At 33.6% G+C, this 72,089-nt stretch overlaps 4 protein-coding genes, 1 long non-coding RNA gene and 1 pseudogene across 5 annotated transcripts; 4 read left to right on the top strand and 2 right to left on the bottom strand.

Moving 5' to 3' along the window:
- The first annotated feature begins 3,267 nt into the window (after nucleotides 1-3,267).
- LOC105793022 (BEL1-like homeodomain protein 1) lies at nucleotides 3,268-7,182 on the top strand. The gene is made up of 5 exons (XM_012621955.2): nucleotides 3,268-3,507; nucleotides 3,897-4,970; nucleotides 5,610-5,989; nucleotides 6,088-6,148; nucleotides 6,228-7,182. The coding sequence occupies exons 2-5, from the start codon at nucleotides 4,077-4,079 to the stop codon at nucleotides 6,972-6,974; spliced, it is 2,082 nt and encodes a 693-aa protein (XP_012477409.1). The 5' UTR covers nucleotides 3,268-3,507; nucleotides 3,897-4,076; the 3' UTR covers nucleotides 6,975-7,182.
- A 14,444-nt stretch (nucleotides 7,183-21,626) lies between these two features.
- LOC128042546 (uncharacterized protein At2g29880-like) lies at nucleotides 21,627-31,852 on the bottom strand. Its single transcript, XM_052633923.1, has 3 exons — nucleotides 31,661-31,852; nucleotides 31,343-31,586; nucleotides 21,627-21,742 (listed from the first exon to the last, which is right to left on the bottom strand). The coding sequence occupies exons 1-3, from the start codon at nucleotides 31,850-31,852 to the stop codon at nucleotides 21,627-21,629; spliced, it is 552 nt and encodes a 183-aa protein (XP_052489883.1).
- Nucleotides 31,853-45,221: 13,369 nt separating this feature from the next.
- LOC105793047 (E3 ubiquitin-protein ligase PUB24) lies at nucleotides 45,222-46,756 on the top strand. The gene has a single exon (XM_012621991.2). It carries the CDS (start codon nucleotides 45,334-45,336, stop codon nucleotides 46,549-46,551), a length of 1,218 nt encoding a protein of 405 aa, XP_012477445.1. The 5' UTR covers nucleotides 45,222-45,333; the 3' UTR covers nucleotides 46,552-46,756.
- Nucleotides 46,757-48,938: 2,182 nt separating this feature from the next.
- LOC105762069 (transcription factor PERIANTHIA-like) lies at nucleotides 48,939-50,808 on the bottom strand (annotated as a pseudogene).
- A 448-nt stretch (nucleotides 50,809-51,256) lies between these two features.
- On the top strand, nucleotides 51,257-52,379 carry LOC128042333 (uncharacterized). The gene is made up of 3 exons (XR_008197557.1): nucleotides 51,257-51,390; nucleotides 51,970-52,061; nucleotides 52,260-52,379. It is a non-coding gene; the product is annotated as an uncharacterized LOC128042333 (long non-coding RNA).
- Nucleotides 52,380-63,784: 11,405 nt separating this feature from the next.
- LOC105762073 (uncharacterized) lies at nucleotides 63,785-69,362 on the top strand. Its single transcript, XM_012579991.2, has 4 exons — nucleotides 63,785-63,992; nucleotides 64,102-65,264; nucleotides 65,381-65,617; nucleotides 69,048-69,362. The coding sequence occupies exons 1-4, from the start codon at nucleotides 63,785-63,787 to the stop codon at nucleotides 69,360-69,362; spliced, it is 1,923 nt and encodes a 640-aa protein (XP_012435445.2).
- The last annotated feature ends 2,727 nt before the right edge of the window (nucleotides 69,363-72,089 follow it).

The raw sequence follows: 72,089 nt of genomic DNA, 5'->3' as shown, positions 1-72,089 counted from the left end.
TAAAAGCAATATTTAAAAATAAAATAAAAGTAAATTTACATTTTTATGTAATAGTAATATAGATTATTAGTATACATGGGTAAAAGTAACATCGTATTGAAATAACATATTTCATTGAGGACAATACGTTTAAGAATAGAACTATAAAGGATAATGTCACATTTTGTAGATGTAATTTTATGAAATGTTTAACTTGGTATTTGTATTTTAAAATGTCTAATGTGATATTTGAACTATTATTATATGTTTTATTATGGTACTTGTAATTTCACAAGATGTCCAATATATGTTTCATTATAAAATGCATAGTAATAGTTCAAGTATCGCATTTGACATTTTATGAAAGTGCAAATATTATAATAAAACACGTATTGATAGTTCAAATATCATATTGAATATTTTTAAAAATACGTGTAACATATTAACATTTTATGATAGTATAAGTACCATAATAAAATACATATCAAGAATTGATGTACCATATTGGACACTTTATAAAATTGAAGGTATCCCAATTATAAAATTATTGGTAAAATGCAGTCATGAATGTAATAATAGCTACGTCAAGACATTGACTCTAATTTGTTTGGCTGTAGTTAGGGTAATTGAAGGTGGCCCTGCAATGGCTGTCATCATTCGTACATCAGTCACGCCACATTCTTTCATTTTCTCTTCTTTTTTTCACAACGCAAAAGATAAACTCACAAAGCACATGCATCTCAATTATCGTCATTTTAATTCGACTTAGGACTTTGGATAACAGAACCTTTGGTCAGTAGAAGGATTTCCAAGGGAAGTCAAAATTTGCACCAAAGCAAGAAGTACAGTAAAAAAAAAAAAAGAGCAACGGCAGTGGGAGCCACTTTTACCACACCATTCGTTTTTCCTTTTTTGGACAAACACCATCCCTTATCTGGGTGTTATAAGTTGCATATTGTTGAACAATATCAAAACAGTTTGGAGGAATTAATTTGTTGAGAAAGTAGTTAAGCAGTTAAATCAGTTACTTAAGTTCTTTGCTTAGCCTATAAAATCAGGTTTATGCACATTCTAATTGATGCACAAAATGAGCTTCTTTTCTTTGTTTTCTACTTATTGGTTCGTTTCTGTTTTGCCTGTTATCTCCGGCTATATTCTTCATGTCATTTCTACACATAATGGTCAATATTTGGTACATTGATAGTGTATATTTTTATTCCATAAATAACCTTGAAAAATTATCGTAATTTACTATAATAGAACAAATAAATTATAAATTTTATTTTGTGATCATTGTATCAACTTTATTCTTTTATGTGAAGTAATAAATATAAATTTATTATTATAAAAGTATGTTAAATTATTAATTAATATAAATTTATTTTATTATATTTTATTATTTAGTATGGAATATGAAATTATATGTATTAATCATAATTAAAATATATGAATAATAAAAATAAATAAAATATAATCAATAAAATGTAATTAATTATTAATAAAATAATTATTTTAACATAAATAAAAATTTAATATATATATTTTATTATTTAGTATGGAATATGATTATTTATCCTATTTAATTAATTTAATTTAATTTCCTCAATAGTCTGTTTCTAATCTCATCTTAGCGCTACAACTGTAATGAAATCCAAACACATATTTCACCACTAATTTTAATCTCACCGCTACAGTAACTAATCTTATCACCATCATTTTTTTTAACCTCACCATAGTCAATCTTACCGATGACCCAAAGGAAGCCTTAAGGTCACTACTGTGGTTGAAAAAATAAAATGAATTGGATCAAGGTCAAAGTTCGATCTTAATGTTAGTTGTAATCGTTTTACAATATTAAAATTAATTAGATTGAAATATGTCAAAAGTTCATGTGCTTTTACTAAATTTGAAATTTAGCACTTATACTTTCATTTCTAGGAATTTAGTTCTTCTACTTTTTTTTTTTAAAATTCAGGTCCAACTGTTAATACTATTAAAATCATTTTGTTAAATTCAAGTTCATTACATCATCAATTTTTAGTTAAAATGCTACCACATGATTTTTTTATTATTTTAAAATGTCACACAACAAATTTAATAGAAAAATAACAGTGTTAACAATTAGACTTGAATCTTAAAATTTGAAAAGTAGATAGATTAAATTGTTGGAAATAAAAGTACAATGACTAAGTTCCTAATTTATGAAGAGTACAGAACCTATGACATAATTTAACCTAACAATAAAAATATAAATAACTTTTGAAAATATATTATCAAGAAAAAATCAAAGACATGGTAAGAACAAAATTCATTTTTAATTAAAAATGGACAAAAATAAAGAAATAATTTTAATTGATTTTAGTTTACTTTTTACTCTCAAAATTTTATTTATTTTACTAATTCTGACCAAATTTGCTTCATTTATATAATTAAATTATCGAACCAATTGATTAGCTATAACTGGTTTTACAATCATGGTAAAAAATAGATATAGTTAGCTTTCATTGTTGTTATTCACATTAACAAAGATGCCAGTAAATATCAAGGTTGATTTCATGTAAAGATTTCTTTTGAGATGCTGTTGAGTGTATTAAGTAACTAGTAAAATATAATTGTGTTTTAGATCTTTGCATACCACTGCTACCACAAATATAAATTATAAAGGACAGAAGAAAAGGCAACTGAAAGACAAAGATATAATTGGACAAAGCTTTAAAAAAGGCAACAAAGAGATGAGCCACTTCTCTAACTCTTACTCCTACTGTTGCTCATTATTGTTCAAGCCTTCTCTAGAAATTGATATTTCCTTGTGTTTTTCAGCTGCCCCATTCTTTTAACATCTTTTTTCTTCTTTGTCATAATATACAGTTGCATGTATTGGAATTTTTAAATAAAGGGTAAAGGGTTCCGAGATTTAAATTTGAGATTTAATAACGAATAACTTAGTTGACTTGCATATAGTGAAGTTTAAGTTATATATATACATATAATACTTACATCTTTTTAAGTACACTGCGCGATTTACCAACCATAATACCTCACAGACACACACTCTTCATATGCATTGACTGTTTGCCAGACATCATATTTATTCATTATCGTGATATGAATAAAATGATTATATATAGATGTGAAACATTTGAGTTGGACTATGATTATAGTTTTCATTTGGTTCCTAGCCAAGCCTGTTGCTCGCACCTAATTGGAGATAAGATTAAAAGTAAGTGTACAAAAAGCAAAAACAATGTATCAAACAGTGATTGTTTTCCTTTTTAAATAGTTCAACCTCAAAACCCCATTTAGAAACCAGCAAAAGCCTGATATTAGAGGGTATCATTTCTTTTTCTTTTTCTTTGCTTTCATAGTTGCAATCTTGAAACCTCATCTCTCGCCTTTCTCTTTCTTTGAGTTATATTTATGCAGTGAAAAAGGCAGAAAAATAACAAAGAGTCTGAGTCTGACAAGGTCATCAAAACCACCAAAAGCTTGAAAAGATTTCTTCCATGACAGACATTTAGACAGAAACGTGTGAGTTGCCAGATGCATATCCTCTCCTTCTCTTGTGTTTTCTTGCCATAATTGGACTGCAAATTTTGTACTAGTTTCCTTTTATCTCATGGGTTCTTTTCCTTTTCTAATTTTTTTCAGAAGTTGAAGATTATTATTATTATTATTTTGCTTTGATGAGCATATCTATTATCCCGATACCTTAAAATTGTTTCCTTATCTTTCCCTATCTTTCTCTTTCTATACATAAACAACTTTCTTCAGTATTTTATATCTCTCTTCTTTTGTCATCTTCTATCAAAGTATTCACTCAGTTTTCTTTCTTTTAATTATTTCCAAGTTACAGTTTCAGATCAGGTTTGCTAAGCTTCTCTCCTTATTTTTGCTGTGGGTTTCCCTTTCTTTTGCAGGTTATTAAGTTAAGAAAAAGCATGAATTGAACATCAAAATGGGTTGATTTCTTGACTTCAAGTCAAGCTCTAGTCTTCTCTTCGCCAAGTTCTTTGGAGATTTTATTTAACAAGAAGAATTTTGCAGTTCCCGTATACTGCAACAAGTGTCTTTTTTTTTTTTAGGGCTTTCAAATCAATATGGCGACGTACTTTCATGGGAGCTCAGAATTCCAAGCTGCTTCAGTTGCTTCACCTGATGGGATGCAAACGCTCTATCTCATGAACCCCAACTATATACCCTACTCTGACACAAACCAACCATTTGCTGCCACTAATCTGTTCTTCTTGAACCCCGCCGGCAACGCGCTAAACCCTTCAAGCTTTCCCCACACGCCACCACCTAACTATCACCACCTCCTTGGCCTCCCTCTTCCGACACCCACCGCTTCGATCGTACCGGCCAATTCCAATGAAACCCACCGTCCATCATCCCTTCATGGTATAGTCTCCGGTGTTCACTATAACTCATGGGGATCAAGTTCAACTATTGATCATCAGACTTCATCAGCAAGTACCTATCCTCAGATTGTGTCGACTGCTGTAGATAACTCGGCCGCCAGGCCCCATGATGTTGCGTCGCAGTTGCGGCCGGTGGTGGTTTCACCAAGGCAAGGATTATCCTTGAGTCTATCATCCCAACAAGTTCCTTATAGTTCAAGTACCGTTGAAGCAGATCATATCCAAGGACAAGTTCCAACTATGTCACCAGCAGCTGCTGATGAAATGAGGATATCTGGGAATTCACCGTCATCGGCTTCTGTTGTTTCGAATGGGATTCCAGGCGTTCAAAGTGTGGTTTTGGGATCAAAGTACTTGAGAGCAGCACAAGAGCTTCTCGATGAAGTTGTTAATGTGGGGAAAGTGATAAAGCCTGAGGTGTCTGAGGGGACCAAGGAGAAGATAAAGGCGGACAAAGAACCGGTAGGTTCAAGTGCTGGTGAAGATGGGGCTCAACGTGGACCTGAGCTCACCACCGCACAAAGACAGGAGCTTCAAATGAAGAAGGCAAAACTTGTCAGCATGCTCGATGAGGTTCGCTTATCTTTTCCCAATCCCCATCATGTATTTTCGAAGCCAACACGCATCAAAGACCCCCATCATTAATATTTCCCAACAAATCTTTGTACTGAAACCATAATTTACCACGCAAAATAGAGATATATTATTCTTACACTTCCATGCAGGGAAAGAAAGATTTCAGATATTTCTGCAACAGTTTTAAGCTACCCATAATGGAAATGTTACTAGCGTATAGTATTATACTATTACCCAGAGATTTAAATAGCTGCCAAGGCCATTGATAGTTAAAAATCTTGCTGTGCTTGGTATTCAGTAGACAAGATAATGTTTGATATATAATAACTATATTTTATAGAATTAGGTTAGTTCTGGGAAATTGGGACCCCCATAGTCATGATCAAGCATTCGATAACGTTGAGCTGTCAGCAAAACTTGTGGCGATGGTTTCTATGGCTTCACTTCGCGTGAATGCTTGGCCTAGAGGCTTTAGGTAAGGACCCTAAGGTTCATGTGGATCGGGTCCATTTGCTTCAATATCTATTCCACTTAAGACCGACTTTCGTACGATTTCTTTCACTTTATTTCATTTCATTTATTTTATTTCTACTGATCTACTTTTTTTTTTTTTTTAATTTGGTTATGAACTTTAAGGTGGAACAAAGATACAGGCAATACCGTCAACAAATGCAAATTGTTGTTTCATCGCTAGAGAAGGCAGCGGGGTTTGGTGCAGCAAAATCGTACACCGGACTTGCTTCGAGGACGATTTCGAAGCAATTCCGTTGTCTGAAAGATTCAATATCTGACCAAATCAAAGCTACAAGCAAGAGTTTAGGAGAAGATGATTGTTTAGGTGTGAAATTGGAGGGTTCAAGACTACGATACGTTGATTATCAGCTACGGCAACAGCGGGCACTGCAGCAATTGGGAATGATCCAACACAATAATAATGTTTGGAGACCCCAGCGAGGATTACCTGAACGAGCTGTTTCTGTTCTACGTGCTTGGCTTTTCGAGCATTTCCTGCATCCGTATGCACTTCTTCAACTAAATAACTGAGAACTAGCCAAAAAAAAAAAACCTCTTTTTCATTTTGAACTCATCGGAAACTCCTTAACTTTGGGTGCAGCTATCCTAAAGATTCAGACAAACACATGCTCGCCAAACAAACTGGGCTTACAAGAAATCAGGTACATAGCCTAACTTGTTTAATTTAATGATCTTTATTCTTTATTTGTATTAAAAAACATAGGGCACGTTGGTTCGCAGGTGTCAAACTGGTTTATAAATGCTCGAGTCCGCCTGTGGAAGCCAATGGTTGAAGAGATGTATTTGGAGGAAATGAAGGAACATGAAAGGAAGGGTGGTGAAGAAAATATAAACAAAAGTGAGCAAAAGGAGTCAGGGTCTACCAGCTCCAAATCCAATGCCCAGCAGCAAGAGATGAATGCTTCCCCTACTCATCAAATTTCCAACTCCACTATCTCCACATCTCCCATGGAAGGGTCCCTTATGCCGCCGCAAACATCCTTCAATCTCATCGGATCATCTGAACTTGACAATGGCGTGGGCGTGGCTCAAAGAGCTTCAAAAAAGTCAAGGAATGTTAATGATGAGTTGCAGAATTCTCCCGTGGAGATGAAGCCGGGTGAAACGTGGGAAACTAACATCAACATGATTAAGCTCGGCGATGAAGAAAGGCTACTCAAACACAGTTTTTCATACTTGAGTGGAACAACTTACACTAGTATGGGAGAGATTGGGAGGTTTAATGAAGAACAGCAACTGCCACCAAAATTCCATGGAAACAGTGTTTCCCTCACCCTCGGACTTCCTCATTGCGAGAATCTATCTCTATCGAGGAACCCACAAAACTTCCTATCGAACCACAACATTCAACTTGGGATCAACACCCCGCATGCTTCCCATTCAAACGCCGCCGGCTTTGACAACATTCATGAGATGCAAAACAGGCAAAGGTTTGCTGCACAGTTGTTGCCAGATTTTGTTGCCTGACTGAAATCCAATTTCACATTGCACATGGATGCACTCATGGTATGGGGTATTATACTTATACAATATTTACTTCATTTCCTTTCTAAACGACTGGGGTTATTGGGATTACTAGTTTGGGAAATTACCCAATAGGGTTCTCATTCATTAATGATATTATATTCCCCCGACATTCAAAGGATATATTTGATGAACAAGTTTGGTTAGCAAACGGTTTTCTCGGCTTTAATAGATGGGAAAATATTTTGGAGTTTTAAGACTGGTCAGAGGTTTAGAAGGGTTGTACAGGATATAATATAATATTTTTAAAAATAAATAGTAAAAAAGTGTAATACTTAATTTTAGCCCGGGCCCAAATAAATAAAGGTGTCCAGTCCATTTAAAAACTTAATTTACGTGGCCCAATTACATTAGCCCAATAAACCCATAACAGAATCAAAGAACCTTAGCCCCTTCGCCTCAGTGCCGCAGCAGCAAACAGCCTCCGCGCAGATGTCGCAGCACGTCGCACGTTCTCCTTCCACGCCGCGCACGTTTGTCTTCCATGCACATGCAATAAACCACGAATAGCACAAATAGGACCGAATATACAGCAAAATTGTAAAAAGATTTGGCTATAAAAAGCCAACTGATTTCTGTAATAGGGGTGAGCAAAATACTGTATTGAAAAGTAAAAGAAAACACGAAAGTGAAAGAATCAGAAAAGCAAAATTTTGAAGGTGATCTTTTTGTTTTTTTTGTTTTTACTGTTTTTTGTTTCATTTTTCTATTGGTTCTTTTCTTTTAAAAAATAAACGAAAAGAAAAGGAGAAAGTTACCTGTGTGGAGGAGAAGGCGGACTCTGCCCGAATCGAAGCCGGAGGGAGGCTTCAAGCCGCTGAGGTGGTTGTGGCGGTTGGGGAGGGTTTGGGTTAAGGAAAACCTAGCAGAGCACCCCCCTTTTCCTTTTCTTTTGTTTTAAAACAGAAATGAAATTTAGTTTTTAAAAAGAATGAATTTTTTTGTTTTATAATGGAAGCAAAGCAGCGCTGTTCAATGTGGGCGAGATCCATACGTCGACCGAGACCCGCAGCAGCAGCGTTTTACCTAAATGGACTATTTGCGCAATTAGTCCTCATGATTTTACTGTGTTTTTAAATTATTATTTTTATTTCTTTTAAATTTCGCAACATATTTTATTACTATTTCAATTTAATCCGTGTTCTTTTTGACGTTTTGGAGGAGGATTAATTTCCCTTTTGGTCCTCCACTGTTAATTGCATGTTCTATTTGATCCATTGGTGTTTTATTTATTTCAGATTTGCCCATGAAACTTCGGTTATTTTCAATTTAATCCTTAATCTTTCATTTTAGGTTTTTTAAGTTTTTTATTAATATTGTTATTGTTATTATTATTATATTATATATTATTATTATTATTATTATACCTACATATATACACGCATATGTATTTTATAATATATATATATGTATATATTTCAAATGTTTTAAATACATATACATATTTTATTATTATATTATTATTATCTTATTTTCATAGTTTTTATATATTTATATTTATATTTTATAATATTTATACATTTTCCATATTTTATAATCTATATATATGTTTATTCATTTTTATAATATGTATATATATATATTCATACACTATTCAAAACCATTATAAATATATTTTCCGCATTTTTTATATAATTTACTAATATATTATACTTATACATTTTACTTTTGTAAATGCATGTATATATTTTATGTATATTTTATTATTGTTTTATTTTCATGACTTTTGTATACATATATATATGCATTAACATTTTATAATACGTATGCATCTTTTATATTTCATAATCCATGCACATATACATGCATTTTCTATAATATATATATGTACCTTTTTGTAGAATTATTATAATTTTTTTTTGTTTTTTGTTTGGTGTATTTCATGTTTTTTCTATATGTATACTTATATATACAAGTTTTAATATATGCATACACATATTTTCAAAATTCAACGATATATCATCCTTATATATATATATATTGTAAATACATATACATGTATAATTTAAATTAAAGTATTTGTTTCATATTGTACATTAATTTTTTAACATCCCTTTTGAAAATATATATCTTGGTTGTGTCAAAACATTAAAATCATTTTCTTTTGATTCAAAGGCTTTTAAAATAATGCAATATTCGATATTCGGGATTTTCGAGGAAATTGAGCCCTAACGTATTGAGTTCCAATTTTCTTTATTAATCCTAAATAACCGAGAATATTCTTTATTCAAAATGCATAAGCCTAAAAATCGTTTTCGGGAACTTAACTTGTCGTGTCCTAATGTATTGGGTATGACATATTGCTTTCTCAAAATGAAGATTTTCTTATAAAATAAAAGCGGTATTCAAAGTTTGGGGATTTTGAGAAATTGTACCCTAACGTATTGGGTCTCGATTTCTTCGACTAACTTAAACAATTGATTATCCTTTTCAGGTTTCATCATTTGAGTTTTTTTTAAAAATCTTTTTAACCCTCGACACTAAGACATTAAATAATCAATTTGGTACTGATTCTGGGGCATTACGAGGGTGCTAACCCTTCCTCGTGCGTAACTGACTCCTGAGCTTATTTTCTCAAATTTCGTAAACCGAAATCATTTTTAAGGTGAGCCGATCGCACCACAATAAAGGATTGGTGGCGACTCCAGTTTTTTGTTTTTAAAGTTGACAACTAAATTTTTGTTTTCAATAAAGGGTTTCGACAGCTTGACGACTCCACTGGGGACTTCAAGAGAGTTGAGCCATGAATTGATTATTTGGTGTCTTTTTGCCGAAAATTAATGTTGTTTAAAATAATGATTTCCCCTTTTGCATTCATTGGTTTTTATCATATGCTTGCTTGATTGGCCTAAGTCTGTTAGCTTATTTGCATTTTGCATTTCATGGTCAATTTTACCCCTCTAAGTGGGAGTGAGAAGCTAGTCCTTCGTGAGGTTTTCACCTCCGTGCAGGGTAGTGGATCGCTTTCAGGATACATCCGTACCTATGTCTTCGTGAGATTTTCATCTTCGTGAAGCCATAGGGAAATGTATTCCCCTGAACCGAACTGGGTCCATATGAGCTTATAATGGGTGAGGATCGAGGAATCTGCTGGTTCAGGTACCCTTGCTCTAGAAGCCAAACCTCATATAGTGAACCTTAAGAACTCACCCTAGGTAGAATTACTCTTAACCTTAGTAGACACCTAATTAAGAGTTTTTACTATTTCTTGGTCGTATTGTATTTAATTGATACTGACTTTTTATGTTTTACTCTGATTGCATGGGAAATGGGTTTCTTGATAGAGTGGAGGATATTGCGGCTGTTCAAACTTGGGTTAAGATGATATAGCGCGAAAAAGGTGATAGCTTAGCCGAGGGATACGTATCAAAATTATGGGACTTCACCCGTGTTAGAGTAACCCAGAACAACTTGCAGAAGTTGAAAGAAATTCGGGAGCAGTGGAATAATGAGATTAGACAATTATTCTTTTCTAATTATGGGGATTTACCTTATTTTCTTGATTTGAAGGTAGACAAGCGTCTCTTTCGGGCTCTCGCCCAGTTTTGGAACTCCGCTTATAGTTGCTTCACGTTTGGGAGGTAGATATCTGTAAATGTACTGACCTTTTTGAAGAGGTTGGTGAGTATAATGGGGATGAGTGAGCAGTGGGTTACGACTCGGATCAAGCAAAAGGGAGATAACAAGTGCATTCCTTGAAAAAGTTTGAAGGAACTCATTCTAGCGCTCTCAGATACGAAGAAGAAGGTAGATATCTTTGCTTTAAGTATATATGGTTTAGTGGTGTTCCCTAGGGCTTTGGAGCATGTTGACGAGGTGGCCACTAACTTATTTGATTGGCTTGATAAGAGAGTTACACCAGTCTCGACAATTTTGGCAGAAACCTTCAGGTCACTGAATGGGTGCTGGAGAGAGGGATAGGGTAGATTCATTGGATGTGCGTAGCTCCTACTTGCGTGGTTCCACAGTTACTTTTGAAAGGTTGATAAAGTTTTGTATTGGGTCTTCTCTGACAATTATTCACCATTGAAGGAGATAGTGGCTACACCAAGGAGGGATGACATCTCGGAAGAGAAATGGATGGCTATTCTTTAGAATTTACAGGAGGAGGATATCGAGTGGAGAGCTCTGTGGTTGCTTCCAGACGAGATCTTATATCTGTACGAGGATTTTGACTGGGTTCTTTTACTTGGAATTTGGAGAGCTGTAAGTTATGCCCCATTGCTGGTATTAAGGCAATACAGGTCCAGGCAGTTTGTGCCCGCAACTCAGAGACTAGCAGGGTGTGAATTCTCGTATAGGGGTGATGGATACAAAAAGAGAATTCGTGAGATAGTCAGTGCATGAGGCCAGACTCATCGAATGAAGAGATTGATTGTGGGTCCGATGACAACTCCTGAGTATAGTGAATGGTGGGTTAGGAGGATTAATGATAACATTCCTGGGCCAAGTTCAAAAAATAGTCAGTCGATAGAGGAGCATTTGCGTGTTGTCCCTACTAAGCTGGAAATTATAAATTAGGACTTTGAAAGAAAAAAATATAGAATTAAAGAAGAAAATAGAGCAAATGGATAAAGAAAAAGTGAATTTGAGACTGGATGTGGAAGTTCAGAAGCTCGAGGCTGATAAACTAAGGAAGGGGAAGAATAAGGCCGAAGAGGAATTAGATAGTTTGAAGACGGATTACAAGAAGCTGCTTATGTCAATGAGAACTGCCGGGCTTGGAAAAACTTCAGAGCAGTGGCGCGAGGAGATTCGTGAAGAAAGAAACAAGTCAGACTGGTGGGAAAGGAAATTTCAAGAAGTGTAAGCACGAAATGAAGCCTTAGAGAAGAACTTGTCAGAGAGCCAAAAGGAAAATGGTGAACTAAAAGACATAGTGGTTGAGTTAGAAGAGTCTCTTCGTCAACATAGAAGTCGAAATTCTATAGTAGAGCTAAAGGCAAGTCTAAGCAAGATTGAAGAGATGAAGAGTAAAATAGAAAAGTTAGAAGAAACATTACGAAATTGTGAGGTTCGGATTTAGCATCTAGAGGCAAAGGAAGGTCGTCAGAATGAGCAACTTCATTATTTCCAGAATCAAGTCAAAAACAGGGATCGTGTTATGGGATAAGCTGTGGTTTAGATTCGAGAAGTAGCAGATCATTTACAAACTTTGGGAGTTCAAGCCGACACATTGAGCGTGAAGTATGAGTTGGAGTCAGATCGAGGGCAAGAGTTAGCCTTGTTGCTTAAAAAAATCAAGGTCTTAAGTATTAGGGCAAAGCCATATTTGTAGTTCATTCTATGTAAAGAGATTTATTTTCTAATAAAGTTTTTTTGAAAGTAATTGAAATTAGAATTGACGCCTTTTTGCATTCATACATCACATTACATGCATTAAAAACTATTAAAATATTTTGATTGATTAAAATCATTTTTAAAGTTAACTTGGAATCTAACCAGCCAACCCAACACCGTTACGGTATAAGAGCGAAATCAAGAAATATGGACCAAAGATTGGAAAAGCTCGAGCAGTTCCAAAATGAAATGCAGGATCAACTTCAGCAGCAGATGCAAGAGCAACTCGAGAAGATCCAACAGAAAATTATGGACAAAATGGTAGAATCACAAGGGAGCATGATGACACAGTTAACGCGACTGTTGACTGAGGGAAAGGATAAAGGAAAGAGACCTATGGCCAATGTTGAAGAGGAAGGTGATGATGGACCCCTGTATCCTCCAGGCTTCACACCTCCACATGCGCAGCCCCAAGTTGAAGTATACCCGCGCAAATCTTCTGTTACGATTCGGCCTCAACAGTTTCAGGCTGGTGCTTCAAGGTCAATGAATTTCCAAGCCGGATCAGGCTCTAGCCCTGAGAATAATCTTGTCAATCCTATTGTTCCTGATTTTGATGAATCAGTTGAAAAGGAGAAAACAAAAGAAGAATTGCCAAAGCAATTGAAGGAAAGATGGAAGTGGATTGAAGAGAAGTTCAAAGCAATGGAAACTACTGAGAGATGTCTAGGGATTGATGCTAAGTTTGGTCCCGGATTTGGTACTTTCTTACAAGTTTAAAATGCCGGAATTCGAGAAGTATAATGGGACCACTTGCCCTGAGGCCCACATTACCATGTTTTGTAGGCGAATGACGGAATATGTCAATAATGGCCAGTTATTGATACACTGCTTTCAGGATAGCCTCACTGGGGTAGTGTCTAAATGGTATAATCAATTAAGCCGTGCTAGGATTAGCTCCTGGAGGGATTTAGCACAGGCTTTTATGAAGCAGTACAGTCATGTGGCAGAAATGGTTCCTGATAGGATTACCTTGCAGAACATGGAGAAAAAGTCGAATGAAGGTTTTAATCAATATGCTCAAAGGTGGAGGGAGGTGGCAGTGCACGTCCAACCACTGCTCATTGAAAGAGAAATGACAATGCTCTTTATAAATACGCTGAAAGCCCCATTCATCACACACATGTTAGGAAATGCCACAAAAAGTTTTTCTGACATAGTCATGAGTGGTGAGATGATTGAGAGTGCTATAAGGAGCGGGAAGATTGATGTTGGAGAGAACAACAGAAGGCAAGCCTCAAAGAAAAAAGAAAGTGAGGTGAATAACGTGAATACATATAACAAATCAATTACGGTGAATTAGCCCAGAAAGGTAGTGGCAAGTCAACAGGGTTCATCAAAACAAGAATCTGGTGCGAGGCCAAGTACTGAGAGGCCCCAATTCACACCCATTCCCATGTCATATAATGAGTTGTATCAGAATTTATTTAATGCGCACGTTGTTGCCCCTTTTTACTTGACCCCTTTACAGCCTCCGTATCCCAAATGGTATGACGCGAATGCACAATGCGATTACCATTCAGGAATTACGTGGCATTTCATAGAATATTGTACAACTTTTAAAAAGCTTGTTAAGAAGCTCATTAAGATGGGCGTTGTCAAGGTAGATGATTCATCAGGTACGAAAAATCCATTACCCAATCATACTGATGCTGGGGTAAGCATGATAGGTGAAAGTGTGGGGAGAAGGGTTAGGGAGAGCGTTACCGAGGTAAAAATCCCTTTGAGGTGGGTTTGGAGAGAAATGGCGGGAAGAGGGTTAATCGTCTCGGATTCAGAGGGAGGTGGTGAGACCTAAAATTATTGTGAGTTCCATCAGGAGGTGGGACATGAAATTCAGTGATGTGGAGTTTTTTGAAGAAGTGAAGGAAAAAAGAAGTATATGCGCATCGGAGTCAATGACGAGGGTTCCGAAGGTTAATCATCCTGTGATTATCATCTCGCGCCCTAAGGTCAACGAGGCTAGGGCACAGGTGACATCGAAGATTGTAATTCAGAAGCCAACAAATTTTTCGTATTGGGATAGTAAAAAGGTCCCCTGGAATTATGAGTGCAATGTTACAGTCTCGGGGAAGGAAGCTTGGGTTAGTATTGCAAAAGAAAGCCAAGAGGTAGATTCTTATATGCGTAGTGAGAAACACTGCGATTTGATAGAAGCCCAAGCAGAATCGGCGAAAGGGAAAGTTTTTGCGGCGAGAAAAAAGAAGAGAAGACAGTTGAATCTAGGCCATTGATTAATGAGCCAATAAAGGAGGAAGAAGCCATTGAGTTCTTGAATTTCTGAAACACATTGAGTATAGTGTGGTAGAAAAGCTGCATAAGCAACCAGCTCGTATATCCGTGTTAGTTTTGCTCATGAGTTCAGAGGTGCAATGAAATGCGCTAATGAAGGTGTTGAACAAAACATATGTGGCTAATGATATTTCTGTTAGCAAATTAGATCGGTTGGTCAGCAATATAAGCACCGATAATTTTATCTTCTTCAATGATGACGAAATACCATTTGGTGGTATGGGTTCTACTAAAGCTCTGCACATTACTTCTCGGTGTAAAAGGTACATGCTGCTAGGAGTTTTGATTGATAATGGATTTGCATTGAATATATTGCCCTTATCTACTCTTAATAGGCTACCTGTGGATAGCTCACATATGAAAACATGTCAAAATGTAGTAAGGGCATTCGATGGAACAGAAAGGAAGGTTATGGGGAGAATTGAGATACCATTACAGATTGGACCAAATATTTATGAAGTGGATTTCATTGTAATGGATATCAAGCCTTCCTATAGCTACTTGTTGGGGAGACCTTGAATACACTCGGCAGGGGCTGTGCCTTCATCGTTGCATTAGAAGTTAAAGTTAGTGTCAGAGGGACGGTTGGTGACAATAAATACCGAGGAGGGTATTATCGCGTTAATAGCCAGTAGTACACCATACGTGGAGACAGAGGAGAAGGCGGTGGAATGTTCTTTCCAGTCCTTAGAGTTCGTGAATGCAACATTTATTGCTGAGGGGAATAGAATCCCAGTGCCGAAGATATCCAAGACTACAAAAATGAGTCTTCAATTAATGGTGGGAAATGGAGCTGTATCAGGAAAAGGATTGAGAAGATATTTGCAAGGAGGAGTTGGGGCACTAATGCTGAAAGAAAATGTTGATCGTTTTGGTCTAGGATATAGACCAGACATAAAGCAAATGAGAAAGGAAATGGAGAGGAGACATGAGAGAAGTAGGGCACGCTTAAATGGAAATGAAGTTAAGTGGGAGCCTATGGCTTTTCCTCACATATCCAAGATCTTTGTATCAGGAGGGTTCATTCATCTTGAGCGAAGAATGCTTAAAGAATAAGGTCTTGAAGGAATGTTGGAAGAGATTCACATCAATGCCATAGACACAATTGAGAGAGAGACATTGCTAAAGATTCGTCCTTATGAACCTGGAAGCGAGCTGAACAATTGGACTGCGGAAGAGATTCTTGTAGTTTTTAGAGCTTGTTCAGAGTAAATGTCCAGAACATCCTTGTTGTTTTTTACTTTAAAAATATAAATTTCTTTATATGCATATGTTGAATGTTATGATTCTAATAAAGTACACTTTTTGTATTCATTTTTGAGCCAATAGTCTTTCATTCTTTTCGAGTACTTATTTTTTTATTCTTTTTCCATAATAATTCTTTTTTGTTCATAAATTCATACATTCTTTGTATATTCTTTTGCACCTACCATAGGTCCCCGGATATCAATGATATAAACGACGCTACTTTAGACTTAGAATTCCCTTTTGAGCAAGACGTGTGTTTAGAGGGATCACATGATTTTGAAGATGACGTAGACTATGGTGTATCTTCGGACTTATTGAGAATGGTAGAACAAGAGGATAAGCAAATCCTACCTCACAAGGAATCATTGAAGATTGTGAGCCTGGAGGAGAGAAATGAGGTAAAGATTGGAACTGACATTACTACCAAGACAAGGCGAGACCTCATCAAATTACTCCGTGAATTCAAAGATTTCTTTGCCTGGTCATACCAGGATATGCCCGGGTTAAGCACTGATATTGTGGTACACTGTCTTCCTATAAAAGAAGATTGCAAGCCAGTTCAGCAGAAGCTCAGAAGAATGAGGTCTGATATTGTGCTAAAGATAAAAGAAGAAGTCAAAAAGCAGTTTGATGCTGGGTTTTTGCAAGAAGTCAAATATTCAGAATGGGTAGCCAACGTTGTCCCTGTCCCTAAAAAATATGGGAATGTGCGAATGTGTGTGGATTACAGGGATTTAAACAGGGCCAGTCCAAAAGATAATTTTCCATTACCTCACATTGATACTTTGGTGGAAAATACGGTAGGCTATTCACTGTTTTATTTTATGGACGGCTTTTCTGGATACAATCAAATTAAGATGCATCTCGAAGACATGAGAAAGACCATATTCATCACTTTGTGGGGAACATTCTGTTATAAAGTGATGCCCTTTGGATTGAAGAATGCTGAAGCAACTTATCAAAGAGCCATGGTGACTTTGTTTCATGACCTGATGCACAGGGAGATTGAGGTTTATGTTGATGATATGATTGCAAAATCCAGAACGGAAGAAGAGCATGTTCAAGTTCTGAGGAAATTATTTTTGAGACTAAGAAATTTTCAGCTCAAGCTTAATCCAACAAAGTGCACCTTTGGAGCCAGATCAGGGAAGTTGCTGGGCTTCATAGTCAGTAGGAAAAGAATTAAGGTTGACCCAGACAAAGTCAGGGCAATACGAGATTTGCCTCCACTACACACTCAGAAAGAAGTACAAGGTTTTCTGGAAAGATTGAATTACTTTGCTCGGTTTATTTCACAACTAACTGATAAATGTGACCCCATATTTCGTCTTATGAGGAAGCATAATCTAGGTGTATGGGATGAAGAATGTCAGAAGGCTTTTGATAAAATAAAACATTACTTGTTTAACACTCCAGTTCTATCACCACCTAGTCCGGATAGGCCATTAATATTGTATTTAACAGTGTTTAACAATTTCATGGGGTGTATGTTAGGCCAACATGATGAGACAGGAAGAAAAGAAAGGGTAATACACTATCTCAGCAAGAAATTCACTGATTGTGAAGCGAGGTACTCGTCTATCGAGAAGTTATGTTGTGCCCTAGTTTGGACAACTTGGAGATTACGGCAATATATGTTGTATCATAAAACTTGGCTAATTTCAAAGTTAGACCCCTTAAAGTATATGATGGAGTTGATTGCTTTGAATGCAAGGATGGCCAGATGGCAGATCTTGCTTTCTGAATTTGACATAATGTATGTGAGTCAGAAGGCCGTGAAAGGGAGCGCAATAGCTGACTTTTTAGCTAGCAGAGCCTTAGAGGATTATTAGCCTTTGAATTTTGATTTTCCAAATGAGGATTTGATGTATGTGGCAGCCACTGAAGAAAATTCCCAAATGGATCATGTATGGAAGCTAAATTTTGATGGAGCCTCAAATGCTTTCGGTAACGGAATTGGGGCGTTCTGGTATCTCCAAGCGGAGATCATTATCCTATTGCTAGCAAATTGGATTTTGACTGTACGAACAATATGGAAGAATATGAAGCATGCATTATGGGCATTCGTGCAGCTATTGAACGTAAAATCAAAGTGCTAAAGGTGTATGGGGATTCCACATTGGTGATATACCAACTCAAAGGAGAATGAGAGACAAGAGACCCTAAACTGATCAGTTATCAAAAGATGGTTCTCGAATTGATGGACGAGTTTGATGACACCAATTTCTGTTACCTTCTACGAGATGAGAACCAGATGGCTGATGCGTTGGCCACCCTAGCCTCTATGATCCGAGTGAATAAGTTAGAGGACATGAAACCTGTTCAGGTGAGTATTTCTGAAACCCCAGCTCATTGCTATAATATTGAGGAAGAAGAAAAAGATGACCACCCTTGGTATCTGAATATATTACAATATTTGAAAAATCGTGAGTATCCAGATTAGACAACGGAGAATGATAAGAGAGCATTGAGAAGAACGGCCATTGACTATATCTTAAATGGAGAGATCTTATACAAAAAGGGAAGGATCAGATATTGTTAAAATGTGTAGACGCAGTGGAAGCTAGAAAAATTCTGGAAGAGGTCCATGAGGGTATCTGCGGAACGCATGCAAATGGTTTCACATTGGCCAGAAAGATCATGAGATTTGGGTACTACTAGTCCAATATGGAAGGAGATTGCATCAATTATGCTAAGAAGTGCCATAAAAGCCAAATTTATGGCGATAAAATGCATGCACCTCATTCACCTCTTCATGTTATGACTTCTCCATGGCCTTTCTCTATGTGGGGTATGGACGTTATTGGGACAATATCTCCAAAGGTGTCTAATGGGCATCGCTTCATCATTGTGGTTATTGAATACTTTACCAAATGGGTGGAAGCTGCTTCATATGCAAATGTCACGAAGTCAGCAGTTAGCATATTCTTAAAAAAAGAGATCATATGTCGATATGGAATGCCCGAGAGGATCATATCTGATAATGCGTTGAATTTGAACAATAGTGCAATAGCGGAGGTCTGCAGTCAATTCAAGATCAGATATCATAACTCGTCGCCATATCGCCCAAAGATGAATGGTGCAGTAGAAACAGCCAATAAGAATATCAAGAAAATGGTGGGAAAGATGGCTGAAACTTACAAAGACTGGCATGAGAAATTACCATTCGCCCTCTTTGCTTATAGAACGTCTGTCAGGACTTCGACTGAGGCAACACCTTTCTCTCTGGTTTATGGAATAGAAGCAGTCTTACCTATTGAGGTGGAAATTCCTTCTCTCCGGGTATTAGCTGAGTTGAAATTGGATGAGGCAGAATGGGTTCAATCTCGTTATGATCAGTTGAGCTTAATAGAAGGAAAAAGGCTAAAGGCTATTCAGCACGGTCAGATGTATAAAAGGCGAATGATGTGAGCCTACAATAAAAAGGTTCATCCTAGAGAATTCCACGAGGGGGAGCTAGTGTTGAAAAAGATTCTTCCTATACAGAAGGATTTTAGAAGAAAATGGATGCTAAATTGGGAAGGTTCATACGTTGTGAAGAAGGCCTTTTCAAGGGGAGCTTTGATCTTGAGTGAGATGGATGGAAAAGATTTGCCAAACTCTGTAAACTCAGATTCAGTTAAGAAGTAATTTTCTTAAAAGAGAGAGAGAGAGAGAAAGAAAAAGGAGAGGCCAAGGTGAAAACCCGCAAAGGGGCACCTTGAGACAAAAGGGGATTTGAGTTGAAAACCTGAAAAAGGGCGGCTCAAATATTGATCAAATGGGGCATTCGATGATCTTGCAATGATTGAATCAGTAGGAAAGGGGAGGGACGCCACATCTTGGGGCATTGACAGAGTATTGTAGATCTTCTAAGTACATGTCAAACTTAGAGTAGTCTTTAGGAAGTTTGCGCAGAGAAGATTAAACTGTGATATCTAGGGTGCCTAGTCTTTTCAGTATTTATATCTTGGAATATTTTATTCTTTTTCAAGATTCGTGTTTCCAATCCATTTCTCTTTTATTCTTATTTTCTTTATAATTTATTCATCTCGAGTTTTATTCTCAATAAATTTCATCTTGTCCATTATGATAATCTTGTTCAAGCATTTTTTTCAATAGAACAACGATTAATGGGCTAATAATACTTTTACAAAGGAAATTTTACATATTACTCTGGAAGTTTCTAAATAATATAGGGACCTGAAACAAGGCCATTGTTTAGAATAACCAAGTTCAAGGGTTGAAATGTCTAAAAAAGAAAATTCTAAAAGTAAGATTATCCTTTTAATTTTTGTGTCGTTCAAACACTGACTGAACAAAATGGCGAGATATGGTGATGGTGACAAAGTTTGATCACCTTGTGTTAAGAAAAGGTTTCCTCGGAGAAGGAAATCCTTCATTTGTGCATAGGCATTTGGTATGACATCTTGAGAATGGTATAAAGGACCAAAGTGCTTCACATTGCGATAAGAGAAGATTGTGAAAAGCCAGATTTTTCTACGCTTGAGTTACAGCGGGAGAAAGATTGTACAAATTTTGCATCCCAGTAGATTAAACTTTGAAGTTTACAGTGGGGGGCAATTAGATTAAGTGTTTTTTGGAGATGCTAGCCGAGCAAGAGGACGTTGTAGTGCGTCAGTGATACGACTTTAATAAACTTTGAGTAATGACAACCTAAGTGATAAAGAAGGATCATTCTCGAAAAATGACATTCTGCATTCATTCAAATGTCATTCATGCATGTCTAGTTAGGAGCATTTGATTCATTATGATCATGACATCCTAATCACTAGGCATAATTAGGTTCATAAATTGAATTATATAGGTCATGTTCCCCAGAGAACAAACTGGTGAAACTTCAGCCTTATTTCTCTGAGCAGCTGTGGAGTAGGTTGAAAATTATAGATCTTGACTTCCTGTATTGGCAGCGAAGTAGATCGAAGACACCAGTCTTATCGCCTTGACATTGCAATGGAATAGATTAAAGCCACAACGGCGAATCTTACTTCCCTGGCGTTGTAGCGGAGCAAATTGAAGCCACGACTACGAATCTTATCTCCCTGGCATTAAGGCTTGGATTAGCTAAAGTGGAGCAGATTGAGGCTGTGGACAGCAAATCCTATCTCTTTGGCATTACAGTGGAATAGATTGAAGCCACAACGGCGAATCTTACTTCCCTGGCGGTGTAGTGGAACAGATTGAAGCTACGACGGCGAATCTTGTTTTCCCGACATTGTAGTTAAACATATTGAAGATGTCAAGTCTTATCTCCCTGAAGTTTCAGCGGAGCAGATGAAAGCCAATAATCCTATCTCCCTAGAGTTGCAGTGGAGTGGATTAAAACCATAGATCTTATCTCTCTGAAGTTGCAGAGAGCAGATTGCAAGCAGTCTTGTCCCCTTGAAGTTACAGTGGAGCAGACAGAGGAAACCAATCCTATCTCCCTGATGTTGCAATGGAGTGGATCGAAACACTAGTTCTTATACCTCTAAAGATGCAGTAGGAAGGAATGAGGCTATTTAAAAAAGAAGAAAAGCACCAAGGTCCAGCACGACCGGGAAAAATTGGTCATTTTTAAGTCTTTGCTCTGTTCCCGTTACACGACAATGAGCAAAGATGGGCAGCTGTAATACCCAATTTTAGCCTGGACCCAAATAAATAAAGGTGTCCAGTCCATTTAAAAACCTAATTTACGTGGCCCAATTACATTATCCCAATAAACCCATAACAGAATCAAAGAACCCTAGCCCCTTCGCCTCGGTCTTGAAGACAAAACGACCTCCTTACGAGATGTCGCAAGACGTCATGACGTTCTCCTTCCACGCCGCGCACGTTTGTCTTCCATGCACCTGCAATAAACCATGAATAGCACAAATAGGATCGAATATATAGCAAAATTGTAAAAAGATTTGGCTATAAAAAGCCAACTGATTTCTGTAATAGGGTGAGCAAAATACTGTATTGAAAAGTAAAAGAAAACACGAAAGTAAAAGAATCAGAAAAGCAAAATTTTGAAGGTGATCTTTTTGTTTTTACTGTTTTTTGTTTCATTTTTCTATTGGTTCTTTTCTTTTAAAAAATAAACGAAAAGAAAAGGAGAAAGTTACCTGTGTGGAGGAGATGGCAGACTCTGCCCGAATCGAAGCCGGAGGGAGGCTTCAAGCCGCTGAGGTGGTTGCGGCGGTTGGGGAGGGTTTGGGTTAAGAAAAACCTAGCAGAGCACCCCCCATTTCCTTTTCTTTTGTTTTAAAACAGAAATGAAATTTAGTTTTTTAAAAAGAACAGATTTTTTTTTTGTTTTTATAATGGAAGCAAAACGGCGCCGTTCAATGTGGGCAGATCCGCACGTCGACCAGACCCGCAGGCCGCGCGTTTTTACCCTAAATGGACTATTTGCGTAATTAGTCCTCATGATTTTACTGTTTTTTTAATTATTATTTTTATTTCTTTTAAATTTTGCAACATATTTTATTACTGTTTCAATTTAATCCGTGTTGTTGTGCAGCGTTTCGGAGGGAGGGATTAATTTCCCTTTTGGTCCTCCACTGTTAATTGCATGTTCTATTTGATCCATTGGTATTTTATTTATTTCAGATTTGCCCCTGAAACTTCGGTTATTTTCAATTTAATCCTTCATCTTTCATTTTAGGTTTTTTAAGTTTTTTATTATTATATTATATATTATTATTATTATACCTACATATATACACGCATATGTATTTTATAATATATATGTATATATTTCAAATGTTTTAAATACATATACATATTTTATTATTATCTTATTATCTTATTTTCATAGTTTTGTATATATATATATATGTATTTATATTTATATTTTATAATATTTATCGTTTTCCATATTTTATAATCTATATATATGTTTATACATTTTTATAATATGTATATATATATTCATACACTATTCAAAACCATTATAAATATATTTTCCGCATTTTTTATATAATTTACTAATATATTATACTTATACATTTTACTTTTTGTAAATGCATGTATATATTTTATGTATATTTTATTATTGTTTTATTTTCATGACTTTTGTATACATATATATATGCATTAACATTTTATAATACGTATGCATCTTTTATATTTCATAATCCATGCACATATACATGCATTTTCTATAATATATATATGTACCTTTTTGTAGAATTATTATAAGTTTCTTTTGTTGTTTTTTGTTTGGTGTATTTCATGTTTTTTATATATGTATACTTATATATACAAGTTTTAATATATGCATACACATATTTTCAAATTTCACTTATATATCATCCTTATATATATATTTTGTAAATACATATACATGTATAATTTAAATTAAAGTATTTGTTTCATATTGTTCATTAATTTTTAACATCCTTTTGAAAATATATATCTTGGTTGCGTCAAAATATTAAAATTATTTTCTTTTGATTCAAAGGCTTTTAAAATAATGCAATATTCGATATTCAGGATTTTCGAGGAAATTGAGTCCTAACGTACTGGGTTCCGATTTTCTTTATTAATCCTAAATAACCGATAATATTCTTTATTCAAAATGCATAAGCATAAAAATCATTTTCGGGAACTTAACTTGTTGTGTCCTAATGTATTGGGCATGACATATTGCTTTCTCAAAATGAAGATTTTCTTATAAAATAAAAGCGGTATTCAAAGTAGGGGTGAGCATTCAATCGAATCGAATCGAAAATTTTCGAGTTAATCGAGTTTTTGAATCTCATTTTATCATCCTAACTTTGTTTAAAGTTTTCTCGAATCGAGTCGAGTGAGATAGAATTCGAATCGAATCGAATCGAATATATTTGTTCGAGTTAAATTTTAAAAAATAATTTTGGGTCCTTGTAACCATTGTCACCCATCGTAATAAAATTTGTCCACCTTAATCAAATTTTTATTAACTTTCATCACCTCATAATTTATTTATTAATTTTTTATATCTTGGTTAGCTTATTTGTTTGCTTAGTTGTTTCAATTATCTTGGATTCTTGTCACTATGTATTTTGGAATTAAAATATATTAAATATAAAAATATGATTTTTAATAAAATTTATTTTAAAATAAAATTTGAAATTGATACCAATATAAAATTTTAACACGAATATTTTATGGCATAATTAAGAATTCAATTTTCATATAAATATTCAATATGACTAAACAATTCAATAATATAAATAATATAAAATGTGAAATTTAATTTAATAATATAAATAGTATATATAAATAAAATTATTACTATTTATGTTTAGTGATTTTTTGGATAATTTTGATTTTTATTTGAGAGTAAAGGGTGAGAAGTAAAAGTTTAGGGAAAAATAAAAGTTTTGGGGAATAAAAGTTTGAGGAAAGTAAATAGGGGAGTAAAATTTTGGAGGAAAATATTAAAAAAAATTGGAGGGGAGGGTTTGGGGTAGATGGGAGGTGGGATGGGAAGAGAATAAAAGTTTTAGGGAAAAGTGGGAGGAGTAAAAATTTTGGGGAAAATAAAAAGTTTTGAGGGTTTTGAGAGTAAAATTTTGAAAAAAAATTAATGGAAGAGTAAAATTTTGGTGGGAAATGGAATTTGGGTAGATTGGGGGTTGGGAGGGGAGGGGAGTAAAAGTTTTGGGGGAAAAGTGGGAAGGAGTAAAAGTTTTGAGGGAAAAGTAAAAAAGTTTGGGAGTTTAGGGTAAAACTGTAAAATATTATAGTTTCATATTCGAATTATTCGAATTATTCGAATTATTCGAGTTATTCGAATTCGAAAACTCAACTTGATTCGAACTCGAAATTCGAAAAAAAAATTCGAGTTGATTCGAATAACTCGAATAACTCGATTCGTTTAACTCGAAATTCAAATTTTTTTTCGATTTTTTCGAGTCGAATCGAATTTTGCTCACCCCTAATTCAAAGTTTGGGGATTTTGAGAAATTGTACTCTAACGTATTGGGTCTCGATTTCTTCGATTAACTTAAACAATTGATTATCCTTTTCTGATTTCATCATTTGAGTTTTTTTTTAAAAAAAAATCTTTTTAACCCTCGACACTAAGACATTAAATAATCAATTTGGTACCGATTTTGGGGCGTTACGAGGGTGGTAACCGTTCCTCACGCGTAACTGACTCCCGAGCTCATTTTCTCAAATTTCGTAGACCGAAATCATTTTTGAGGTGAGCCGATCGCACCACAATAAAGGATCGGTGGCGACTCCAGTTTTTTGTTTTTAAAGTCGACAACTAAATTTTTGTTTTCAAAAAAGGATTTCGATAAAAGAAAAAGATAAATAGTAATTTTTTAAAGTTGATAGTAGAATAAAAAAAATTGTATTTTGTTAATGTACAACATACTAATCCTTAATAGATTATAAATAAATGATACATTTTTAGAAGGAAAAAATAATTTCCTTTTAATAAAGTGGTTTATTTTAAATTGAGTTTAAATTGATTTATATAAAGATTTTATATAAAATTATTATATTAATATTTTTAAAGAAAATTAGGTATATTTCGGTTTTGAAAATATTTTTATTTTCAAAAATAAATTTTATTTTCTATATTTAAAAATTAAAATATATATTTAGTAAATAAAATAAACATTTATCTTCAAAAAGAAAATATGAGAACATGTTTGGTAGCTATTTTAATATAATAGAAACATGAGAAATAAAATTAAAATATATATATTTATATAAATTCAAACCAAAGTACCTAATCAGACATCTAAAAAGTTGTTGAAAAATAAAAGAATATTTTTGCATTTATATGGATTTGAATTAGACGTGAACATGAGTTGAGCTATCCATACAGGCTTAAAGGCCCGCCTGCAAAGTAGGAGGGTTTGGGCAAAAATAGAGGCTCAAAAATTATCTTAAACAAAAAAAATAACGTCCATTTTCTAAATAGGTCGTGTCTCAGGTAGGATATTTTGGCCCTGCCCAAATCGATTGTTTTGCTACTATTTCACTATTGTTTTATTGTTGTTTCACTACTATTTTGGTACCATTTCACTATTATATTACTATTATTTTATTGTTATTATTTGGATATTGTATAACTCTTATTTTATTATTAATTTTGATACTATTTTAGAGGCATTTACTTGCTAAGTTGCAACTATGTTAGTGTTATTTACGTATAAAGAGTTTTATTTATTTATTTTAATTTGTTGGAAAATATTTATTTTAATGTTTTTAGTGTATTTGATGTATTATATTTTTTAAATTTAGTTTTATATAAAAATAATCTAAAAAAATTTAATACGGGCTGGCCGAGTTGGACTCGGGTTTAGTATTTTTTATCTGGATCAGACTTGGGCAAAATTTTAGACCCATTCTTAAGGTTGGCCTGGAAACCAGGCTTACAATTTTGCATCAGCCTGGACTATGATCAAGTCTAGTTTAAACCAAAGTCAATTCATTTAAAGTTAAAAGTCCTTTTATTATTTTCTGCTTTAAAATCATACAAGTTAAAAAGTTGTTTTCATTGTTTTCTAATTTTCAAATATTTTTATTTTTCAAAAATTATTTTTAAAATAAGTATCAATTTTCTTCCATATTTTTTTAAAACTTCTATTTTCTAAAACCAAACAAAGCCTTATTTTTAAGATTTTATTTTAAAAACTAAATTGATACTTGATTAAATTGTGACATCAATTTAATCAAAAATTTATAATAGATAAATAAATGCCGGTGTATCATAAAATTTACATGATAATAATATTAACATTTTTTTCAAATTAATAGTATTTGAGAACTGAAACAAGTATTGTTATTTTCACTTATCAATATATATTACCAATGCTATAGAAGATTAAGACAAGTAATAATAAAAATACAAATCTATAGACAAAATTTCATATATTTGATAAAAATTTAATTTTTGAATATATTGAACAAGAAATTTTCAATAGATTAATTTTAATCCATTTAATTCACATAAATGTTAATAGATTTTATTTCTTTGACAATAAGAGGAGTAAGATGTATTTAGAAATTAAATTCAAAATTTAATATCAATTAAGATTTTATTTCACTAGAAGTATTTTACCATTATACGAGGTTCCTTTGATGTTAATTGAAAATTTATTAAAATGGGATAAAAGTAAGGGTAGAACTACTTACCTCATTCTCACCTTTCCAAGGTGTTGGATTTTTTATATAACCTAAAATGGTTGTGTTGAAAAAAAGTTTACTTAAAAGTGTCATCATAAGTTTGTATTGTTATTAGTGCAAAAAGAACATGATTAGAGTGTGCTTAGGTGCGCCTGTTCCTCAAAGGCGAAGCTAGAGATTTTTTTAGGGGGATTAAGTTTTATATTTTTACTATAGTAAAAATGTAATTTCACCATTTTAATAGTTTATATCATTATAATTTTTAAAGAATTAAATTAATTTTTTTATCATTTTTAGTGCCAAAGTGCAATTTTATCATTATTGTTAAGTACTATGTAAATGCACTGTTAGATAGATTAGTTAAGTAGTGGTTAAGTCTATTAGCAACGATTAGTTTGTTAATGATTGTTAGGCTATTAGCATTCAATTATAAGTTAGTTGGCATTCTTTTATATAAATGCTCATGTACAAAGATTATTCAACTCAAGAATGTAATCTTGATTTCTCTGAGTGTTCTCCTCATTGATTTTGTTATCTTTTTAAGTCATCTTATCGGTAGTTCATTGACTTTATCATTGTGATATCAGAGCTAGTGTTTTCAAGGTAATCAGAGAAGTTTCAGTGGTGGTGAGCAATCAAGATGAGTCCTGCAATAGATCAGGTAGTGATGGTTACTTACACGCCTCCTATTTATAACTTCAAATATTGTGAATACATATGGTAATGTCTTTTTTTCACAAATGCATCTATGAGTTATTTTCTACCCAAAATACAACAATTCCCTCAACATGATGCAGTCAAGTTGATAGATCAAAACTTCATTCTTTGGTAGCATTAAGTTAATCTGGTCATTGAAGGTTATGGTATTAATGGATATATTTTAGGAAGTTTGTCTATACTTTCTTAATAAAGACGAAACATTAGTTGAGAATTCTGATTTCTTGTTATAAAAACAACAAGATAAATTGTTAGCTTATTGGTTGTTGTCCATTTTCAATAGTGAAGTTCTTCCCCATCTCACTTGTACCAATACTTCTTTTGAGGTTTGGAATGTCATCACTAAGTTGTATAATGTTAAATCTTCCACTTAAATTTCTACACTTAAGAATACTCTTCATTCACAAAAGAAAAAGGAATCAGGCTGTAAAGGAGTATCTAGCTAAAATTAAGCTGCTTTGTGATACACTAATGTATCTAGGGGCACAGTGTCAAAATGAAAACATGTTTGTGTTGTTCTTGCAGGGTTATCATATGAGTTTCAGTCAGTGTTGGCTATGGCATCTTCAAATTGAGATTTTTTTCCATTAGATTTAATCATTGATATGTTGATGGAGTGTGAGTCTCGACAAAATGAGTTTGTTATTGAGTCTTCTGTGGTTTCCCCTATGCATGCTAATCTTGTTCAATAGAATCATCCAATTGAATCTAATTCTCAATTGCGTTCTTCTCAGCCTAAGTTTGTTGATGATTTTCAATCTAGAGGTGATGGTTTTCAGGCTTGGGGAGGAAGAACTAGGTATCGTGGTAGATTCAATTATTCTAATTGACCACAATGTCAACTTTGTGGAAAAGTTGGTCACCTTGCTCAACGTTGTTTCTATAGATTTGATCAAAATTTTGAGGGTTTTACAGTTTTACCTTTTCAATCATCTAGTGATGCTAGTTACACCCCATTCACCTTACTACAAGCTTCTTTCTCCATAGATGTATACCCATAATGTCTATGCACTAGCCTTCGGTCCTTTGTTCTCCGTTCCTGTTCCTTCACAGTTTACAATTCCAATTGTATCTCAAATTAATGGTGACTCTGTTGGTGGCCACAGTCGAGCTTATACCCTTTCACCATGTGTTTAGTGTCCCTGTGGACTAGCTCATGTTTACTATCCCAATGGACTATCCCGTATTTACTGTCCCGATAGACTACCCCTTATTTAGTGTCCTGACGAACTATACTGGTTGTAATATCCAAGCTATGGTCTTACACCTTAAACCTGTTAGAGGTGTTGCCCCGAAAGACCTTACCGTTGTCACGGTGTCGCCCCATAGAGCCTACTAACCGATGTCACGATGTTGCTCTATAGAACCTAATAGCTTTCAATATCATCTTATCTTATATCCACCTTGATGCTTGAACATCGAAGTGCCCCCCCACAAGGCCCGGAGCTTCGCACATCACAGTTTGCTCCCAACAATCCTAAAAGGCGAAATTTTAATGGAATTCCATTTTTTTTATATTCCTCCATTGTGCCTTTCCTAACCTTGATGGTTAAACACCTCCGTGTTCCCTTCGCAAGGCCTGGAGCTTTGCACATCACTATTTTCACACAACAATATCATACAGTGATATTTAACAGAAGTTCCCATTCCTAAATCCTAACTTCATCTATCCCGTCAATTATTTTCCCACCATTTTAAAATCATGCAATATATGTGTTTCGCTTACATACTGACATGGAATACACCATTTGTTAAAACATGGATTTCTAATTATCTCATACATACTAAACTATGTGGCGGATACTATATATCCAACGATCTTAAACTTACTTATCATTCCAGGGATGGAGTGTAAAGACTCACCTATGCTTTTTTGCCTTATCAGCTTAGCTTTTCCAAAAGCCAGAGCTTCCATTCTCCTGGAAGTTAAGCATGACAACCAAATCATGAGTTAAACTCAATAATTTTAACTTAAACCTTAATTTTCTAGAAACATGTAGATCCCCTAAAATGTTTCTGGAAACCCTTAACTTCATTTACTTAACCTTACGTGTGCAGAAGGAATAAGAACCTTAACAACTTAATGGATTCTCCACTTTTCCAACTCTAGCTTCATGATTTCTTCTTCATGCAAAGCTTCCCATAACCATCTCTTCTTCGAAATTACCCAGAAAGAGGATTTAAGAAAAGAAGAAAGTGAAATAGATTCGAGAATAACAGCACGTTTGGTTCGCTGTATTGGAATAGAGGTGTAATGGAATAGAGGCATAATGGAATAGAGGCATAATAGCAAATCAATTGTTTGGTTGAATGTAATGGAATAGATGCGTAATAGTATTCTTGTGTTTGGTTGAATGGAATAGAGGTGTAATAGCATAATGGAAAAACTAAAATGACTAAAATACCCTTAGCATAAATTTGTTTGAGTAAATGATTATTGTTATTGTTATTTAAATTTTAATAAGATTATTAATATCAATAATAAATAATTTAATCATATTTTAACATAATTATTATTAAATATATTATAATTAAAATATATAATTTAATAAAATTCTTAATAATCAATATTCTTATATGAATTTACTCAAATCATAATATATGATACTATAAAATATAATTTAACATAATTATTATTAAATATATTTTAATTAAAAATATAATTTAATAAAATTCTTAATAATCAATATTCTTATATGAATTTACTAAAATCATAATATATGATACTATAAAATATAATTTGAAATAATTAATATTAAATATATTTTAATTAAAATATATGATTTAATAAAATTTAAAATAATTATAACTAATAAATTTTCTTATATGAATTTGTATAATTTAAAATAATAATTATTAAATATAATTTAATAAAAATATATAATTTCATAAAATTCTTGATAATAAATTTTCTTATATGAATTTATATAATTTAAAATAATTAATATTAAATATAATTTAATAATGATATATAATTTCATAAAATTCTTGATAATAAATTTTCTTATATGAATTTATATAATTTAAAATAATTAATATTAAATATAATTTAATAATGATATATAATTTCATAAAATTCTTAATAATAAATGTTCTTATATGAATTTACTAAAATCATAATATAACTTGAGAATTATATTCTACATAAACATAATTAACTTATATTAAGAAAATGTTAGATGAAAATGAAATTCTACATCATAATCCATATGTTATATAGTTTTACAACATCAAAAGTTTGAACATTGATTTTAATGGTCGAAAGAAATCTTGACCCATTCCAATCAGCAATGAAGGTAAACTAAAGAAAACGAGCATTTGAGTTGGATGATCTGGAATTTTACTCAAAGCTCGATACCGCTCATCGTCGGTTAAACCTTCAATTTCCCATAAGGATGAATATAAATTTGTAGCTTTCTCTTGGATGATCTGGAATTCTTCTGACTTCTGCTGAACTACCACATCGAAGGTAATACTCCTACTGATTTGATCGCCAATGACCCGCATGTTTTCGGCCAATAAAGTGACAGCCTCATCAAATGAAGAAGACATATCATCACGAGCATCAGATTTCTTCTTTCTCTTGTTTGAAGATGAGGAACCCCCTTGGTCTCTACCTCGTCGCGGCTCCGCAGCAGAAACATCCATGTCATCTAAAGAGACATCAGCTTCGCAGTCATAGAATAAGTTTCTTTCTTCATCCATACCTGTAGTAGGTACACCCTCAGCATTTATTTCTTCAAGAACATCAGCAGCTGTTTGAGCATCTTTCCCAGTTGCTCGATCTCTAGCGTATATGGTAGTAAGCTGGTCGTAGTAAGGGAAAGTACGATTTCTGAATTGAGCGGCTTCTTTGTGACTCTAAAAAAATGAGGAAATCATATTAGTTATAAGTTTGGTAAAAATAAGATAATAAAGACTTGAAATAATCTTACCTTTAAATAGGAGTCCCAAACCGCATCTTCAGCAACAACGAGCTGCCTATGCTCGTCCCAACCAAAACCGCTATTGTTTTGGCCATTAAGCATGTCATAGACGATTGACCACTCCCTTTTTAGTAACCTAATCCTTGATTCAATATTAGGTTTTGCCATCAACATTGCATTTGGCAAAACCTTTTGTAGCATTCTTTCCAACTCGTTTAAATAACCGGCTTTGAACCCGGTATCAGCATTAAATGTTCCAACATTGTACAAGTCCTCTTCTGGAACCCATTTTCTTTTGGTTCCTCTAGAAGCTTGAGAAGAAGCATTTGATTCTGGAACACCTGACATAATTATCTTAAGAAAAAAAATTATATTAATTACTATTAATATCATGAATCAAAAGGTCAACACTTTATAAAATTATAATTAAGTTCAATATCATGAATCAAAAGCTCAATACTAAATTTTAAATTATAACACATGCTGAATGAAAAGAAATTAAATTATAATTCAACAAATTTAGTACAATACAAAAATCAATTCAAACACCACAAAAGTTTCACAAACTAGATACATAAAATAACATAAACAAATTCACTCAAATTCATTTTGTCCCTAAACCTAACTAATTTCTAGATGCTTGCCATTCATTGAACATTTGGTTGGCTAGTTCCATCCTCCAAGTAGCCCAAGCATCCGATGGATGAATATTTGCGATATTCGGTTCATCGTCATCCACCACATTACTAGGTAATCCTTCTCCCACCTCCGCTTCAATGGGATCAATACTCATATGGGTTCGAATAAAATTATGGAGCAAACAACATGCAATAATAATTCTATTGTGCACCCTTACAGGATAGAACGATGGACTCCTAAGTATTCCCCATCTAAGTTTTAATAACCCAAAGCATCTTTCAATAACATTACGTGCTGAGGCATGTTTCATATTAAAAAACTCTTGCGGAGAACTTGGCTGATAACCCTGACGCCACTCGTTCAAATGATATCATTGTCCTCTAAAAGGTGTAAGAAATCCCTCAAATTTGTGTATCCAGCATCAGCTAGATAATAACAACCTATAAAATAATTTTTTTTAAAATGATTAATTCAGCACAAAAAGTTTGATCTTAATGAACAATATCAAAGTCCTCTAACTATCCACTTTACCATGAGGAACTTTTAGTCAATTTCTTCTACTAATGGCATCTTGAAGAACCCGTCCATCAGCAACTGAACCTTTCCAACCAGGAAGAACATAAACAAATTGCATATCAGGTGTACAAACACCTAGCATATTTGTTGCTATGTCACCTTTTCGAGTTCGATATCTAGGTTTATCAACTGTTGGAACCCTAATCTTGATGTGGGTTCCATCAAGAGCACCTAAGCAATTCTATATCACATGATATAAAACCTTGAGTTAGAATAATAATTGTTGTACAAGCTATATATAAAACCTAAGCAATTCTAAATCAACTAAATGTTGTACAAGCTATATATAAAACTCAGTCCAATACCTTAAACCATTTCCACCTTGTGTCAGAAGAATCGGCTTTAATTGGCTCCGGCTTTTTAAATAACACATCTTGTAAGCGTATGACAGCATTTAAAACACTATGAAATGCTCTGCTAACAGTTTCCCCGGACCTTCTAAAGTGATGCTTGATAACTCGATTTTTCAGGTGATGGGAGACGATATGTAAAAACATTGCTACTTGCTCATCAACAAGCATGTTTCTTGATGACTTCAATCCCCCTATCAATTCTAACATCTCACATAGTTTAAAAAAGGCAGTTCTATTCATCCTAACTTGTTCAATACAGGTCTCGTCACTAGCATAGACAAGCCTTTTCACATAATCCCGTTTTGCATAAAAATCTAAGGTATAGGATCTAATCCTTGGACTATAAGTATGTAGGCTAAGGCTGACACCCATTCTAAATAAGAACCAAATCGCAATTCTACAGATTTCCAACCATATTGTCAATGCAATACCAATTCTTTTACGCCTCACACTTTGTGCAATTAAAGGCAGACGAGCCATTACTGCAACATATTAAAATTAGAACACACTATCAAAGAATTGAAGTTGCAATTACACAATATCAAATAAAAATAAACAGCACAAATTTAGAACACACGAAGCAAAAAAGTATCTATTAAATGATATCGTTGCAACTTTAATTTCATTTCTTTATCAATCACCCAAACAATAATGAAAGTTTATTAAAGCATGTTCAAAGTTTGAACATTGATTAGTTTGAACATTTAAATTTAAATTTAAATTTAAATATAATTTCGTATAATGAAATTGAAGGTTTCATAAAGTATGTTCAAAGTTTGATCATTGATTAGTTTATTTATTGATGATTAGTTTAATTAAGGTTTTCTAATTTTAAAACAAATAAAATGAAGAATGAGGATTTGGTTTAATAATGAAATTGAAGTTTTAAAACTTTTATAACATTTTAAATTTAAATTTAATTTTGTAAAATATATATAACTTTTATCTCATTTACATGTACAAATAATTATTAAAAAGTAGTATTGTATTTGCAATTATGATTGGAAAAGATTGAAATGTAGTATTGTATTTACATGTACAAATAATTGTGATTTAAGCCCATTATTTGTAGGCATAATGCTCTTTAAGATTGATTCTGGGAAGTGGGTTGTCTTAAATCAAGTACCTAATCCCACACATTCTACTAGAACATCAACTTCCAATATTAACCAAACTACATCGTCTTCAACTATTACCAACTCGGCTAAGACCACTACTAGCACTAAGAACCCAAGTAAATAAGAAAGGGATGAAAGGAGAAAAAACAAACTGTGTAAGTGGTATTATGAGTCAGGGTTAATTAAAAGCAGGTACAAATTCACTAAAAAAGGCTAGACTATCTATCCAACCACTTTACCACCAGCACCATCCATCTTTCTTCTTTTCATCAATTCATCTATCATCTGTTGTTATTTTTCTTTTGTATCAAATTTCATTATCAAACTCATTTTATTATTATTTGAATAGTATCAATTAAAGGTTGAACATAATTATATATTAGTATCAAATTTGTATGTACTCTTTATATGTACTCTTTCACTAATAAATTATATATCAAATTTGTATCAAAATTTTTTTATGTACGCTTTCACTAATAAATTATATATTAGTAAAAATTTGGTGCATTGGTACACCAATAATTGAGTAATTTTATAGTATAATTATTATTCAAACTATAATTATTTATTTTGTAATTTTAAAATATCAAATAAAACATTTAACCTATTTTCAACTTTAGATTTGAATACATACTACTTTCTTTAAAAAAACACTTTTAATATTTATTTTAATAACCCGAAATCAAAAATATCAATTAGACCATATACTTAAAAAATTTAATTACAAATATTGATACCTAATTATTCATCTTCTAAATTGACTTAAATTGAACATTATATAAGCATCGAAATTGAAATTTGATTGTTTTACATAATTTAAAACAAAGAGCTTATTAACTAAAAAATCCTTGTAAAATAATTCAATAATTATTTGAGTCTTTAATAGAAAACAACATAATTAACCCTTAATCGAATATAAATCATAGCTCAAGTAACTCGTTTACAGCATTTGATTTCCAAATCTAAATCATAACAGAACTATATCCTACTATACTTGCAATTTCCAGTTTCATCATCTACTCACTAACAAATCAAGAACAATTTCCAGCGGACTATCAAAACAATTTCCAGAACAAATCAAGAACAATATCAAAACAAATGCAACAATTTGAGGTTTCATTGAAAACAATGAGACAATTTCCATTGCAACAATATCAAAAAGCATGCGAATTGAAAGCAATGACAATTTCCATTGCTCACTTGTATCAATACGAATATTTTAGCGAGAAAATGAAAATCAATAGAGAATATCATCTCAAAACAGAAGGAAAATCAGAGTGAAACCACATGTAAATGAAGAAACAATCAAGAGATAGAAAAATTATATCTAACAACAACTATTCAAGCGGAGCAAATGATATCAATAGAGATGTCTCGCTCACGAATATGATTCCTCAGTTCATATTAGAAATCTTGGACCTCATGGTACTAATAATCCTTACATACAAAGCATCCCTATTGTACTATATTCATCATTTCAGCAAAGCCAACAGATAGATCAAATTCCATTTAAGTTCTAACAAATGAAATCATTCAAAATAGCACTTAACATGGAAGTAAAGATGAAATAGAGCAGGGGAAGTCTTTTTCTCACTAGAGGCAGCAAGAATAACCAAACAGGGTAATCTAGTAATAAGCTGTATTGAAACTATTTTTTTCGTTATTTGTTTGGTTGCATTATTTGTTGTTATCTAGTTGGCATTTTTAAATCGGGAGGGTAATGAATCCAAACATGCAAAATTAGCAACAAAAGCTAAACTTGATTTTTTTCGGATAAACGTTGCTTTTTTTATTTACCAACAAAACCATACAAACATGCAATAACCATAACCATACAAACAAAAGCTATAATGAGCAATACAAACATGCAAACAAAACCATACAAAGGAAACAACAAATGCTGCTACAGCAATACAAACATGCAATCGGGGAAAACATACAAACAAAACCATGAATACCAATGGAAAACTAACCTATAATGAGCAAATCGGGGACGACTGCGATGAAGAAGTGTTGGAACAAAGAACCTGTAATGAGAAAAGGGAAATCGATTAAGTGTTGAAACGAAACCATAACCAGCAAATAATGCAACCAAACAAATAATGAAAAAAATCATAACCAAAGAAGAAACCCTATCTTGATTTACCAAGAAACTAACACCATGAATGAAACAATCGCAATCGTATTTATAAAAAAATTGCAATAACACCCATTAATTCATGCGAGAGGAAAGATGCCAAGATGAGAAATGATGACCGGCTGGAGATTACTCACTTGCCGCTTCAAAGCCTCCGAAGATCTGAGACCGTGGAGTCGGCGAAATATGCGAAGATGGAAGTCGGGACCACTGGAGCTTTGGTTATTGGCGACTTCATCGATCTTTGGGAGGAGAGGGTGGGTGGAGATCGATTCGATGATGACTGCTTGGGAGAGGCTTGGGAGGGTAAAAGAGGACCGATTAGGTAATCCTTTTTTTTGGAAGGGATTTGCAAATCGGCGCTGCATAAGGGAAAATGGGGAATCCGTCCGCAGCGTAATAGGCCCGTATTAGGGCAATACAGCCAACCAAATAGGGTAATCGGTGGGGCCACGGATTAGGGGTGTAATGGCTAATCCATTACACCCAACCAAACATGATGTAAGTCTCTCCAAGAAGTCATTACCCAACTATTTATAGTCCTTCCCACGCGGTCTTCAACCATTTAGAAACCATTCATTGACAATCATTTTGTCCCCCACTAAGGGACCAGCTAGTTCTAATCTGACCGAACTAGATTTAGAACTTATCTATGTCCAAACCAGCCTCTATATTTCTCTAATTGTTCAGTAGGGACTGCCAGCTTACAGTCTATTTCAATTTAACCCCTAGCTGTTCCAAATTTCTAAGTTGAAAAGGAATAGGGTGTGACAATGATACCTAAAATAGTCTTGAACTTGGGAGGCTTGAGGGTCTTGGTATCGTAATATCACTGTAGTTGGCCTCAATTTTTCTCACTTTAGTACTATCAAGGTTATCACGACTTCCATGCTGCAATATTGTGCTACCCCTATCTAAGTGATGCTTTCTTCAAGTTCGAGTCATTATGAACTCCTTACACCACTAAAGCATATTGTTAGGTTTCCCATGGCACGTTTGGCCAATTTGGGTCTCAAAAGTGTATAAAACTCACAAAAACAATTTATTAACAACAAAAGCTAAAAATCGACAAAAGTAAATAAAAGACACCTAAATTGCTTGAGAATAAGCTTTTAAGTGTAATGGAGAGCCTAGTTTGGCGTATTAAATTACGGCAGATCAATATAAACATGTCAGGTTACCCGTCCAGGCTAAACCTTTAAATTGACATCAAGTTACCAGTCCAGGCTATACATTTAATGACACATTTTATTGTTTGGCATGATGAAATATACATGTAAGGTTACCAATCCAGGCTAAACCTTTAAAAGGACTTTAGGTTACCAGTCCAAGCTAAACCTGTGTCACATGTATCTTTGAATCCGCAACAAATGTTGGATCTCGATAATCATCTGTAGTCAATCTGTACAAGCATGCACAAAACCTTTACTAAATTCATCTGGGCATTTTCAACACTTACATATATAAATATTTTTGTTATGGTTTAGTCTAAATCTCACATTTTGCATCAAATTGCAAACAAACCAAATTTCAACCCAACATACACATTCGTAGTTCAAATACACAACAATTTAAACATAATCATACCATATGAACTTACCTAGTCAAATCATCAAACAATTTGAATTTGCAAGGACTAATCGATAATTTTGGCCTTTCCCTGATTATTTCTAGTTTGGTTCAATTCCCGATCTATACAATTATTCAATTCAATCTATCAATATCAAACACTTTTATATCATCCCATACTATGCATGAACCACTTTAATTTTATTTTTGAATACCCTTAAGTTTTTCATTTTATTTAATTTAGTCCCTAAAATAGAAACGACCATAAATTTCAATTTTGAGCTTTAGTTTCAAATCAATCTCAATCACTTCCTTCTATGAACCTCTATTATCTATTATTATAGAAATTTCACATCAATTTCATGGTTCAAATGCTCTTTTGATCCTTTAGTTATTTAAAAAATCTATAGTAATTTGACAACTTAGTCCTTGTACCTTAATTAACTATTAATTTGACAAAATTTCTAGATCAAACTTATATATATTTCTATACTAGTCTCGTAAATATTACTTGAACTACGGAACTGGGGTTCAGGAATTGTCATTTTTGACACCATTAAAAATCAAGTTGTTACAACTCTCTCTTCCCTTAAGAAATTTTGTACTCAAAATTTACCTAAGAAAAGATGTGAGTATTAGGATTCTTCAAGTCTCTTCTGGCTCTCAAGCAACCTCTTTCGTACCGTGTGGGTGCCATATTAATTTTTCTAATGTCACTCATTTATTTCTCTGTTCTTTAACTTCCTGAGCCAACATCTTTACCAGTTCTTCATTATACGTCAAATTAGGCTGTAACTATATTTCGTCAAGAGAAATCATGTGAAAAAAGTCTGATCTATATCATCGTAGCATTGACACATGAAAGACATTGTGAATATTTTCAAGTTTTGAAGGCATGCTAAACGATAGGCTATAGGTCCAATTCTTTTGAGAATCTCATACAGCCCTATAAATCTCAAATTGAGCTTCCCTTTTGCGCCAAAACGCAGAAATTTCTTCCAGGGTAAAACTTATAGGAATACCTTATCACTAATTTGAGATTCAATGTCTTTTCTTTTCAAGTCTACAGAAGATTTATGTCTATCAAATGCGACTTTTAAATAATCTTGAATAATTCAGACCTTTTCTTTTGTTTCTCGTATCAAATATGTTCTTACCAGCTTTCTTTCATTTAACTTTGACCAGCACAGAGGAGTTCTGTATTTACAACCGTATAAAGCTTCATGATGTGTCATTTTAATGCTCAATTGATAGTTTTTATTATACACAAATTTAGCTAATGATAGAAATCTTTTTCAACTGCCTTCAAACTCAATCACACAACATAACATATTTTTTAGTATCTGAATCACTCGCTTTGGTTGCCCGTTAGTCTAAGGATGGTATGTTGTACTAAAATTCAGTTTTGTGCCTAAGGCTTCATATAACTTACCCCAAAATTTAGAAGTAAATCTTGGATCTCGATCTGAAATAATAGACAGTGGCACATTGTGTAATCTGGAAATCACATAAATGTAAATTTCAACCAACTTCTCAAGTGAGTAATTTGTTCTAATAGGAATCAAGTGAGCCAATTTGGTCAATCTGTCAAATATTACCCAGATTGCATTTTTCTTTTTCAGTGACAAAGGTCACTCTCATTTTTCTTTTTCTGCTTTGACCTGCAGACATACTAGACATTTTGTCATGTATTCAACGATTTCTCTTTTCATTCCCGACCACTAGTACAATTGTTTCAAATCATTATACATCTTATTACTACCCGAAACCATTGGTATCCAATGATTCGATGTTGCTCACATAAGCTTCAAAGAATCCACCACACATGCTGGATCTCAAGCCATCGATTATGGAATCCCTGATCAAACATCCAATTCCTTCGAACCTTAATAACATTTACTAAGTTCCAACGAATACCATTTGTGTTTTTCTAATATTTTAACATTTCTTCAAGCAGTATATACATATCATTCAATCATACTTCATTTCACATCCATTTGATTCCATTTACTTGTATTTATCATATATCTCATATTTTACGATTTAATCCTCATATGTCAAACCAACAATGTTACAAATAATCTAAGATAATATACACTAATTATAATTAAAATACAAGTAAAATAACATAGTAAATTCCATATGAACTTACTTGACAAAAGCGACAACAAGAAATTTGCTAGGGACTAATCTACAATTTTCTCATTTCCGATTATCTTCTAGTTGGTTCAATTCCGATCTTTAATAATAGTTCATTCTAATTATCAATTTCAAATACTTTATAACGTTCTATTCTATGCATATGACAATTTAATTTTAGTTTTGAATGTTCCTAAATTTTTTATTTTATTCAATTTAGTCTTAAAATCAAATTTGTTATACTTTAAAATTTGATCTTCAATTTCAAACCGATCTCAATTCCATCATTCTATATCCCTATATTATCAATAATTACAAAATTTTCATACCAATTTGAAATATTTACACTTTAGTCCCTTTGTTTAAAACTAACAAATTTTACTTTACAAATTAGTCCTTTTTTCATTTCTAAGCTTAAAATTTGATAATTTAGTACCAAAAACTTCGAGAAATCATCAATGGATTTTTTTTAAACCTTTCACAGTTTTGTAAAATAGTACACGGGTCAGCTAAATCAAGCTCCTGGGATCTCAAAACATAAAAATTACAAGAAAAAAACTAAATCGAACTCACCAATTGAGGGACCTAAGCTTGAAACTCAAAGGTCGATTCTCTCTTCTTCAACAATGGGGTCTCGATGCATGAAAATAAAAAATGGGAAATGTTTTCCTTTTGTTTCATGTTTTATGTTTCTTTTTATTATTTTTATTTTATAACTTTAATATAATTATAATTTAAATATTATTTATAAAATTTATTAAACCAATCGTACAATAAAATTTTAAAATGGATTAATTACCATTTTAGGCCCTATTTTAAATTACTATATAAGTTCTTAAGCATTTGAAATATATAGCGATTAACTATTACTACTTTTACAATTTAGTCATTGTACTTTAATTAACTACCCGATTGAAAAAATTAAAGAACCAAAAATTTAATTAAACCTTATACTAACCTCGTAAATATTTAACAATAATATTTATGGACTCATTCGTTAGAAATCGGGTTCCAAAACCACCATTTTCAACACCATTGAAAAATAGGTTGTTACATGAATGTTATTGTCAAAATGTCTATATTACAAATCTTGACTTCCAAGTTTGAAAATCTTAAAATGAATGAAGATGAAACTATTTAAAATTTCTATACTAGATTATGTGACATATTTAATGTGGCGTTTTGTCTTGGTAAATGTTTTTCTGATTTGAAATTGGTGAGAAAAGTTCCGATGTCACTGCTAACACATTTTGCTATCAAGGTCGTAGCAATAGAAGAAGCTAAAGATATCACCACTCTCAAATTGGATGAGTTGATTGGTTCACTTAAAACCTTTGAGCTAAATCTAGAGAAACAAAGCATGAAAATTAAGACCTAATCAAATAAGAAAATTGACTAAGGAGGCTATTGATGAGATCAAAAAGAAATTAGCCTTGCTCAAAAGAGCATGAAGAGACCCTCTAAGAAGGGAACAAAATTAGTTTCTGGTGGAACAATAAAGATTCATATGAAGGGGGAGAATTCAGAACCAAAGAAAAGGGTTGTTCAATGTTTCAAATGCAAAGGTTATGGTCATATCCAGTATGAATATGCCAATACCAAGAAGAAGAAGAAGTCTATTACTATCACTCGGAGTGATGGAGAGAACAGTTCTAATATGGATGAAGATTTGGGAAACTATGTAGCTTTTCCAACTTGTTCAAACACTTTTTTAGACAGCGTGTGAAACTTCTAAAGAATTTGACTGTGACATTGGCACTCTTGAAAATGCATATTTCCAAATGATTAAAAAGTTGGAAATTGTGTGTTTGATGAATGATAATTTGTGAAGCAGTGTGCATCTTGAAGGATGAGAATGAAAAGTTCAAAATGAAAGTGCAAGAAAAGGATTATATAAATGTTGATCTCAAAAAGGCTAATGAGATGCTTGACGAAACTATTAAAGAAAGTGATTAGTCATTTGTTATTGTGCAATCTAAACTTGGTCATGATGAACATAGTAAAAGAACCTATATCTCCTACGAATTTTGTTAAATCTAAAAGATGGTTGCTACTTCTTCTTTTGAGACATGTGAAAGAAAAATAGAGATATATTTGTTTCTATTGTGGAAAGGCCGAACATATTAATTTTCATTGTTACAAGCTAATGAAAGATCAAAAATAGAGAAAAACAATGATTTTTTAATCTAATGTTGCAACACTGAATAGAACATCACTTAAACAACGACTGGTTTACAACAAAACGAAAGGGAAGAATAAAACAAAGAGAATTATTTGTCATTACTATGGAAAGGTTGGCCATATTAGGCCTTATTGTTTCAAGTTCCAAAATGGTTTTTGGAAAGTTAAATCCAGTGCAATAATTGTTCAAACAATCGTTAAGATAGGCAGAAGAATAAGATAATTTGGTGTGAAGTCTGCATTTGAGCTTTAAATATTATCAAGTTATTAATGCTCAAGTGAAGCACGAGGTTGTGATTTACGTTAATCATATTGAGGATATTTTGAAGGTCAAACATACTCCATTTCGTGGAAAGAGGTACTTATTATTCCACGAGCTACAACCCTTGTTATTGAAAAGGTATCATCTTATCCTTTTAAATAAACTTAAGGCAAAACAAACAAGAGGAGCATAGAGTAAGAGGGAGAAAGTTCGTTGATTTTAGTATGGTGTGATTCATGTTTATGCTGTCTATGGTTCATGCATTTGAGATTATTTAACTTGGTGGCTAATTTTTTAGCAAGCATTCATTTTTAGTGATTGGAAGTACATGTAGATGAATTTATCTTCATTTGAAAGCTGGGTTGATGTTCATTACTTTTTGAAAGAAAATGTTGAACTGAAACAAACATAAATGTTTAAACTCATGTTTGAACAAATAATGGAATAGAACATAACTAATAGGGGGTTCTTTTAGCCTTTTGACAAAAAGGGGGAGACAAGTTGATGGTTTGGTTGTTGTTGATTTTTGCTAATGTTGTTGTATTTTTTAAGGAGAGCTTGTTGGTTTATCCTTGTTGTTGGCTTTTATGATTTTGCTATTATAGTGTCATTTTTTAAGGGGGAAATTTAATTTGTGCGCTTGTATGAGCAATGTTGGTGTATTGGACGTCATTTGTTATGAGTTATGTTGATTTGTTTTTGGTATCTCATATGTTTATATGGTATGATAATATAAGGGGAGTTCTAATCATTTGCTTATGTTTTGTCAAAAAGCCAAAAAGGGAGATTGTTAGGACCAAGGTTGTCCATGACTAAATTGACTCTTTTTCAAACACTTGTTTGAACACTGCATGTTTAAACAATTGTTTAAGCAACTGTTTAGACAAGACCTTGGGACAACTTATGTGAAATGTTGGCTTTTTTACTTGGGCCTTCACAAGTGTTTTCTCCATAAGCAAATGAGTCCCTGAATGTGTTTTATTTCATCCCAAACAATAGTGGTCAAATTTGGATGATTGAAGGGACTATGAGATCTTATCCCATAAGACTTACAGTTATTCTTGAAGTTATTTATTTGGTGATTTATCTATTGTTTTTACTTGGTTGATAAGGATTTATTTTGCGATAATTATTGGAAATATATATTTAGATTATAATTAAGGGTTTTATCTTATCAAAACTACTTGGCGAAAATATAGATTTTGGCGAGCAATTTGGTGGTTGTTGTGCTGCACACATGGGAGTGCCTTTTTTTAGTGCTTTTGGCTAGCTATTTGTGTATCATTTACTTGGTATTTTTGCACTCTTGTGTTAAGCTTGTTATTGGATAGTTTTACTAGTGGTATTGTAAGGTCATTTGGGTTGAGTGATTTGTAATAATTGGGTTCATTGTTGGGGCTGCAATTACTTCTTTGTATAATGGTAGATTGGGCTTTAACCAATAAGTGATTCGGAAGATTGTTGAATAAGAATCATTCAGTAAGCAAGGCTCTGTAGAGTAGGTTTGTGAATCTGGATTGCATTAACAAATCTCTTGTATTTATTTCTCCCCTTCTCTTATTTAATTAATACTGGTGTTTTGTTCGAACTTGTGTTCAAACATCTGTTTGAGTAGCTATTGTTTGAACACATGTCTAACCATTTGTCTGAACATCGAATTAGACAGAGAGCAAATCGAGGTTCTTATAATGTTCAAAAACTGAGAGTATCACACTGCAAATCTTTGATAGGCCCTCCTTGGTGTGTGGAATAAGGTCACTAATGATGTTATGGGAGTCTGATACTTAAGAGTATCCTTACTTATTTTATAAAAAAATATTAATTTACATTTTATGTATTAATAATATATGTTTATATAAATGAATCAAATAACGTTATTCTATTTAAAAAATTATTTATATTTATATTCTTTTAATTTTTTTAATAAAATGATATATGACCTAATTACTTTTTTTTCATTATCTAATTACATTATCAAGACATTATATATGGTTTTGGTTTGGCATTTTCTCTTTTTCCTCAAAAGTCCCATTGCCCCAAGTTGTGCCGCCTACAAATTTTGCCCTCATCTTACCTACTTTGAATTGAATTTTGTAAAGCATAATAATCCATAGTTTACTACTCATACACCCGGCATCTAGGAGTCTTTATGGGGCAGGCCAGGACCACCATTTCCTTTTCTTGGCGTGAACCATACAGCCTGACCAATAAACCATTGCCAACTGGTGGTGGTCAATTACCAGCCCCAAGAAACTTCTAACCAATGATTTGTATTGTTTCTCTTGTTTTGACCATTGAAGCCCTCACACGCGAATCTATGGCTGGTAAAACAAGAAAATAGTAGAACCAGCTGAATATAGATAAAACATTAGTTTTGGTTTTTTAGGGTTGTAAATACTATACGTGTAACAAAACATTTGTTCTTTTTAGTAAAATATTAGAATTGAAATTCTAAACTTTGTTGCATGCTACATTAATTAAACCCAAGTACATAAATTAGAACACATTTAAGATACTTGGAACTCTCCTTTGCTTATAAATTATTATTTGTCTAAATGTTTTAGTCTTCCAATCCATCGCAATTAAATATGTACATATGTAAGTCTCTTTTTCATATCATTTTGGCCTGACTAATCAGTTTTGTATACATCTCTGTGTTTCTTAAGCAAACTCGGCAAATTTCAGCATCTTAGAATTTGAGCTAATCAATGGATGAAATAGAAATACCTCAATATTTCATCTGTCCAATATCACTGCAAATCATGAAGGACCCTGTTACAGCGGTTACAGGCATCACTTACGACAGGGAAAGCATAGAGCAATGGTTGAAGACTTCAAAGCACACGACCTGCCCCGTTACCAAGCAGGCTTTGCCATCGGATTCTGATTTAACACCCAACCACACGCTGTGGCGGCTGATTCAGGCATGGTCTGCAGCAAATGCAAGTAATGGCATGGATTTAATTCCCACACCCAAAACTCCTGTCAGCAAGAGCCATGTTGTTAAACTCATTCGTGACTTTGGAGTCCCTAGTTTGTATATGAACGCTTTGAAGAAAATGGAAGTCCTTGCCGAGGACAATGAGAGGAAGCGGAAATGTCTGGAGGAAGCAGGTGTCCCGAAGGCTGTGATTTTGTTATTAATCACATGTCACAGACAAGGTAAAATTAGCTGTCTTGAAAAAGCTTTGAGGATTCTGCATCTTATTTGGACACCATGTAGTGAAATCAAGGCTCTTGTAAATCAAAATTGCGATTTCATAGACTGTTTGACATGGATTCTTTTGTGTGAGACCGAGAATCCTGTTATTGTCACGACTCATGTAATGGTAATCTTGAAAAGGGTGATTGAAGTCACTAATTCAAGGTTGTTGGAGAAGTTGAAACCCGAATTCTTCAAACAAATGTTAAGGGTAGTGAAATCCAAAACCTCTCAACAAGCTACCAAATCCGCCTTGCACATCTTGATCCAAACATGTCAATGGGGAAGAAACAAATCCAAAATGATGGACGCCAATGCGATTTTCGAGCTCATCGAATTTGAGCTGGAGAAACCCGAAAAGCATGTGACGGAACTGATCATCAATCTCTTGGCACATCTCTGTTCATGTGCCGATGGAAGAGCTCAATTTCTAGGCCACGCCGGGAGCATAGCCATGGTGGCTAAAAGGATCCTAAGAGTCTCTCCGGCGACAGATGATCGAGCTGTTCAAATACTTAAATCAATCTCCAAATATGCTGCAACAAAACATGTACTTGTAGAGATGTTGAAGGTTGGGGCAGTAACAAAGCTTTGCATGGTAATGCAAGCAGATTGTGCCGCATATGTCAAAGAGAAAGCCAGGGGAATCCTTAGATTACACTCCAACTTATGGAATGGTTCTCCCTGTATTGCTGTTTATCTGTTAACCAGGTACCAAAGGTAACCCCGGTCACAAATTTATAAAGTAGTTCAGTTTTAAGTTGAAAGATTATGATAAGAGTGATGAATAATCAAATACCATTGCCTTCTAAATGTGTATAAGAAAATTTATGATATTTGGTTGTGTTTTGGTGAGAATAGTTGCCTTGGAAAATATCAATTCTATATATGTTTACTCATGGACCTTTATTGTTGTAATAATTTAAAAGATGAACAATGGAGAGTGCTTTTATTTTTTTTTTTTAAAAAAAGACCACGTGAAGCAGACGGGGGAGTAGAAGAAGGTAAAAAGTGAGTTTCCGCAATCAAAGGCTAATTGCTGGAAAATTACTTTGGAAAGGAAAACAAATAAAACGTGGTGTTGTTCAAGTGGGAGTGGTGCAGGGCAAAATTGGGTGTTTTGTCATTTCCTTGTTTTATAATTATATTAAATTAGTCCCGAATTATTTTAATGAATGCAGTAAATAGGAAAATAGCTTGAATTTGGGTATTTTCTCAAATTTGAGCTTTCACATTCTACGGGTTTTGGGACTAGTCTATGCTAAAATTCCCAACTCAATGCTTTAAAATCCATATAATTTTTTATCTTAAAATATTCACCTCATTAAAATAAAAGGCTTTTTTAAAATTCTCCCCACTAAATTACTTCATAGACATTCTTCAATATATTAATTTCTTTTTACTTATGCAATACACATTAATTTAAATAAATTATTTTTATTTTTCATACAAAATTTTGTTACTATGTTTAAAATTTTGAATACATGATTCAATTGCTACTGTGTTTAAAATTTGAAAAATTTCGAACAAACATAAAAATGGTATAAGTAAAATGCATAATTTAAAAAAATATTGAGTTATATATTTATTCTATTCAGGGAAAAATTTTAATTAGATTTTTACTTTTCATATTAATTTAAACTAAAAATTAAACATTAAGAAAGGTTCTCAAGTAGAATATAACACATTTGAATATTTAATTTTTTCTGTAAATAATTTCATTTTGTTTTGTTAACATTGAAAATTAAGCATTAACATATTTTAAAATTTTAAAATTATTTTTAGTATTTTAAATAATTAAAATATAAATAAAAACAAAGTAAAATAAAGCAATTGGCAAACAATTTAATACAAAATAGGCTTAATGAGCAAATTGCCCCTAAAGTATTTCAGGACTGCAAGTTACCCCCAAGTGTTAACACTGTAAACTGGCCGCCTTTTCTAGCCAGTCAAAAGACGCCACGAGGCGCATTTCGGTAAAACTTAAAAATTAACAAAAAAATCATAAAAAATTTTAAAATTAAAAATATAAAAAGAGTATATAAAAATTATGAAAATTTCGAAAAGTATATAAAAATCTAAAAATTCATTTAAAATTTTAAAAATATAAAAAAAAAATAGCAAAACTTATGGCTCAAAACCCATAAATTTTGGTCATTTTCCCAAAACTTTCTCTCATGTTTTACGAAACCCAGAAAAGTTAAAAAAAGAATTGAAGCAAGCAACAACACTCACCAGATGAATATTGTATTAAATGTGTTTTATTTTTTCAATAAAAATATAAAAATTTCTACCAACTTTCATCACTGTTCAAAATTGAAAACCCAGAAAAAAAAAAAAGAAAAAAGAACAGACACAAAGCCTCAACCTTATAAAAACACCAAATCAAGAAAAAAAACGACAAACCAAGAAAAATAAAGAAAAGATAAAGTAGATGAGAAGTGTCGAGAAAGCCTTTGATATATAATTTTTTTTAATTTTATTTTTTGGATTTATAATTTTTTATAATTCAGAGAATTTTAATATATCATGTTTATTTTTGAATTTAATTTAATTTTTATTTTTAAAATAATCTATTTTATTTATAAAATTTTAATGATTTTATACAATCTTTTTTTTCAAATTTTAAATATTTTATAATTTTTTTATAAATTTTATGATTTTTTTGTAATTTTAAGTGTTTTTACCAAAAATGTGTCACGTGGCAACTTCTGATTGGTTGAAGGAGGCAGCTGATTTTTTTTAATGTGTTAACGTTTTCGGGTAAACTGTGTAATGGAAGCAAACTTTAGCGTTATGTTTGGTTAGATGGAATTGTGATTCCAGGACTATTCTGAGTAAGATAGCTATTTCATTGTTTGGTTCACAGATTCATTCCGGTAGTATTCTGATACGAGCCTAAATCTTGAGTAAAGGAAGGAAGGAAATCGAAGAAGAGAAGAGGAAGAATAGAGAGGATAAGAAAATATTGGACTGTTTTCTTCTCATTTGATAACTGCTTCTCAATACAATACATGCAATTTAAAGAAAACTAACAAAGAAATGACGTGGAACTATTCTGTTATAACCAAAATGCCCCATATTTTTAGTTCCCAAAACTCCCCATTTCAATTAGACTTCGCGAATTCCTTCAGCTAGCTTTTCAGCTCGTAACAATACTCCCTTCGCAGATAACAGCCTTGTCCTCAAGGCTAAAAATGAGGAAATTTGGCTTGAATTGCAGTGAAGGATTCCCATGTAATGTTTCTGGGTAACGTGTACCCCTGAATGGCCCCCGATAGCACTAGCGTGGAAGTGGAGGAACAACTCCTGTCGCAATTGGGGAACCTTCCCCACCACTATCTTCCTTTTTCTGAACAGAACCCGACCTTCCCATGCACACTTTTTGTCATGATTTGGAAGCTGCAGAATATTCTGAATTATCTTCTGTAATCGATCATTCCGTGTATAATATAGTTGCAAAGCTTCCATTCCTTGTGATAAGGCCTGTTGAGACGACTGCTGCAGATTACATATGCCCATTAATTGTTGGTCTGTCAAAGGCTCTAGGTGGTTTCCAAGGATCTTCATAAGTTCAAATGAACGACATCCTCCCAACCACATAAAGCACCTCTCTGCAGGTGTTTTCCACATACCAGATAGCATATGAAATACATCTGCCTTGGCACCAATGCTTTTTAGCCTGAAAACCTTATCATAATGTGCCATGACACCCCCAACAAGAATGCACAATTCATTATCCCCCATATGAGAATTTACAGTTGATCTTAAGTCATTTATCAGTCGTTAATGTTCATCAAGCCAGCGACCATATTCCATGTCAAATGCTAGAGCAGCATTTCCCGCAACTGTATGGCCATGGTCCCCTGAAAGTCCAGATGCGATAAAAATACCCTGCTACCGTGCCCTTTGAAGCTCTTGCTCTAGTTCTGTAAGCCTGAGTCGACTATTCTCAAGCTGCTGAACATAGGCTTTTTTCCTCAATCTACTATTCCTTGCAGCTTCTCAATTACGAGCAAGCTCAAGTGTCTTTGATCACCACTTTTTACTTGGGTTGATCCACCGTATTCACCATTACAGCTCCATGTTGAACTCCATGAAGCAGTTTTTTATGGTCAGTGTCAACATCAGTAGAAGTGTCAGTCTATTGGCTATTATCGGCAAGGCCAGAGTCAGCCCAGTTCTCAATTTGGCCATTTCCCAACGGGGTACCAAATGTTGCGCCCTTTTGGTACATGAACTGCCTTGTATCCAAACACCCCGTTCCACTTGAAACTATCGTTGTTGCACCAATGCTCATATTCAATGCGCCATAGTGCAAGGTATTAGCAACAACACCAACATTGTTGGATTTTAAACTAAAAATGGAGCCTTACTGTTTCAAGTTTACCAGCTCCCTCATCGGATCCCCGAACGACCCACATCCAAAACGATCTTGGAGGCTCTTTATATACGCCGGCCAAGACGGCATTTGCAAGCCTCCATTCCCCTGACAATAGAAATGATGCCATTCTAACGCTCTGCCTTCTAAGTTCAACATCACCATTGCGGACCTTACTTACTTCAGGTATGCCTTTCGCTTCAAAATACTGTTCCAATTTGGTCCACCATACCCGGAAATCATTTCCATCGAACTTAGGGCACTCTAATCGATTGGTTTTAAAAGAAACTCCAGCTTCATAAGAACGATCCCTCACATGCACACTACCTCCATCTGTGACAAAGGGTTCCGTCTGTCCTTGCGGTAAGTCTGTGGTTTTGGGTAAGAACTCAGGAGGAGCTCCCAAAACCCATTTTCCCTTAACAACTGCAGCATTTACCGATGAACCAGTTGGTGGTGGCCCAAAATACCGAACCAACAATGACTGTAAGTCACTTCAAAACTCCATTTTGAACTCCTGTAGTCGAGATTCCATCTTAGCCTTCAGATGCGCGATTTCCTCTTGGATTTTTGAGATTTCCTACTGCATATTGCCCGCATCTTTCTGCAACCTCATCAAAACACCATCACTGGCCATCAAAAGGGATCGTGAAAGCTCTGATACCTTTGATAGGAGCCTAAATCTTGAGTAAAGGAAGGAAGGAACTCGGAGAAGAGAAGAGGAAGAATAGAGAGGATAAGAAAATACTGGACTATTTTCTTCTCATTTGATAACTGCTTCTCAATGCAATACATGCAATTTAAAGAAAACTAACAAAGAAATGACGTGGAACTATTCTGTTATAACCAAACCGCCCCGTATTATTAGTTCCCAAGACTCCCCGTTTCAATTAAACTTCGCAAATTCCTTCAGCTAGCTTTTCAGCTCGTAACATATTTCTTAAAAACGCTGAATGGTCATTCAGCACTTAGCCAATGGAATGATTATTCAGCAAATACAAGGAATAGCTTAAACTTTTTTTTCTTCCTTGCGTACCCATAAAAAATCACAAATTTACAAGCTTATATTTGGCAAAAACTTGGGGATGTTATTCATTCACCATTTTCTTCCAAACTTTCACTTTTCATCTTTCTATCGAGTTGAAGGGAAGGAAAGCTCAAAACGCTCGAAGTCGTCTCTAGGTAAGCATCAACTTTCATGGGGAAGATTTAACTTCTTGATAACTGAACAATATGGATCTTTGATGCTTAAGTTTGATTTGAGTTTTTTTTTCTTAAATTGTTCAAGAACTTGAAAACTGAAAAATATGAGTATTTGATGCTTGGGTTTTTTTTATGTTTTTCTCTATTAATCTCCGATTCTCTGAATCCCTTTTTGTCAATCATCTATTTTTTTTAAAAAAATTTGACTTTTGGGTTTGTTTTTTGTTTTCAGTAATTGACAGTAGTTTGAAAGCAATCTTAAATTAAAAGATTTTCTTCAAAAGCCAGGTGTTTTCAGAATCGAGATTCAAGGTTTTTTTTCAATTTTTCTATTTTTGTAGATAAAATCAGGTTAATGGGTGTTTTTTGATACTTCAAAAGCTTGATTTTTTAAGGTTATCTTGGATTTAAAGGGATTGTCTATTTTAAATAAAACCTCCTTAATCCCTTTTTGGGTTTTTGAAACTTGTTAAATTTTGAGAACCAAGAGTAATTGCATTCATCTACGCGCAAGTAGTACTTTAGCCGAAAAGTAATTGAGAACCATTCTCCATCTAGGAAGGACAGAATTGACCTTGGAAGAGGGGAGTATTTGCGAAGTCATATTGTTCTTTTCTTCAAGAGCTTGGAATGAAGCTTAAAGTGTAAGGGTAAGGGCTATGCCTATTTTGAAGTTCTTTACTAACTTGATGAGATGCTAATTGGTTTCCAATATATCACCAATTAGGTCATTAGTTTTGTAGTTCTCAAGTTGTTTCACATAATATTGCTTTTGAAGCATTAAGTTTTGTTTTGTGTTTTAGTATGTGTAACATTTTTTAAGTGGTGATTGAAAATTTTACTTGCAGGCCTCAAGTAGCAAGAGCATGTACAATGATGCTGTGTCACCAGTTTTACATGCGCCAATCCATGCAAAGAAGGATTGGCAGGTGGATGCTTTAATTGTTTTCCCTTGTTTTAATGTGCACTTGTATCTTTCTCGTTCTAAATAAGGAACCATGTATTAATGGACATGAGTGCTAATAGGGAAAAGATGAAATGATTATGTACTTTTCACGATACCAGTTATATGTATTCTTTGGAAGCAGAAATCACGAAATTCATGCAAGAAATGAACAATTATACACATAATATAATCACATGCTATCGCTTATTTTTGGATATTTAATAGTTTTTTTTAAAGAGAAAGTGTATATTAAATTGTTCAAATCTAGTGGCTTGGTTTTCTCTTTTCTAAACATATTGATGAAATTTGCAGACCATTGCAACTGTAAGCACATTTCTTGCATGCAAAATAAAGAGGCTAAACCTACTCTTTGTTATCTATTTCAACTGTAAACCAACTTGACTTGTGGCTCATCTTTTTTTAAGATGTTATCTAGTGTTTGTAAATTCATTTTAATGCTTGGGATGTTGATGGTGTTTATATCGTTGTTTTAAACATTCTAACCATAGATGATGATTTCTTCTTAGAGAGGCTAAACCTAGGGCTGTGCATAATTCGGTTAACCCGATTTTTTTCGGTTAACCGACCGAGTTCGGTTAATCGGTCGATTAACCAAAAAAATTCAGTCGGGGGTCGGTTAATTTTTTTTTTTGATTTTTTCGGTTAACGGTTAAATCGGTTCGAAACCGGTCGGTTAACCGAAAAAAATCGGGTAAACCGAATTTTGCAGGGTAGGGCCTAAAATAGGTCAAATTAAACCCGGCCCAATTTTTTCTCAAGCTCAACACCGAACTTTTTGGGTAATTTTCGGGTAATTCGGGTAATTCGGTTAATTCGGTTAATTCGGTTAATCGGGTAATTCGGGTAATTTTTAACCAAAAATAAAAAACACATAATTTTCGGTTAATTCGGTTAACCGACCTTATTAACTGAAAAAAATTCGGTTCGATTAATTTTTTTTAAAAAAATTCGGTTCGGTTAACGGTTAAAAATTTTGGAAGGTCGGTTAATTCGGTTATAGCAATTTCGGGTCGGTTAACCGAATGAACACCCCTAGCTAAACCTGCTCTTTGTTAGTTGAACAAATTAATTACATTTCTTGTTATTCAAATTGCTCTCATAATTGAAATCATGCAATTTAAGTACCATTTTTTCATTAATGTAGTTGGTTCACTTTCAATTCATTAGAACCTTTTGTTTCTTGTGAAGATAGGTGGTGCCTTGTTGAGTACCTTATCAATCCACATTGGTTACAAGCTGAAGCAGGCACTTAATACCAAGCAACAACATGAGGTTTCTACTAGATCGAAAGGTAAGCTAGCATCTTTTTTTTTACAATAGTTTGTATTGAATACCTAATTGCTTTATTATCGATGCTAACTTGTTGGCTGGAAGAGTAAATTTGGCGAAGTTTGTTTTGTTGACTATTCCCAGTTATTTTATGCAGACAACCATGATTCCTGTGGGTGTGTGCCAAACAATTGAAAAAATGGTGAGAAATTTTATGTAGGGGTCTTCTAATGGAGTGAGAAAAATGGCGTTAGTGAGTTGGGAAACCTACTGTCAACCGATGAAGAAATATGGGTTAGGCTTAAGAAGAATGGTTCCCCAAAATTTTTCCTTCTTGATGAAATTAGATTTCCAAATTGTAACCAGCTCGGATAAGCTATGGGTAAGAATTTTGCGGAATAAATATCAAATGTGTGACATATGCTCTTCTTCTATTCATAAAACTAATTTTTCATACACTTGGCATGTAGGTTTCGGGCCAGGCCGTGTGGGCCACGAGCAAGGCCAATTTGGGCTTGTGGGCCACACGGGCATGTGGGCCCATAATTCTGAAATTTTTCCTAGGGTCGCATCGGTCATTCTAATCGACTATGGGCCTACCGTAGGGTCGGTAAGGGCTAACCAAACCTTAAACCATGTGATCTGATATTCTGATAGTCTGCTCTAAGTAGGACACCGATATGCGTGTCTGACTATTCCGTTAAATATATATGTTATCTATATACGAGTATGTTAAGCATTATATTTCTGTATCTATATTCTGTACATATGTTTGGGGTGGGAATCATATATGTGGAAGAAGTGATCTGTATGGCAACCTTTCACCTGTATTCTGGCAACTCGACTGCATATTATATATGATGTGTCGTATCTATACTATATGGTGTGTAGGGATGGGTGGGTGTTTTTAACCCCACATGGTGTGATGGAACGGTCGGACTTGGTGTGTAGAGGACAGAGGTAGGATTTTGTATATATGTTCTGCTTATCTAATTTTGTTATTTGCATCTAAAATAGACTTAAGTCTGAATCTGTATTTGACTGTGTATGAGATTTCTGTATGTAATGCATGTCTATTTCTATAGGGTTACACACTGAGTTTACGCAAACTCACATTTGTTTGTCTGTTTTGTTCAGGTAATCCACAGACTTAGGCGAATCTGTACGATGGAGCCTCACGGTGACCATGAGTTTGTAAACTGTTTTAAATATTACTTTTCATTTAAATTAATGACTATTTCTGGGAGTTATGTAATTATTGGACTCTCTGGACTGTTGGTTCTTAATTTGGTTTTGGATGCGTTTTAATCCTTTCATTGCGATGTTTGACTAAAATCACGGTTTTATGAAAACTAAAAACTGGATTTACAAAATATAACGATTTCTAAGACTTTCGCTGTAAATTAAGTTTTGGCAAATGAGTTAATTAAACAACGCTTTCAGTAATAATTACAAACGAATATGGGTTATAAAACTTGGATGATTAATCGAAATACACTGTTTTTAAAATCCTTCTTCGTAACATTACCAGATTCGGGCATAACGTCTAGGCCAGGTTTGGGGTGTTACATTTAGCGGTATCAGAGCTAGGTTACAAAACTCGGGCTATAAATTTGTGGTTCCAAAATCGTGTTTCAAAAAGGACTGGTTTTGAAATAATTTAGATAATTTTTAGTAAAGTGTGTAGAACACCGAGTCTCTGGCACTGACCTTGTAAGTATTTCTGAACTTAGATAGAAATTCTCTGAAAACACAGTAGTTATTACTTTCTAAAACTGTACTGAGTTAGTTAGAAACTGAAAACTCTGAAATATTTTTGAACTTCTGATAATTTAAAGCATAAAATATCTGCTAATAAATACTAGAACTAATGCATAAAATTTTATAATATAAATAAATTCAAAATATACGATGAGCGCTCGTGGAACTCACGGTCATGGTATTCATGGGTACGGTAGGGGTCGTAGGGGGGCTAGAGCTGAGTCTTCCTCTTTGGGTAGTATGTCAAATTTAGACATGAGTGAGACACTGGTTTCACCTGCTTCTGAGATTGGGTCTCAAAGTCACTCGACTAGGGATGACGCATTATCCCAAGCCATGTTGAAGGTGTTGGAGAGGGTCGCAGGATCCTATTTTAGATCTGGGGGCTGTGGGTCAGTAGCTGAATGACTCCGGTCCAATAGAGCTAAGCTGTTTATGGGTGTTACTGGACTCGCCCTTCTGTACTACTGAGCAGAAACTAAAGGGTGCAGTCTCTTTGCTTCGTGATGAGGCATATCAGTGGTGGTTGTCGGTTGAGGAGGGTACTCAACGGGACTGTCTAAACTGAGATTATTTTGAGACTGCCTTTCGAGGGAAGTATGTGGGCGCAAGCTATGTTGATGCTCGTAGGCGTGAGTTCATAAATCTCACAACAGGTGATAAATCTATGGCTGAGTATGAGGCCGAGTTCTTAAGATTGAGCCGCTACGCTCGTGGCATAGTGGCGTCTGAATATGAGGATTATGTCCGTTTTGATGATAGCTTAAGAGATAATCTGAGGGCATTGATTGCTTCGCAGAGGGAGCGTGAGTTTGCTGTTCTGGTGGATAAAACGAAGATTGCCAAGAAAGTTAAGTGCGTGGAGTACCAAAATAGAGACCGAGAGAGAGGCAAGAATAAGAAGGATTCGAGCCCCTTTAGTTCTGTTCAAAAGCCTAAGAAACGGGCCAGACCTGATGGGCCTGTTAGAGTGGGGGTTCCTGTTGCTCCTACTGGGATTCAGCCGTGTGGTGATTCTAGTAGGTGCCATCGGGGCAAGTGTTGGAGGAGGTTAAGGGATTCTCTGAGGTGTGTGTCTTTGGAGCATCAGATTAGAGAGTGTTTACATCGTACTGATCAGATGCAAGTTTCATGACCAAGTTCTATACAACCTCAGAGGACGGTTCAGTAGCCACTTATGAGTCGTGGACTAGCTAGGGGTGGTAATGGTATGGGTCGAGGATAGAGAGCACCGAGCAGAGGTACTAGTCAGACTGAGGTGAGACAGCCTGCACTGGTTTATACTACTCGACGCCAAGAAGATAGAGACACTCCTGATGTTATCACGAGTACGTTCTTTATTTTTGATGTTCCTTATACTGCTTTGATAGATATAGGTTATACACATTCCCATATAGCTAGTACTGTCTCCGAAAACTTGGGGATTCTATAGAGTGTACTTCTAGTGAGATCATCGTACTGAGCCCGTTGGGGTAATCTATTTAGGTTAGTAGACTTTATAGGAATGTTCCGTTTGAAGTACAAGGGACTGTGTTTCTGAAAAATTTGATAAAGCTACCGTTTGGGGAGTTTGACTTAATTGTGGGTATGGACTGGTTAGTTGAGCACCGAGTTAGTTTGGATTACGAGACTAAGAGTTGTTCTGAGGACCGTGGATGATAAGAAAATGGTTGTGATCACTGAGCGTCGAAATTACTTGTCTAATGTGATCTCCGCTCTAGTGGCTAAGAAGTTGGTTCGGAAAGGGTGTGAAACGTATTTGGCCTACATTAGTGTTTCAGTTTCTAGAGACTCTTCTGTCGGGGATATAAAAACTGTGAGAGAATTTTTAAAATTTTTCTAAGGAGTTATCGGGTTTACCTACAAATCGGGAAGTTGAGTTTGGTATTGAGCTTCTAACAGGTACAGCTCCGGTGTCCATCGCTCTATACCGTATGGCACCGAAGGAGCTTACAGAGCTTAAAGCTCAAATTTAAGAGCTTCCGGATCGTGGTTTCATCCGTCTTAGTGTGTTTCTGTGGGGGCACCGGTTCTATTTGTAAAGAAAAAGGATGGTATCATGAGGATGTGCATTGACTACTGACAGTTGAATAAACTGACTGTGAAGAATAAGTATCCACTTTCGAAGATCTGATCAGTTCTAAAGGGATTCAGTGTTCTCGAAAATAGATCTCTGATCTGGGTATAATTAGTTGAGGGTTAAGAAGGTTGATGTTCATAAGATGGTATTTAAGACTCATTATGGGCACTACGAGTTCCTAGTTATGCCTTTTGGTTTGACGAATGCTCCGACTGCATTCATGGATCTGATGAATCGAGTTTTTCAACCGTATCTGGATCAATTCGTCGTGGTCTTCATCAATGATATTCTGGTTTACTCTAAGACTGAGGATGAGCGTGATGAGTGTTTTAAAGTAATGCTTCAGATACTATGAGAGAAACAACTCTTCGCTAAGTTGAGCAAGTGTGAGTTCTGGTTGCGAGAGGTAACTTATGGGGCATGTGGCTTCTTTTGAGGGGATCCGGGTTGATCTTAGAAAGATTGAGGCTGTGCTTGATTAGAAGTAGCTTAATAACGTACCTGAGATCCGTAGTTTTTTTGGTCTTACGGGATATTATCGACGGTTTGTCGAGAGGTTCTCTCTGATTGCAGCTCCTTTGACTAAACTTCTGTACAATGGTGGTTTGATGCGCAACAATTGAGTTTCGAGAAGCTTAAGTCTATTCTGACTCGGGCTCCTGTTCTAATATAGCATGAATCTGGTAAAGAGTTTATAGTGTTTAGTGATGCATCGCACGTCAGTTTGGGGTGTGTACTGATGTAAGATAGTAAGGTAGTGACTTATGCGTCCCCTCAGCTTAAGTCACACGAGGGGAACTGTCCAACGCATGATCTCGAGTTAGCTGCTATGGGATTTGCGTTAAAGATCTAGAGGCACTATCTGTATGGTGAAAGGTGTATTATCTACACCGATCACAAGAGCCTCAAGTACCTCCTTACTCAGAAGGAGTTGAATATTAGGCAGCGCCGATGGATTAAGTTGCTCAAAAATTATAACTGCACGATAGAGTATCATCTTGGTAAGGCCAATGTGGTGGCCGATGCTATCAGTCGTAGAGTGATGACTGATTTGAGAGTGATGTTCGCTCACCATAGTCTGTTTGATGATGGAAGTCTATTAGCCGAGTTGCAAGTTAAGCTGAATTGAATTGATCAGATTCATGATAAGTAGTTAGGGGATGAATCTTTGGTTATGCGGTTCCGTCAGGATGAGAGTGATAGTGCATCTAATTTTGGGTTGAATAAGGATGGAGTTCTGTATTTCCGAGGTCAAGTTTGTGTACCGAATGATTCTGATCTAAGGCAGTCGATTCTGAGGGAGGCGCATAGTAGGCATTATGCTATGCATTCTAGTGGTAATAAGATGTATCAGGATCTTTGTGAGCTGTACTGGTGGCCAGGTTTTAAACGTGAGGTCACGAATTTTGTTGCTCGTTGTTTAACGTGCCAGCAAGTTAAGGTTGGGCACCTGTTACTTTCGGGTTTGCTACAACCTGTTAAGATTCCTTTATGGAAATGAGAACGAGTGACGATGGACTTCGTTAGTGGGTTGCCCTTGACAACCACTAAGAAGGACTATGTTCGGGTCATCGTGGATCGATTGACAAAGTCCGCTCATTTTATTCCGGTTCAGACGGACTATTCTCTACAAAAGTTAGCAAAGTTCTATATATCCGAGATTGTAAGACTGCATGGGGTTCCAGTTTTGATAATTTCTGATAGGGATCCTCGCTTCACTTCTCAGTTCTGGAAGAAACTGAATGAGGCTCTGAGTTCGAGATTGGACTTAAGTACTGTATTCCTTCCTTAGACCAATAGTTAATCAGATAAAGTGGTTCAAATACTGGAAGATATGCATCGGAGTTGTGTGATAGATTTCCGTGGTAGTTAGGAGGATTTTCTGCCGTTAGCTGAGTTTGCCTACAATAACAGTTTCCAGTCTAGCATTTAGATGGCACCTTACAAGGCTTTGTATGGTCGTAAGTGTCATACTCCGCTATGTTGGACTGAGTTGGGTAAGTGACGGATTTTGGGTCCTGAGTTAGTTTTCAAGACTAAAAATAAGGTTAGACTGATTTGGGATTGTCTGAAACCGGCTTCTGATAGACAGAAGTCCTATGTAGATCTAAAAAGGAGGGATATCGAATACTATGTGGGTGACTTTATTTTTCTTAAGGTTTCTCCGTGGAAGAAAGTTCTGAGACTTGGTCGTAAGAGCTAGTTGAGCCCTAGATTTATTGGGCCGTACTGAATTTTGAAGCGTGTGGGACCGGTCGCTTATCAGTTGGAGCTACCTCCAGAGTTAGACCATATCCATGATATGTTTCATGTCTTGATGTTGAGGCGGTATCGGTCGGATCCATCTCACATTATCTCTGTTGAGGAGATCGAGGTTAGACCAGATTTGACTTTTGAGGAGGAGCCTGTTCAGATTTTGGATCGAGAAATTAAAGTTCTGAGGAGGAAGTGCATCCCGTTGGTTAAGTTTTTGGGGTGGAATCATGGCACTATGGAAGCCACGTGGGAACCTGAGGACTTGATGCGTCAGCAATATCCTCATCTGTTCGAGCTAGGTAAATTTTGAGGCCAGAATTTCTTTAAGGGGATAGAGTTGTAACCCCCTCAATAATTTATCTATGTTTCTGCAAATACCTGACACAAATATTTGTCTGCTTTAGTAGTTAGGTGTATTAGGTGTATGGGTGAGATCTTGCGTTCAAGTCTCTGTTTTGGAAAATTTTCTTTAAATCTGTTTAGAACGATGTTGATTGTTCCGTTAGTAATGAACTTTTATTTTGGCAACAGCGAATCGTGAACAACGGGACTCTTCTCTCACGGAATCGTAGTTAGAGTTGTTCGGGGAATCAGGTAAGTGTTGAGCACTCAAATTTTTCCTTTTTCAGTTTCGTTAGTTCGGTTTAATTGTGAATTTAGATTGATTTTGGGAGTTTTGTTGTATCGATTTTAGGCGCGGATTGGCTCGAAAGTATTTATGCATCAAAAATCGAACATGTGTTTCCAAAACGCAGAAAATCGAGTGTCGACGAAAGCCAAAACATTATTCTGTTAATGCCACACGGGTGTGTGTCTAGCCATGTACGAGACACGACCGTGTGTTTGACTTAGGCGTGGTCATGCGTAAGACACGATCGTGTACTGGTGCAAATGTAGCCGTATGAGCCATACGGGCCAGTTTGGGCATGTGGGATACACGGGCATGCTACATGAGCGTGTGGGTTTCGGGTCAGGCCGTGTGGGCCAAATGGGCAAGGCCAATTTAGGCGTGTGGGCCCATATTCTAAAAATTTCCCTATGGTCGCACAAGTCGTTCCAATCGACTGTGGGCTTACCGTAGGGTCGGTGAGGGATACCCAAACCCTAAACCATGTGATTTGATATTTTGATAGTCTGCTCTGTGTAGGATATCATTATTCATATCTGACTATTCCGTTAAATATATATGTTATCTGTATACGAGAATGTTAAGGATGATATTTCTGTATCTGTATTCTGTATATATGTTTGGGGTGGGAATCGTATATGTTGAAGAAGTGATCTGTATGGCGACCTTTCGCCTGAATTCTGGCAGCTCGACTGCATATTATCTGTGATGTGTTGTATCGAACTATATGGTGTGTAGGGATGAGTCGTTGTTTTTAACCCCACATGGTGTGATGGGATGGTCGGAGTTGGTATGTAGAGGATGGGGGTAGGATTCTGTATATCTGTTCTACTTATCTGATTCTGTTATGTGCATCTGATATGGACTTAAGTCCGAATCTATATTTGACTGTGTATGAGATTTTTGTATGTAATGCATGTCTATTTCTGTAGGGTTACACACTGAGTTTACGCAAACTCAAATCTGTTTTAAATACTGGTTTTCATTTAAATTAATGACTATTTTTGGGAGTTATGTAATTATTGGACTCTCTGGAATATTGGTTCTTAATTTGGTTTTGGATGCGTTTTAATCCTTTTATTGCGATGTTTGACTGAAATCTCGGTTTTACGAAAATTAAAAACTGGATTTACAAAATATAACAATTTTTAAGACTTCCACTGTAAATTATGTTTTGGCAAATGAGTTAATTAAACAACACTTTCAGTAATAGTTACAAACGAATATGGGTTATAAAACTTGGATAATTAATCGAAATACCACTATTTTCAAAATCCTTCATCATAACATTACTAGATTCGGCCATAACGTCTAGGCCAGGTTTAGGGTGTTACAATATTTTTTTGGAACACTTTAACACCTAACATTTTTTTGTCAAATTCAGGGATTTAAATAGAGGTTTAATATCAGAATAGTGGCCGCTATGTAGCGGTAACAGCACTGTCCGAAACCGCTACTGTTAAAAATAGCAGCGTGAAGCAGAGTCACACCGATGACGATCGATCGCTATTCCTGTTATTTTCCATTACAGTAAATTTAAAAAAATCCATCTTCTCTAAACAAAAATCAACAGAAACAAAATAAAACAAATCGAAATATATTCCCCTACCTGCAAAATCAGAGAGTTTTCAATAAAAAAGCAATCAAAACTCAAAAGCAATAGAAAATATGAAATTCTATTTCTCATATTTCGACAAACAACACTGCAGCAGATGAAAGCGAGGAGCCGAGGACTTGAATCTGAAAAGGAAATCCTACCCTGATCACTTGCACATTCAGAGATTGATAATTTTCAAGTAAGTACCTGAAATTTTGTCTTGATTCTTGCTTGCATGTCTTGAATCTGCAGTGCAAATATGTTCTTTAGAGTTGGAGGCTACTGGTTAAGGAATAGAATCGTTTCATTTTCATTTGATTTTTCTATTTTTGTTTTTTTTTGTTCTCGTTTTACTCATTAATTAGGGGCAGCCACCGTCCGTTTTATCCACTAGAATAGAGCCAACTGTTGTACATGCAAATGGTGCTTTTATTGAGAAATGGAAACCCTCAGTTTCTGTTAATTTTTTGATAAAGTAAATTCTTCAAAATTTTCTTAAAATAATTATTAAAAAATTCCTTTATTAAATTTAAAAAAATATATAAATCTCTGGACACGGTTTTAAATATGACATGTAATAAAGTCTTTATAGTTAATTTTCCCCTTAAGTCCCTTAAGTCTTTGTTATCTTCTTTGTTCCAAATAAATGAATAGGCCAATGCGCAACTTTAGTCATTAAATATTAAATTTTCCTAACTAATATGGAATACGAGACCTTTGCAAAATTAACATGTACTTTAGGGATGAAGGGAGAAGGCACAACCAGCATATTCCAAGAATTTGATATGCAAAGTAGAGGATATGAGTTTCCAGAGGAGAGGATGATAGAGTTTCTCTTTAGTTTTTCTTCTTTCTAAGTTTTGTGTGTTTAGGGATTTAAGAACAGAGGCGTTTCTACCGTTTTATTTCCTTTTTCCTTTATTTTTTTATTTTTATTTTCATTTACTCTTAGGCAAAACTGAGGCACCGTCTTGACAGGTGTTAGGATCAATTTTTTGATTAGTATACTGGTTATTAAATATTCTCTTTTAATGCATTCAGATTTTTATTTCAAAAAAAAAATCACTAAAAAATTATAGATTAATAAGTTAGAATTGTTTGGAGAGATTTTACTGAAAATGAAAATTACTTTGACGACAATCATATTATATATTTTTAATATGAAAGCTTTAATCTTATCGATTTATAATTTTACTTTATATGTTATTTTTAATTATTATTGTAATTATAATTTATAATGATAATTATTTATTATTTATTATTATTTTAAAATTTCATAACTTTCATTATCGTGGTTTGTTTAAGGTTACACACAAAATTAATGAAAAATTATAACCTCTGTTGTTTGGGGTTTGCTTAAGGTTACACACAAAATTAATGAAAAATTATAGCCTCCATCACTTATGACTTGTATTATAAAAAGTAGAAAAATCAAGACAAATTAATTCATTGTGTTTTTCTTTATCAAATTTGATAGATGAATTCAATTCAACATTAGATAAATCTCTATTGATTTTAGTTTGCATAATATGAAAACTTGGATTTTAAATTTGATCCAATTTGAATTTAAATTTTATTAAGATGGAACAAAACAAATTATTTATACAAAAACTTTGGAACCAAGTAATAATGGGTTATGGTGTATTGTTGTTTTTAAAAAATAAATAAACTATGTATGGATTATGCAATAAATTTAAATTTTCCATGTTAATGATGTTTACTTTTTTTGTATTATATTGTTGATAATATAAGTAATGAGTTGCTTATATTTCTAAATATAATTTTATGTTTCTTATATATAAATAAAAATAAAGCATGCCACCACGTGAAGAGTTCTCGACTAAAGGATTAGAGGGTGCACCATGTAATGATATAGGTTGGCACTTTGGAACTCAAGTGCCAAATGCGAAAGGAAATATCGTATGTAAACTTTGTGGTAAAGTTGTGAAAGGAGGAATAACACAATTTAAAGAGCACATTGCTCATAAAATCGGCAATGTTGCACCATGCCCTAATGTTACTGGTATGTGATAGTTTATTATTATTTTTAAATGTTATTGTAAATTTATCAATAAAGATTATATATAATTGATAATAATATAAAGTGTGAATTATTTTTATTTTATTAATAGGTGTCATTAGAGAAAGTATGATGAATATAGTGAAAGAAAGCAACACAAAGAAAATAGACAAAAAGAGGAGAAAAAATGAATTCTTATCTCAATTAATAGAAGAGGAGGATGTACACGAGGAATTCATTGATGAGGTTTCTGTTATAAGCCAATCAACTCGAGAAAGTATCCAATCACAACACGAGTGGTATAGAAGGGAAGAATTCAAACGAAGTACTGGTGGTTGGGATAACATTTATGAAGAAGGGCGATCTTCTCATGGATCAGCTAGAGAATATCATAGAGAAAGAACAAGTAAATCCATCCCAAGTGAGTCTGAGTTTACCTTAAGGGGAGCTATACCTAAATTGGTTAGAAGCAAAAGTTCAAAGCAACCAAAGGTCAATGACTCTTTTTTAAAGAGTTTTCGAAGGAAGATAGGTGAAATGGTATCTAAATTTTTAATATATGAAATACTTCCTTTTCATTTAGCAAGCTCTCCATGGTTGTATAACTTAATTCAAGTGTCAACAGAAGTTGGACAAGGTGTAAAGCTCCCAACACCTTATGAGGTTTCAGATGTGTATTTGGAGTCAGAGTATCAACGAGTTCGTGATTGGGTAAATGGACTAAAGACCCATTGGAAAGAATTGGGTGCAACTCTAATCTGTGATGGTTGGACCAACAGTTTGAATCAAATGCACATCATTAATTTTCTTGTTTATTGCAGTAAAGGAACCATTTTTTGGAAATCGGTAGATGTCTCAAGTGTCCGTAGTAGAGATGTTGAATTCTACTATTGTTTATTAGATTCAGTTGTAGAAGAAATTGGAGAAAATTACATTGTCCAAATAGTGACTGATAATGAGGCAACAATGAAAGCTGCTGGAAAAAAATTAATGTTGAAAAGAAAACATCTATATTGGACCACATGTGCAGCTCATTGTTTAGATTTATGCCTTGAAGATATTGGGAAAAAGCCCAGTGTAGCAAAAGTGTTAGATGAGGCAAAGAAAATGACTTGCTTTATATACAATCACATTTGGACTGTTGATTTGATGAAGAAGTATACACAAGGGAAACAAATACTTCGACCCGCTCTTACTCGATTTGCAACTCATTTCATTCAACTTGACGAGATAACAAGACAAAAGCAAGGTCTGAGAGAAATGTTTAATTCAAATGTCAGTATTTTATAATTAGTTAATATAATTACTTAAATATAGCAACCTTTAATGATTTTATTAGTTCAAAATAATTTAAATTATATTATTTTAAAATTTTTCTTATGAATGTATAGGAATTTAAAGAATCAAAATGGGGGCAGCAAAAGTCAGGGCCTGCTTATGAAGCCAAAAAAATTGTTTTGGGAAAAGATTTTTGGAAAAAAGCCAATGACCTCATAAAAGTTTACGAGCCCCTAGTAAAAGTATTGAGACTTGTGGATAGCGATGAAAAACCAACAATGAGCTTTATTTATGAGGCTGTTGATAGAGCTAAACGAGCAATTCAACAAAGATTGTTGATATTTCACCGAGTACATAAAGATTATTGACAATAGATGGAATTTTATGCATTCTGACTTGCATTCAGCTGGTAAGATAAAATGTTTCATATAATTAAGAACTATTTTTATATTTTATTATTTTAAAATTTAGATTATTATTATTTTATGATATTCTTATAAATTATACTTAGGTTATTTTCTCAATCCTCAATTTCAATTTGGGGTGAAGCATTCTGAGAATGTACTTGTAACAACCCGATTTTTAGTGGTGTCAGAAATAGTAGTTCGGGGCCACTAAATCTGACGAGTAAGTTCGTAAATATTATTATTAAATATTTATATTTCAAATGTGATTAATAAAAAAAGTACATTCTCGGGATTCCGTTCCCGTAAATTAGACTCATAAATATTTTTAATAAATATTTACGAAACTAATGGTGTAGTTAATTAGGTTTCGATTAAGTGAATTTGCTTGAATTAAAAGTAATTAGATAAAAAGACTAAATTGAATTGATTGTGAAAGTTTAATTATGAAATAGATAAATAAAAAGGACTAAATTAGTAAATAAACCAAAATGTGACACTTGTGTGGTTATAATAAAATACATGTGTAATAAATATATATATACATTTGTAATAATATGTATAATTTACTTATTATTTAAGTATAAGATATTTTAGATTAAAATATTGTTATATTATATTATATTATTAGATAAAGCAAATGAAAAAGAAAGAAACAAAAAAAAAAACGAAACAGAGAGCCAAACGAAAACAGGGGAGAAAGGAAAGGAAAAGAAAAATGGAAGGAAAGAAAGAAAATTTGGGATTTTAAGGTTCAAGGTTTGATTGGTAAGTCAATTTAGTTCATTTTCTTGTAATTTTAATATTTTTGGAATCCTAGAACAAAATACTACTTGATTTAAGTTGAAATTTTAAAAGTTAGTAAATTTTTAGATGTTGTTAATGTTGAATAAATTGAAGAATTAGGGATTAAATTGATTGACTTTCAAGTTAGAAGTTAGTAAAAGGTTGATTTGTAAAATAAATTATAGGCCTTGAATTAATAGGGACTAAATTGAGAGAATTTCAAAATTAGGGATTTATGGTGAAAATGAAGAGTTAAAATGAGTTTATAGTAAGAATTAAGAGAGAATATGGAGTTAGATTAGGAAAATAAAATTAGTATTGATAAGGGATTAAATTAGAATTTAGGTAAAGTTTAGGTATAAATGGAAATATTTTGATGAAATTGTGTATTAATGATTTTTAATTGTTTAATTACGTAGCTAATGTCGTGCAAGAGTCATTGTCCGAGAAAGGAAAGGAGAAGGTGAACAAGGAGTGACTCGAGAGAAATTTCGGTTAGTATTACCATAATTCAAATTTAATTATTAATTGTTAAAATTTAAATTAATATACATGATAAGCAAATTGAGGTAAGTATTACGATTGAATTTAATGATAAATACGTATTGGTATTGAATTTATTAATAGAAATTGTTGAATTTTGAATAATATGTTTAATAAATAAAAATAAGGTGAATATCGATATTGAATTAAATGATATTGAATTGTTTGTGAATTGAAATAATAGATGTTTTAAATTGCTTGAATATTTGAAATTGTTGTGGAAATGAATTCGAAATTGGAAAAGTAAAATAATACCCTATTAACTTATCGGACTAGATAGGGTACAAATGGCATGCCATAGGATTTGTGATGTGATGAGGAGATTTGTAGTTCGGCCGAGAAGATGATTCTGTTATTATATGCTCCGGTTTATCCGAAGAGGCATCTAATGCCTTATTAGTGTGTTTGGGAGGATATGATATACTGGTGTGTTAAAGAGGATTTATATTATTCCGGGTGTCTTAGGTTGGATATTCTGGTGTGTTTGGTTGGATCCATGTATCCGTCAAGGTCCGAGTCTTGTTAATAGGGGTAAATAATTGAAATGAAAAATTTTGAATAAGTGTGATTGATTGAGCTATGGAAAGAAATGAGAAAGTGAAATTGTAAATTGATATGTGAATTGAAAATCGAGATATGAGATTTGAATATATGAACCCAAAGTTCATGATGTGATTAACAGTAAATTTTTGTTATATGATATTAGTGAGTACAAATTACAATAGAATTGATATTGAATATACTGATAAATTGAATGAATTGTATATAAATTGAAATGAACTATTGGAATGAGATGTGAAAAATTCATTGGAATTGAGATAGTAAAATAAGGTATGAATACAATTAAATACAAGATTTGAAATATTGCTTATTTTTATTAATTATCAAGTTGATTTAAAATATGAGATAATTAATGAATAATTATAGACATAAATTAAATGTATACAATTTATCCATTAATGTTATAAATTTGAATTATGGTAATATCACTGAGTATTCCCATACTCAACGTACGGTTGTTTTTGTACGCAGGTTAATAGAAAACCAGTGTTCGGTCCAGCATCCAGAGCAATCCCGACCTCAGAGAAATTTTAGTGATGTACCTTTCTTTTGATAATGTGGCATGTATCTAGGTGATGTATTGATTAAAGTATGCCATGTATGTTATTTATTTGTGAATTAGTGATAAGTTATCTGATATGTCCAAGATGTTCGTAACCTGCCCAAATGACGGATACGGGTTGGGGGTGTTACAGTACTAATAGAAACATTAGAAGGTACACGATCAATAATTGAAAGATTAGAACATTCTCTTGATACTCAAGTCAGAATGGTTAATCAGGTTAGATTCAAGTACTATTATTTGTAACTTAGTTACATAATTTGAAATAGAATTTTTTTATTTTATTTTTACTCTATCTTTTATTTATGTAGTTGTTACTATTTAGAGATAAACATGAGACATTAGGTACTCCACAAGCACAAAGAGCTTGGAAGCAAATGAGTCCAGGTAAACAGTTAATTAAATTATTTAATTTAATTTATATTATTTAATTATATTGTATATTTTGAAGTTATTTTGAAATTTAAATAATATTATGCAGCTGAGTGGTGGATAATATACGGCACATGTGTTCCCGAATTACAAAAATTAGCAATTAAAGTGCTTAGTCAAACAACTTCAGCATCAAATTGCGAACGAAATTGGAGCACATTTAGTTATATTCACACCAAGGCAAGAAATAGGTTAAAGTATAAAAAACTTGAGAAACTAGTGTTTACCTATTATAATATGAGGCTTCAGAGAAGGCATCAAAAAAGAATGAGCACTGACGATATAAACGCTAGTTTTAATCATATCAGCCTTGATCATATCTTTGAAGATGTTGATCCACTATCAGAATAGCTTCATGAGAAAGAGAATCTATTATTAGATGGTGAAAATGTTGAAGTGTTGCCTGTGGATACCTCTAATGATGAAATGAATGTTAATCAATCTCAACAATAAAATTTGTCTCGTTCAAGTTCTAGTTCAACGCCAAGTTAGAGTGGCGATGGGCCCAATGGTGGTGGTTTAAGTCCAATTAATGAGGATGGTGGATATAGTGGTGATAGAGGTGAAATTAGGTCTTCTGGTCAGTATGGAGGAGAATATGGAGTTGGTACCACTAGTGGACATTTCCGTGATAGATCAGAGTTTGATGGAAATATGTTTCCTGAACCTAGGAGAGGTAGAAGTGAACCTAGAGCTCCATCAAAAGGAAAAGGCAAAAATTATACTTCTATAGGCTCTTCATCTAGTAGGAGATCGAGTTCTAGTAACCTGGGGTATAGTGATTCATCAACTAGCACTCAAGGATAATATCCACCAGAACAACCTTCATATTTTCAACCTTCACATGGTTATCCACATCCATGTTTATTATCCACCATTTCCTAATTATGGTGTGCCATACTAGCCTTAAATGCATCCTCCACCATCAATGTATCACCCACCTCCACCTCTCATGTATCATCCTATTCAAATATATCCTCCATATCAATTATATGAAAACCAAGGTGAAAATGTTACTTTTTTTATATATATATTTTTGGAGAAAGGCCAAGAGAATCAAGTCAAGAACCCTGTCAAAGTGAAGGTGAAGGATCTGATCTTCCTCGTCATTCCACTAATTGGTGAAAACTAAATCGTACCACTACCATTATTTGTAAGGTATGGTTTTTTTTGAAGAAAAATTTTGTTAATGTTCTTAATTTTGATGATATTAAAACATTTAAAATATATCTTTAGATAAATGAATGGAGTATATTTGATGAAAAAATAATTAAGAATCAAGCATGTTAAACTATATATGAAAGTAGAATGAGAGTGAGAATAAGTGGTAGGAAATAGGAATAATTAATGAGAATCTATACATTTATCTATTCTTTTTTCCTTTTGCAAAGATAAAATGTTTATATCTTCACCATCTTCAAAGTCACAAGAAATATTGAAGACATCTCTCGTATGAATTTTCAATTATTTTATCTATAAAAACTTTCAAACTTATTAAATATGATAAATTTTAATATTTCTTCTTCTTCTTTTTACTTTGTTATTAGTTAATATAACATTCTTAGAAAATTCAGTAAATAAATGTAAGAATAATTAATGATTATAAAAGTTGTGTTCTCATTTCATATTAATAAAAGTTCATAAGTGTTAAAAAACACTCTAAAAATCATTAAAAGTGACTTTTTATAATTATAATTATAATTATTATGTTTTACAAAAAGTTTATAAACGCAATGCGACTGAAAACGCGGTTGTGATCGCAATTTAAATCCATGGTCAAATTGGTTTGTTTTTAACAGACATGCTGACGTGGTCGTTAGTTGACTAACGATTAACATTAACCGTTAACGTGGTGATCCAAATGTAATTAAATGCTGGCGTGGCACTATTTTGTCTTATATGCCACATCAACAAATGATTTTAAAATTATTAATGTCGAAACCATTATTTTTTGAAAAAAATGGATTGACTTAAATTTTTTAAAAAAAATGGAGTCGCCACCAATCCTTTTTATTTAGGTGTGATCCGACCACCTCATAATTAAATCATTTTAATAAAAATTTAAATTTACTAAAACAATAATTTTTGGTCTTATAAAATCCAGAAAACGGGCTCGGAAGTCGGTTACGCATGAAGAAGGGTTGGTGCCCTCGACACGCCCAAAATTGGTACCTTGTTGATTAATTAGTATCTTAATATCGAAAATGTGCAAAGATTTTAAAATACGATCCTTGTATTAAAACTTGTATAAATCAAATTACATGTTAAGACCTTCTCATTTCGGAGAGAGAAAATTTCACACTCAATGGGTTAGGGCATGATATTTCACTTCCTGAAAAATGAGCTTGTCTTTTAAAAAACTCATGCAATGAAATTTAAAAGGATATTCAATTGTTTAAGTCAGATGAAAAAAATCGAAGCCCAATACGTTAGGGCACAATTTCTCAAAATTCCAAACAATGAATATTGCCTTTATTATTTTTAGAAAAATCCTCATCTCGAGAAAACAACATGTCATATCCAACGCGTTGGGACACAGCATATCGAATTCCCGAGAATGAGCTTTTTATTTATGTGTTTTGATTAAAGAATACCCTCGATTATTTAGATTCAACGAGGAAAATTGGAACCCAATACGTTAGGGCTCAATCCTCTCGAAGATCTCAAATACCGAGTATTGCGTTATTTTGGAAGACTTTTGAAGAAAAATGCTTTCGATACTTAAATGATATTGGACATAACCTTTTAAAAGAATAAAACACAATGAAATGACGATATGCAACAAAAAGTCATAATTTACAAACAAAACGTATACTAACAACAACAAATAATCAATGAACTAAGAAATTAAATATACACAATAACGATAACCATATAAAATATTATCTAGACATTTATATTGACATCAAGATGAGATAAGTAATGGGAAAATTTGAAATAATACAAAACAATATGAAGCAAACAATACAAAAGAAAGTTTTTTTTAAATGATATAAAGGCAATTTAAAGAATATAAACTAATCTTAAAAAAATTAGTATACAAATAAATTCAAAATAAAACAATATTTATGTATAGAAAAATTTAAATAAATTATCTATAAAATATTCAAAGTTACACATACATTATTCCACTCATATTGTGTAAATATAAAACCTAAGATATATATGTAAAGAAGTTTAACAAAACAGGATATATATTATAGAAAATATAGAATAAATAATAATAGTTTTAGAAAGAAAAACAAATAATATATAACTTGAAATTGATAATATGTAGATAAAATTTAATATAAAACTAGAATTAAAATCAATAATATGTATAAATATATCTAAATAAACAATATAGTACAAATGATATATACAATTTGAAATAAATAAAATAATTTACGATAAATATACATAACTGATTTTTTAAATAAATACATAAATAAAAGTATGTATTATAATTTCAAAAGAAATGATATAAGTAAATGAAGTCTAAATATATATATATATATATATTAATTTGCAAGATTTTGTAAAGTTTTAAGCATA

This window comes from Gossypium raimondii, chromosome 7 (genome assembly GCF_025698545.1).
Source record: "Gossypium raimondii isolate GPD5lz chromosome 7, ASM2569854v1, whole genome shotgun sequence".
NCBI classification, from domain to species: Eukaryota; Viridiplantae; Streptophyta; class Magnoliopsida; order Malvales; family Malvaceae; genus Gossypium; species Gossypium raimondii.
Note: the sequence above shows the minus strand (reverse complement) of the source record. Positions and strands in the feature narration are given on the sequence as shown.

Excerpts from the sequence above, each read along its gene's own strand:
- LOC105793047 (XM_012621991.2), top strand. The coding sequence starts at position 45,334 with ATGGATGAAATAGAAATACCTCAATATTTCATCTGTCCAATATCACTG.
- LOC128042546 (XM_052633923.1), bottom strand. The coding sequence starts at position 31,852 with ATGCTACAAAAGGTTTTGCCAAATGCAATGTTGATGGCAAAACCTAAT. Across the intron at positions 31,587-31,660 it reads TTTGGGACTCCTATTTAAAG|AGTCACAAAGAAGCCGCTCA; the intron begins GTAAGATTATTT and ends TCATTTTTTTAG. Across the intron at positions 21,743-31,342 it reads TGCTGCGGAGCCGCGACGAG|GTGCATGGAAGACAAACGTG; the intron begins GTAGAGACCAAG and ends GGTTTATTGCAG.
- LOC105762073 (XM_012579991.2), top strand. The coding sequence starts at position 63,785 with ATGCCACCACGTGAAGAGTTCTCGACTAAAGGATTAGAGGGTGCACCA. Across the intron at positions 63,993-64,101 it reads ACCATGCCCTAATGTTACTG|GTGTCATTAGAGAAAGTATG; the intron begins GTATGTGATAGT and ends TTTTATTAATAG. Across the intron at positions 65,618-69,047 it reads GATTGTTGATATTTCACCGA|AGTGGCGATGGGCCCAATGG; the intron begins GTACATAAAGAT and ends ACGCCAAGTTAG.
- LOC105793022 (XM_012621955.2), top strand. The coding sequence starts at position 4,077 with ATGGCGACGTACTTTCATGGGAGCTCAGAATTCCAAGCTGCTTCAGTT. Across the intron at positions 4,971-5,609 it reads TTGTCAGCATGCTCGATGAG|GTGGAACAAAGATACAGGCA; the intron begins GTTCGCTTATCT and ends ATGAACTTTAAG. Across the intron at positions 5,990-6,087 it reads TTCGAGCATTTCCTGCATCC|CTATCCTAAAGATTCAGACA; the intron begins GTATGCACTTCT and ends CTTTGGGTGCAG.